This window comes from Bufo bufo, chromosome 2, assembly GCF_905171765.1.
Source record: "Bufo bufo chromosome 2, aBufBuf1.1, whole genome shotgun sequence".
Taxonomy (NCBI): Eukaryota; Metazoa; Chordata; class Amphibia; order Anura; family Bufonidae; genus Bufo; species Bufo bufo.
The window spans coordinates 119,421,018-119,493,106 of record NC_053390.1 but is presented as its reverse complement, the minus strand read 5'-3'; the positions used below and the strand labels follow the sequence as shown (position 1 = coordinate 119,493,106).

The 72,089-nt window shown below is 44.9% G+C and overlaps 1 protein-coding gene across 3 annotated transcripts; it reads left to right on the top strand.

The window, feature by feature from the left end:
* Positions 1–27,839: 27,839 nt before the first annotated feature.
* On the top strand, positions 27,840–64,786 carry GTF2H2C (GTF2H2 family member C). Of its 3 annotated transcripts, XM_040421482.1 has the most exons (16): positions 27,840–27,909; positions 30,063–30,140; positions 30,216–30,293; positions 30,903–30,939; positions 31,035–31,121; positions 34,951–35,001; positions 38,724–38,778; positions 42,376–42,481; positions 43,005–43,095; positions 44,149–44,236; positions 44,848–44,955; positions 46,320–46,383; positions 47,105–47,208; positions 55,060–55,162; positions 55,936–55,975; positions 63,532–64,786. In XM_040421482.1, the coding sequence occupies exons 2-16, from the start codon at positions 30,085–30,087 to the stop codon at positions 63,649–63,651; spliced, it is 1,188 nt and encodes a 395-aa protein (XP_040277416.1). In that variant the 5' UTR covers positions 27,840–27,909; positions 30,063–30,084; the 3' UTR covers positions 63,652–64,786. The 3 variants fall into 3 exon arrangements, 2 of the variants coding, with proteins under 2 accessions (XP_040277416.1, XP_040277415.1); XM_040421481.1 differs by lacking the exon at positions 27,840–27,909 and having other exon boundaries at positions 29,868–30,140; XR_005776982.1 differs by lacking the exons at positions 27,840–27,909; positions 55,936–55,975; positions 63,532–64,786 and adding an exon at positions 45,434–45,476 and having other exon boundaries at positions 29,868–30,140; positions 55,060–55,106.
* The last annotated feature ends 7,303 nt before the right edge of the window (positions 64,787–72,089 follow it).

The following is a 72,089-nucleotide window of genomic DNA, read 5'->3' as shown; positions in this document are numbered from 1 at the left end:
TTTCATGGGTCCAAACATTATAAACTAAGTATCAGCATACGTAGGGCATAGTGCAGGGATCTAACTGCACTTACTATTTTTCCTGGGCGCTACTCCGTTCTCCCGCTGTGGCCCCCGTTGTATTCTCCAGCCTGGTATGCTAATTAATACCATCGGAGCAATGAGGAGGAGACTGAGTCTTTCTCCGTGGGCGTCTCCTTCTCCCCTGGCTGTAGCGCTGTCCAATCGCGGCGGAGAGCGTCACAGCCAGGGAGAAGGTGTTTTTTTTTCCCTCCCTGGCTGTGACGCACTCCGCTGCGAGAAGGAGACACCCACGGAGAAAGACTCAGTCTCCTCCTCATTGCTCCGATGCTAAAATTAGCATACCAGGCGGGAGAATACAACGGGGGCTACAGCGGGTGAATGGAGCCCTTTTTTTCTTGTTTTTATAGCTGTCCCCTAGCTTGTTCCTTTGTGGTTTTGTTTTTATGTATTATTGCAGTACGCCAGTCCTGCAGGGTGAGCGAATGTGAGGTCACGGGGGTCAGTTAACAGACCGAAGGTTGCTCTTTGTACTCACAGTTTGTAGTATACCCTGGGCAGGCGTACAGCAGTGATGGAGAGGCTGGCACTCTCTGGATATAGGGACCAGGGTGTTGAAAGTTTAGCGTGCCGGTGACAAGATTCCTTACAGTTCGTGACGCCAGTGCCGGTAACGGTGGCACACTGATTTGTTAGGAGGAATAATGGAGGTACACAAGATTGTAGTGAACTAGAATTCCTCTTTACTGAACAGTTCAACTATATAAAAGTTTCAGACAGTTCCATATGAAGTAGCTTTGTTAACAGGCAGGCTTTACATAAATGGCAGGTATAATCCTGGCAAGATAACTCAGAGGGAATAAACTCACAGATAAGAATCCTGTCTGACTTTCTCCAAGGCCCGAATGCCTAATAGCGGGCTTTATCCTTGGGTAGGGAAACCTTCCTCTGGTATAAATCCACTTGCTGTACAATAAACTTCTGTCCTTCAGCTTTCTACTTGGCTGGACACAATTAGCACTGCTCTGTACTTTGCTTGATGCAGGATAACTTCAGGAGGAAACTTCTTCTCCTGGACTAACTTCTGAGCTTCACTTGCTCAGGACTACAGGCAGGCTAGACTGAGCTACATAGCCTCCTGGACTGGTCTGAACTATATATACTAGGGGGTTCCCTAGCTCCCTTTACAGCTTGGGAGGAGAAACTACACCCCTAGCAGGCCTGGTACACAGGAATTTAAATGAACATATGCATTACAATGCAATACAAAATACCATGACCATGTTCCACAGGAGGTGGAGAACAACATGACCCAATTGACCCTTGAGTAGTGCCCACCCTTACGTAGTGGGACACTACATTATCACCTTTTAGTGCTGATTCAGAAATGCAAAAGTGGAGCTCACCATGTAAATAATGAAGAGCTGTGGTTTCATCCATGTGTACCTGTCATTTCAGATAACCTTTCTGAATAAGTTGCTGTGTGTGTATACATGAGTTATTGTACAGTGTCTGGTCATTATACGACTTGTATCTGGAATTTATAGCCATTTTCTCTTCGACAGTCTCAATTTATAATTTTTCAGTTGTGCCTGAACTTGTGGCTGGAGACTAGCTGCTCATCATGTCTCTCCATAGAATACACACAGACAGGAGGTGCTGCTCTCTAACTCTCACACAGAAGCATTATAGAAAAGTACTGAGCAGTAGTGGTGTGAATAAAGCACTTGGGATGAGATATAACACTTACTGTTAGCTGCTGAATCATGCATGTGTCTCTCTGTCTCACTCTCCTCCTCCACTCTTCATGGACTCCTATGGCATGATGTCTTCCGATCCTTCAGTGAACAGGCAGCTCATCTTGGTGTAACAAAATTGATTTATCAAAGAATTCAGAGAATGTTAATTTAGGAGAGGGGGGATAGCTGATCACTGGAGAACAAGGGATTTTCCATGATAAGAAATGACAGTTCCCATTTAATAGATATGGCTGTACAACTAAGGCTACTTTCACACTGGCGTTTTGGATTTCCGTTTGTGAGATCCGTTCAGGGCTCTCACAAGCGGTCCAAAACGGATCAGTTTTGCCCTAATACATTCTGAATGGAAAAGGATCCGCTAAGAATGCACCAGTTTGCCTCCGTTCCATCTCCATTCCGCTTTGGAGGCGGACACCAAAACGCTGCGTGTCTGTTTGACGAAACTGAGCCAAACGGATCCGTTCTGACACACATTGTAAGTCAATGGGGACGGATCTGTCTTGGCTATGTTAAAGATAATACAAACGGATCTGTTCTGAATGGATGCAGACGGTTCTATTATCTGAACGGATCCGTCTGTGCAGATCCATGACGAATCCGCACCAAATGCGAGTGTGAAAGTAGCCTTAGGAGTTCCAACACTGGGACCCCATCAGCTGGGAAAACAGGGTTTTGTGTCCTCCATTACTATTCTAAATGGGGGCTCTAAATGCAGAGAGGAAGTAGGTCCTCATCTATGTGGTTATCATACACTACAAGTCTGATACTAGTTCTGCTACAGAATACAATAGATATATTGTCTCAGGGTTCCCAGAGCTGGACACAGTGTGCCTGGCTTTTATATGTGGATAGTTCACATTCCTGGCATACCTTCCTTTCTCTCAAGATTAACTCCCTTTCTACTTTCACATATCAAAAATTACTTTTTCATAACTGTATAAAAAAGAAAGCCTAAAAGAAGATAAAAACGGTGGTGCCGCTGTAATAGGGACCCCAAAATGCGCCCTTGCCTTCACAGTACAGTTGTGAAGACTTTTTCAGTCAAAACTTGGATTGCAACAAGACAATATGTTTTTCCTCAAACATGATAAATAAAAAACCTGAAGTTTTTCTCTTCTGTTGGCTTTAACAAAATAACTGGACTGCATAACATCAATAGGCCACATTTACACAAGTGGGGGGACATTTCATTGACGCTGACATGAGATGTACCACAATTATTAAAAGATACCTCTTCTCCCAGTAGGGTGTCACAAATATTTGTACAAGTGGGGTGTGCACCAGTGTGGCGAAAATAACCTCGCCACTGGGTTTTGGAGGGGCCTGTTTGCCAGCCTCTTGCCTCAGGATTATGGCCCATATACTAACTTTGAAGGAGAAGGTAGACCGGCCGCACAGCCTAAATCTGTGGAACTGTTTTGGGCAGGAAAGCCATGCTTGCGGTCGGCCAAATGTGACTTCCATGGAATTCGGGAACCCCTGCTCGGATCTGGGTGATTTTTGGATATGTTGTTGTCATGCCCTGCTCGGACGGTGTGCGGAGGTCTGTCAGATTGGCAGCCCGTGTCTAACCATTTGTTTTGTTTTGGAATCATGCTGGATCCGCCTTCCTTCAGGTGCTCTGGGTGGGGTCATTGGCTTAAATTGCCTTCACTCCCAGAGGGCCGCGCGGGTTATAGACTTCAGTCTGGCCTTGGAGTCAAGGAAGGAAAGATTGTCTGTTCCAGCTCAGATAAGTTTGGTTTCTGTTTTTGTTATTTGCGGTCTAGGCTGTTTGTGTGTCTTCTGCCCCTTCTCCTCTTTCAACATCTCAGGGATTCTAGGGTGTTTGCAGTCCAGGCACGAGGACACATTATTCCTACCATCAAGGTCTGAATGTGGGCTTAGCAGCGTAGGGACAGAAGTCAGGGATATGCTAGGAGGTGACCATTCCCCAGCATCTCGCCTAGACACTTGTTTATTTGGTTGTCTGTATATCTGAGATACTGTCCGCCGTGACATTATAACCTGCCCTACTGTGAGTGCCATTACTCAGCGGTTTTGTAATGGCGTCAATTGATGCACTGGTTGACCGCATGCAGGGATTATCCCTAGAGGTTGCGGATCTGCGTAGTTCGGTCACACGGTGTCAGAGTGTTCTGGCATCAGGTGCAGGTCAAATTGGTGGGGAGCCTAAAGTCGCTCTTCCCGAGAAATTTACAGGGGGTGCAGATGATTTTTTTCGCTTTAAAAAGTCATGCAAATTGTATTTTCGACTGCGTCCATTTTCGTCAGGTGATGAAAGTCAGAGGGTTGGTATAATAACGTCTCTGCTAAAAGGGGACGCGCAATCCTGGGCTTTTTCTCTGCCGCCCGGTTCTCTGGCCCTCCGGTCGGTGGAGGAATTTTTCAAAGCCCTGGGATTGATTTACGATGACCCAGATCGGGTCTCGATGGCAGAATCTAAATTGCGTAACTTATTACAGGATAAACATACTGCAGATGTTTACTGCATAGAGTTTAGGAGATGGGCTACTGAGTCGGGGTGGAACGACCCCGCGTTACGTAGTCAGTTTTGTCAGGGGTTATCTGAGAAGTTGAAAGATGCCCTGGCTTTTCATGAGTACCCGGATACTCTAGAGCAGGGGTGCACAACCTTTTTTGGTCTGGGGGCCGCATTGTCACATCGCTCTATTTCAAGGGGCCGCAAATAAAAAATGTTGATCGGCGCTCATCTGCCTATTACACAAGCCAGTGCAAAGTGACTGGGGAGGAGTGATCGCTGCCACAGTCATTCCATCTTCATTTAGATTACACAGGGAGATGTGCTGCAGATAATCGGACATCTTTCATCCTGATAAAATATGCAAATCAGCCGACAAATGAGCGATTCCTTGTTTATCGACTGATCAGCTGAACGATTATACTGGCCAGATATAAGCGCTCCTATGAACACTTGTTCCCAGTAATTGTCCTAAAAATTGTGCTGTAGCATAGCCCCTGAAACGGAAGAGTTATAATTACCTGCTCCCCGCCACTCCGGTCCTTCGAACTGCCCCCGCTGTTTACACCTGGCAGTGCATGGACATACTCATACACCACTCCAGCCAATGACTGGCTTATGCGGTGATGTGGCCACAAGCAACGTGTCACTGCTGAAGCCAGTCATTGACTGGAGCCGTGCAAGTGACCATGGCCATGCACTGTCAGGTGTAAACAGAGCAGGAATCAGAAGATGGAGGCAGCGGGGGCAGCGCAGAGGACCAGAGCGGAGTGGAGCAGGTAATTATGAATCTTCTATTTCAGAGGCCATGCTGCAGTTGCTGTTAAAAATCATTTTTATCAGAAAAGTGGCGACATTTCCTTCCATCCTACCTCCTATTTATAAATCATCGTTTTCCTTCACTGCAGAGGACGGAGCTCACTGGTTATTACCATTTCCTGCCAATCCCAAACATTACCTTGCTAGTGGGGAAGGCGCCTATTGGTTAACACTTGAATGACCAGGCCCGAAAAAGGCCTTAATGACCAGACACTTTTTTGTAATTTAGCGCACGTGGTGGTTCAAATGGTTGTAACTAACTTATTTGTTGGACTACCAAAATAATTTTTGCAACAATTTTTATTTGGAGGAAACTGTACAAAATGTTTTTAAAAAGTATATATTTTTTTCAAACTATAGCTCCTTATTCTTTAAATATGCAAACTGACACCAAAATAAATTATTATAATTAGTTCCCTATTTCGTGTAGGCCGTTTTGCTATATAATATGAAAAGTTTCACGTAAATGGGGCGGTAATGGTGACAGTTTTGATTGGTGTAGGTGTATTTTCTTTTATGTATTATATTTTTTTTTTTACTTAATATATTTCTGCTACATAATATGTCCCCCAAGAGGTCATAAAAAGACCTTGGGGGACACTGTCACTTTTTTAAATTTTGCACTTTTTCCTTTTAATTTTTTACTTCTATTTGAAATGTGTTAATATTTTATTGTAATATTTTTTATTTTTTTATTTTCTATAATTTTTTTTAAAATATATTTTTGCCACATAATATGTCCTCCAAGGGGTCATAAAAAGACTGTTGTGGGACAGTAAACACTCTTTTATTAAGCACTTTTTCCTTTCTATTGTATTTTATTTATTTATTTTTTAAATAATTTTCTATTTTTTTGTGCCACATATTTTATTTCTCTTTTCTTTTATTTATATTTTATTATATTTTTTATTTAGTTTTAATTTTTTTTTAAAATCATTGTAGCTGTTTTTAAATATATTTTTACCACAATTTGTCCCCAAGAGGTCACTGAAAGACCTTTGGGAGACAATAAGTGACTTTTTTTTGTACTATTTCGCTGTAACTGGAGCATCCAAAGGAGCCCCAGTTACAGGGAAACCAGCCTGCTGCGGAGGCTTTGTACCAGGGCAGCGCTCCTCTGTTCCCGAGACACCCAGCGATCACGTGATCGCCGGGTCCACACTGAGAGCGCTCATAGAGGAGAAGGCAGAAGCGCTAATAAAGCGCTTCTGTCTTCTCCTCGGCTTCCCGCTCTCACTAATAGCCGGGGACCCTTTTCGCTCCTGCTACAGTGCAAAAACTGTGATCCATCTGCTGTGCGGCGCTCTGTGCAGAAACACAGCTGATTGCAGGATCAGCTGTGTTTCTGCCCTGCAGGGCGGGGGCCGCAAACCATGGCTCTGGGGGCCGCATGCGGCCCGCGGGCCGCAGGTTGTGCACCCCTGCTCTAGAGAATGCTATGTCTTTGGCTATACAGTTGGATAGACGTATCAGAGAGAGGTGTAAGGGTCCCTCCGTGCAAGGGATCCCTTCTGCGTGTGGTTTTGTCTCACCTGCTGCCCAGGGTGATATTACTTATAACTCTGGGGTAGGGGAGGAACCCATGCAGTTGGGTTAGATATCTTTTCGTTCTGGTAGGAGAAACTTTAGGAGATTACATAAATTATGTTACTACTGTGGTAAAAGTGACCATTTTGTTTTTGCTTGTCCTTTTGTTAACCACCTCAGCCCCCAGTGCTTAAACACCCTGAAAGACCAGGCCACTTTTTACACTTCTGACCTACACTACTTTCACCATTTATTGCTCGGTCATGCAACTTACCACCCAAATGAATTTTACCTCCTTTTCTTCTCACTAATAGAGCTTTCATTTGGTGGTATTTCATTGCTGCTGACATTTTTACTTTTTTTGTTATTAATCGAAATTTAACGATTTTTTTTGCAAAAAAATGACATTTTTCACTTTCAGTTGTAAAATTTTGCAAAAAAAAACGACATCCATATAGAAATTTTGCTCTAAATTTATAGTTCTACATGTCTTTGATAAAAAAAAAATGTTTGGGTAAAAAAAAAATGGTTTGGGTAAAAGTTATAGCGTTTACAAACTATGGTACAAAAATGTGAATTTCCGCTTTTTGAAGCAGCTCTGACTTTCTGAGCACCTGTCATGTTTCCTGAGGTTCTATAATGCCCAGACAGTACAAACACCCCACAAATGACCCCATTTCTGAAAGTACACACACTAAGGTATTCACTGATGGGCATAGTGAGTTCATAGAACTTTTTATTTTTTGTCACAAGTTAGCGGAAAATTATGATTTTTTTTTTTTTTTTTTTTTTTCTTACAAAGTCTCATATTCCACTAACTTGTGACAAAAAATAAAAAGTTCTATGAACTCACTATGCCCATCAGCGAATACCTTGGGGTCTCTTCTTTCCAAAATGGGGTCACTTGTGGGGAAGTTATACTGCCCTGGCATTCTAGGGGCCCAAATGTGTGGTAAGGAGTTTGAAATCAAATTCTGTAAAAAATGACCAGTGAAATCCGAAAGGTGCTCTTTGGAATATGGGCCCCTTTGCCCACCTAGGCTGCAAAAAAGTGTCACACATCTGGTATCTCCGTACTCAGGAGAAGGTGGGGAATGTGTTTTGGGGTGTCATTTTATATATACCCATGCTGGGTGAGAGAAATATCTTGGCAAAAGACAACTTTTCCCATTTTTTTATACAAAGTTGTCATTTGACCAAGATATTTATCTCACCCAGCATGGGTATATGTAAAAAGACACCCCAAAACACATTCCTCAACTTCTCCTGAGTACGGGGATACCAGATGTGTGACACTTTTTTGCAGCCTAGGTGGGCAAAGGGGCCCATATTCCAAAGAGCACCTTTCGGATTTCACTCCTCATTTTTTCCTGAATTTGATTTCAAACTCCTTACCACACATTTGGGCCCCTAGAATACCAGGGCAGTATAACTACCCCACAAGTGACCCCATTTTGGAAAGAAGACACCCCAAGGTATTCCGTGAGGGGCATGGCGAGTTCCTAGAATTTTTTATTTTTTGTCACAAGTTAGTGGAAAATGATGATTTTTTTTTTTATTTTTTTTTTTCATACAAAGTCTCATATTCCACAAACTTGTGACAAAAAATAAAAACTTCCATGAACTCACTATGCCCATCAGCGAATACCTTGGGGTCTCTTCTTTCCAAAATGGGGTCACTTGTGGGGTAGTTATACTGCCCTGGCATTCTAGGGGCCCAAATGTGTGGTAAGTAGGTAAATGACCTGTGAAATCCGAAAGGTGCTCTTTGGAATGTGGGCCCCTTTGCCCACCTAGGCTGCAAAAAAGTGTCACACATCTGGTATCTCTGTATTCAGGAGAAGTTGAGGAATGTGTTTTGGGGTGTCTTTTTACATATACCCATGCTGGGTGAGATAAATATCTTGGTCAAATGCCAACTTTGTATAAAAAAATGGGAAAAGTTGTCTTTTGCCAAGATATTTCTCTCACCCAGCATGGGTATATGTAAAATGACACCCCAAAACACATTCCCCAACTTCTCCCGATTACGGAGATACCAGATGTGTGACACTTTTTTGCAGCCTAGGTGGGCAAAGGGGCCCATATTCAAAAGAGCACCTTTCGGATTTCACAGGTCATTTTTTACAGAATTTGATTTCAAACTCCTTACCACACATTTGGGCCCCTAGAATGCCAGGGCAGTATAACTACCCCACAAGTGACCCCATTTTGGAAAGAAGAGACCCCAAGGTATTCGCTGATGGGCATAGTGAGTTCATGGAACTTTTTATTTTTTGTCACAAGTTAGTGGAATATGAGACTTTGTATGAAAAAAAAAAAAAAAAAAATCATCATTTTCCACTAACTTGTGACAAAAAATAAAAAATTCTAGGAACTCGCCATGCCCCTCACGGAATACCTTGGGGTGTCTTCTTTCCAAAATGGGGTCACTTGTGGGGTAGTTATACTGCCCTGGCATTTTCCAGGGGCCCTAATGTGTGGTAAGTAGGTAAATGACCTGTGAAATCCTAAAGGTGCTCTTTGGAATATGGGCCCCTTTGCCCACCTAGGCTGCAAAAAAGTGTCACACATGTGGTATCGCCGTATTCAGGAGAAGTTGGGGAATGTGTTTTGGGGTGTCATTTTACATATACCCATGCTGGGTGAGAGAAATATCTTGGCAAAAGACAACTTTTCCCATTTTTTTATACAAAGTTGGCATTTGACCAAGATATTTCTCTCACCCAGCATGGGTATATGTAAAATGACACCCCAAAACACATTCCCCAACTTCTCCTGAGTACGGCGATACCAGATGTGTGACACTTTTTTGCAGCCTAGATGCGCAAAGGTGCCCAAATTCCTTTTAGGAGGGCATTTTTAGACATTTGGATACCAGACTTCTTCTCACGCTTTGGGGCCCCTAGAATGCCAGAGCAGTATAAATACCCCACATGTGACCCCATTTTGGAAAGAAGACACCCCAAGGTATTCAATGAGGGGCATGGCGAGTTCATAGAAATTTTTTTTTTTTGGCACAAGTTAGCGGAAATTGATATTTTTAATTTTTTTCTCACAAAGTCTCCCGTTCCGCTAACTTGGGACAAAAATTTCAATCTTTCATGGACTCAATATGCCCCTCACGGAATACCTGGGGGTGTCTTCTTTCCGAAATGGGGTCACATGTGGGGTATTTATACTGCCCTGGCATTCTAGGGGCCCTAAAGCGTGAGAAGAAGTCTGGAATATAAATGTCTAAAAAATTTTACGCATTTGGATTCCGTGAGGGGTATGGTGAGTTCATGTGAGATTTTATTTTTTGACACAAGTTAGTGGAATATGAGACTTTGTAAGAAAAAAAAAATAAATTCTGCTAACTTGGGCCAAAAAAATATCTGAATGGAGCCTTACAGAGGGGTGATCAATGACAGGGGGGTGATCAATGACAGGGGGGTGATCAATGACAGGGGGGGTGATCAATGACAGGGGGGTTGATCAATGACAGGGGGGTGATCAGGGAGTCTATATGGGGTGATCACCACAGTCATTGATCACGCCCCTGTAAGGCTTCATTCAGACGTCCGGATGCGTTTTGCGGATCCGATCCATCTATCAGTGCATCCGTAAAAATCATGCGGACATCTGAATGGAGCTTTACAGGGGGGTAATCAATGACAGGGGGGTGATCAGGGAGTCTATATGGGGTGATCACCACAGTCATTGATCACTCCCCTGTAAGGCTTCATTCAGACGTCCGGATGCGTTTTGCGGATCGGATCCATCTATCAGTGCATCCGTAAAAATCATGCGGACATCTGAATGGAGCTTTACAGGGGGGTGATCAGGGAGTCTATATGGGGTGATCACCACAGTCATTGATCACGCCCCTGTAAGGCTTCATTCAGACGTCCGGATGCGTTTTGCGGATCGGATCCATCTATCAGTGCATCCGTAAAAATCATGCGGACATCTGAATGGAGCTTTACAGGGGGTTGATCAATGACAGGGGTGTAATCAATGACAGGGGGGGTGATCAGGGAGTCTATATGGGGTGATAACCACAGTCATTGATCACGCCCCTGTAAGGCTTCATTCAGACGTCCGGATGCGTTTTGCGGATCCGATCCATCTATCAGTGGATCCGTAAAAATCATGCGGACATCTGAATGGAGCTTTACAGGGGGGTAATCAATGACAGGGGGGTGATCAATGACAGGGGGGTGATCAGGGAGTCTATATGGGGTGATCAGGGGTGATCAGGGGCTAATAAGGGGTTAATAAGTGACGGGGGGGGGGTGTAGTGTAGTGTAGTGGTGCTTGGTGGGACTTTACTGAGCTACCTGTGTCCTCTGGTGGTCGATCCAAACAAAGGGGACCACCAGAGGACCAGGTAGCAGGTATATTAGACGCTGTTATCAAAACAGCGTCTAATATACCTGTTAGGGGTTAAAAAAAACACATCTCCAGCCTGCCAGCGAACGATCGCCGCTGGCAGGCTGGAGATCAACTCTCTTACCTTCCGTTCCTGTGAGCGCGCGCGCCTGTGTGCGCGCGTTCACAGGAAATCTCGCCCATCGCGAGATGACGCATATATGCGTGACTCTGCGCAGGGCTGCCACCTCCGGAACGCGATCCTGCGTTAGGCGGTCCGGAGGTGGTTAAACCGCGTGATGATATGAAAGAAAAAAAAAAGTCCTGACTCTTGGTAGCGTGAATGGAGTAGTGGAACAAGCAAATATGCAAGCTCCCTGTAATTCTTGTTTTCTCCTTCCAGCTATGGTGGCGCTAGACTCAAGAAATTTTTTTGTTGAGGTATTCATTGACTGTGGTGCTGGGCTAAACCTTATTGACTTTCTTTTCCTTCAAAATCTGGGTCTAAGTACGTGCACTTTAGAAAGGGAGATTCCGGTGTTTGCAATAGATTCTTCGCCTCTTTCCCAAAGGAGTCTCACTCATATTGCACATGGTATTCAGTTGAGGTTGGGTGATTCACATGTAGAGCTTATTTCTTGTTTTGTCATGAGGAATTTGCCTGCTCCTATAGTCCTAGGTTTACCGTGGTTGACAAAACATAATCCAATTATTGATTGGCAGGCAAGACAAATTATTGGTTGGGGAGAGTTTTGTTCGGAGAATTGTCTTGGCACATCTATCTCTGGGGTGTCCACTGCGGTTCTACCTCAATATCTCTCAGACTTTGCGGATGTCTTTTCGGAGGGTGGGACTCAGGAATTGCCCCCTCATCGTGACTATGATTGTCCTGTTAATCTCATCCCAGGAGCTAAGTTGCCAAAGTCTCGCCTTTACAATCTTTCCCAACCTGAAAGAGAGGTCATGCGAAAGTATATCGCCGAGAGTTTGGCAAAAGGTCATATTAGGCCATCGAAGTCTCCGGTGGCAGTAGGTTATTTCTTTGTTAAGAAAAAGGATGGATCACTGAGACCGTGTTTGGATTTTCGGGAATTGAACCGTATTACGGTCCGGGATCTGTATCCCCTTCCTTTGATCTCCGACCTTTTTGTTCAGATTGTTGGTGCCAGGGTGTTCTCCAAGTTGGATTTGAGAGGGGCCTACAATCTGATCAGAATCAAGGAAGGGGATGAGTGGAAGACAGCCTTCAATACGCACGAGGGTCATTTTGAGAATCTGGTTATGCCTTTTGGGTTGACGAACACGCCAGCGGTATTTCAGAGATTCGTCAATGACATTTTTCATCACTTGGTGGGGAGGTTTGTGGTAGTTTACTTAGATGACATTTTAATTTACTCTCCTGATCTGAAGACCCATCAGGATCATGTGAGACAGGTTTTGCCGATCCTTCAGGAGAATAAATTATATGCCAAATTGGAAAAATGTGTGTTTTTGGTGCAGGAGCTTCCGTTTTTGGGATATCTGCTTTCCGACTCTGGTTTCCGTATGGAATGGGACCGACCAGAAAATCAGAAAGCTTTGATGCGGTTTTTGGGGTTTACTAACTATTATAGAAAATTTATTCTGAACTATTCCACCATTGTTAAACCTCTGACTGATATGACAAAGAAGGCCACTGACGTCTCTGTTTGGTCGGAGGAGGCATTACAGGCCTTTTCGACTATTAAGGAGTGTTTTGCGTCTGCTCCCATTCTGGTGCAGCCCGATGTGTCTCAGCCATTCGTGGTGGAGGTGGATGCATCAGAGGTGGGGGTGGGAGCGGTGCTGTCGCAGGGTTCTTCTCCTGGCAAGTGGGTCCTGTGTGCTTTTTTTTCTAAGAAGCTCTCGGTCGCCGAGAGGAACTATGATGTGGGAGATAGAGAGTTGCTGGCTATAAAGTTGGCCTTTGAGGAATGGCGTCACTGGTTGGAGGGGGCTTCTCACCCTGTTACTGTTTATACGGATCATAAGAATTTGGCTTACCTGCAATCTGCCAAGCGTCTGAATCCTAGGCAGGCCAGATGGTCACTGTTTTTTACCAGGTTCAATTTTGTTGTTACTTTTCGTCCGGGGGTCAAAAACATCAAGGCAGATGCATTGTCTCGCAGTTTTCCTGGGGGAGGTGATTCAGAGGATCCTGCTCCGATTTTGGCTGACGGGGTTGTGGTTTCAGCTCTGTATCCCGAATTGGAGATGGAGGTGTTGGGAGCTCAGGAGGGGGCTCCTGGTCCTTGTCCCCCAGGGAGGTTGTTTGTTCCCGAAGAACTGCGATACAAGGTTTTCAAGGAACATCACGATACTGTCCTTGCCGGACATCCTGGTGGTAAGTCCACCTGTGACCTTGTGTCCCGGAGGTTCTGGTGGCCCGGGTTACGTAGGAGCATTGAGGATTACGTGGCAGCTTGTGAGACCTGTGCACGATCTAAGGTTGCTCATACTCAACCGGCTGGTTCACTCCTTCCTTTATCTATTCCGTCTCGTCCTTGGACGCACTTGTCCATGGACTTTATTACGGATCTATCGAGTTCCTCGGGGAAAACAGTAATTTTGGTGGTAGTTGACTGTTTTAGCAAGATGACTCATTTTATATCGTTAACTAGTCTGCCTAATGCCAAGACTCTTGCGCAATTTTTTGTTGATAATATCGTGAAATTGCTTGGTATTCCTTCGGATGTGGTTTCTAATAGGGGCACGCAGTTTGTCTCCAGGTTCTGGAGGGCGTTCTGCTCTCGGCTTGGCATTTAACTTTCATTCTCTTCGGCTTTCCATCCGCAGTCAAACTACTAATCAGAACCTGGAGACCTACTTGAGGTGCTTTGTGGCTGTCATGGTCTTACCTTCCTGCTGTTCTCCTTCGTTTGACATGTGCTGGCGGCCATCTTGGTTTCTGGGTTTCTTGTAGCCTTCCACCCTGCGGCTCCTCCTTCCCACTGGGAGGAGCTGGATGCCTAGCTCATATATATAGGAGGTCTGTGGCTTCAGTTCCTTGCTTGGTCCCCTTGTGTTCACATGCTTCTAAGACTGCTGCTGCTTCTGGTTCCTGATCCTGGCTTCGTCTGACTACCCTGCTGGTTCCTGATCCTGGCTTCGTCTGACTACCCTGCTGGTTCCTGATCCTGGCTTCGTCTGACTACCCTTCTGGTTCCTGACCTCTGGCTTCGCAAAGACTCTGCTCGGTTTCACCATCCGTTTGGACTTTTGCTTTACAGCTTTATTTTCAATAAAGCCTTCTTATTTTCACTTATCTCTTGTTGTACGTCTGGTTCATGGTTCCGTGACATTAGGACCAAGCCATGAATTCTGACGGTACAGGGCCATCCTCGCTACCCACGCTGGTTGCCAGACTTGATCAGCAGGATCACCTGTTGGGTCGGTTCGCTGTGGCGTTGCAAACCCTGCTTGAACGCACGGCTCATTTCGCTCCCGTTGCCGATGGGTCGGTTGTCGCTCCTGGGCTCGCTCCTACTGCCGCTCCGGTTGTTGCGCCAGAGTCTACCCCGACACCTGTTGTTGCGCCTGCGGTGTTTCGGGGTATGACCGGTTCTGCCCCTCTTCCACAGCGCTTTGGGGGAGAGCCAACTCAGTGCCGAGGTTTCCTTAACCAGGTGGGCATTTATTTCGAGTTGCTGCCACATGCCTTTCCTACTGAGAGATCAAAGGTGGGCTTCTTGATCTCGCTGCTCTCGGACAAGGCCTTGGCCTGGGCCAGCCCTTTATGGGAGAACAACAATCCGGTGGTTGCCGAGTTTTCCGGTTTTGTTGCTTCTCTTCGGAAGGTATTCGATGTGCCGGCTCGTGCTGCCTCTGCTGCGAAGCTCCTTATGTCCATCAGACAGGGTTCACGATCCGTAGCTGAATACGCCATTGAGTTTCGTACCCTGGCAGCAGAGGTGGGCTGGAATAATGAGGCTCTGGTCGCTGCTTTCTCTCATGGTCTCTCGGATGCCTTGAAGGATGAGGTTGCAGCTAAGGACCTACCAGTTGAGCTCGAGTCTCTTATTTCTTTCCTGATTTTGATTGACACCAGACTCAGGGAGAGACCTTCCTTTAAGGAGAACCTGCGGAGGTCTTCTAACAGATTGGTGCCTACGTTTGCTGTCCCACCCGTGCCTCCCTCTCCTCCCACGCCTCCTGGGGATGACTTGTCTGGGGGTGAACCCATGCAGCTGGGGTTTGCTCGCCTGTCCGAGGGGGAGAGGGCACTCCGGAGACGCGAGGGCCGATGCATGTACTGTGGTCTCGGTGGGCATTTTCGGTTGGCATGTCCGAACCGTCCGGGAAAACGCTCGTACCTGAGATCCTGTCGGGGGCAGATCTTGGGTGGAGTCTCCTCGTCCCCGGTTTCCCGTGTTGACAAACCACTGATCACTGTTGTCCTCTCCTGGGTCGGGGGCTCGGTGACGACCCAGGCGTTGGTGGACTCTGGTGCTGGTGGTTTGTTCATTGATAGTGTGTTCGCTGCCGCCAATTCCATTCCTCTGCAGGCTCGAGGTTCCCCACTGGCTCTTGAGGCGATAGACGGCAGACCCCTTCTGCCGCCACACGTGACTCATGAGACCCTTCCAGTGGGGATAGCCATTGGTGCCGTTCACAGAGAGTCGGTCTGCCTCCAGGTTATTTCGTCTCCACACTACTCGGTGGTCTTGGGGTACCCCTGGCTCCAGAAGCATAATCCGACTTTCGATTGGAGATCGGTCGAGATCCTCTCGTGGTCACCGCAGTGTGGGGCTAGTTGCATCCATGGGTCTGTCAAGTTGCTGTGTACTTCCTCGGACTCTCTGTTGCCTCCTGAATACGAGGAGTACCGGGATGTATTCGATAAGGTGCGCGCGGTTGCCCTACCTCCGCACCGCCCATACGATTGTGCCATAGAGTTACAATCTGGTGCCGTTCCTCCTCGTGGCAAAGTCTATCCACTGTCGGTAGCGGAGAATGAGGCCATGGAGGAGTACGTGAGGGAGGCGCTTTCACGCGGACACATTCGCAAATCTTCGTCCCCGGCAGGGGCTGGATTTTTCTTTGTGAAAAAGAAGGGCGGTGAGTTGAGGCCTTGCATCGATTACAGGGGTCTCAATCGCATCACGATCAAGAACGCTTACCCGATACCCTTGATTTCCGAGCTGTTCGATCGCCTTAAAGGGGCCACGGTCTTTACCAAACTCGACCTGAGGGCGGCATATAACCTGGTAAGGATCAAGGCGGGCGATGAGTGGAAGACTGCGTTTAACACCAGGACCGGTCATTATGAATCCTTGGTTATGCCCTTTGGGTTGTGCAATGCGCCCGCAGTCTTTCAGGAATTCATAAACGATGTTTTCCGTGACCTGTTGCAGCAGTGTGTGGTGGTCTATTTGGATGACATCTTGGTATATTCTGAATCCATGGAGGCCCACATTCTGGATGTCAGACGAGTGTTGCAACGGTTACGAGAGAACAAGCTGTTCGGTAAGCTTGAGAAATGCGAATTTCACCGATCCCAGGTAACCTTCTTAGGTTACATCATTTCCGCTGAGGGGTTCTCCATGGATCCTGAGAAGGTTTCGGCTGTCTTACAGTGGCCCCAGCCCAGTGGTCTTCGTTCCCTGCAGCGCTTTTTGGGCTTCGCCAATTATAATCGGAAGTTCATCAGGGACTTTTCCATGCTGGCCAAGCCTCTCACGGATCTGACCAGGAGGGGCAGTAATTCCCAGGTCTGGCCGCTCGAGGCCATCCGAGCTTTTGAGGCCCTAAAGTCCGCCTTTGTGTCGGCTCTGATTCTGTCGCATCCCAACCCTGGGTTGCCCTTTGTCCTCGAGGTGGACGCGTCTGAGACGGGAGTAGGCGCCCTTCTGTCTCAGCGTAGAACACCAGAGGGTCCTCTGCTTCCCTGTGGGTTTTACTCCCGGAAACTGTCTTCCGCGGAGTGCAACTATCAGATTGGTGACAGGGAGTTATTGGCCATCGTTCAGGCCCTTAAAGAATGGAGGCACTTGCTCGAGGGTTCGGTGGTTCCGGTTCTCATCCTGACGGACCACAAGAATCTGACCTACCTTTCTGAGGCCAAGAGATTGACACCACGTCAGGCCAGATGGGCTCTGTTCTTGTCACGTTTTAATTACATGGTCTCCTACCTACCCGGTTCCAAGAACATCAGGGCGGATGCCTTATCACGGCAGTACTCCGAGCTGTCCAGGGAGGAGTCGATTCCGACTTCGGTCATACCTCCGAATCAGATCCTGGCCGCCATTCGCACCAGCCTGACCTCTCCCCTGGGTGAGCAGATTTTGGCGGCTCAATCTGGTGCTCCCTCTGGGAGACCCAACGGCAGATGTTTTGTGCCTGAGGAGTTGCGCACTCGGTTGTTGCGAACCTACCATAACTCCAAGACCGCGGGGCATCCTGGAAAGAATCAGCTGTCCTGGGCTGTTTCACGTCTGTTCTGGTGGCCTTCCCTACGTTCCGACATCGCCGCATATGTAGCGGCATGCTCCGTTTGTGCCCAGAGTAAGTCCCCTCGGCACCTTCCGTTGGGCCTTCTGCAACCCATAGCCACCGGGGAGCGCCCATGGTCACACCTGGGGATGGATTTCATTGTGGACCTCCCTGCATCCCGAGGCCATACGGTCATTCTCATGATTGTGGATCGGTTTTCCAAAATGTGCCACTGTGTTCCTCTCAAGAAGTTACCCTCTGCACAAGAGTTGGCCACGATTTTTGCCAGGGAGGTCTTCCGGTTGCACGGTTTGCCCAAGGAGATTGTGTCGGATCGGGGGAGTCAGTTTGTGTCCAGGTTCTGGCGCGCCTTTTGCTCCCAGTTGGGGATTCATCTCTCCTTCTCCTCGGCCTACCACCCTCAGTCCAATGGGGCCGCAGAACGATCCAATCAGGCCTTGGAGCAATTCCTTCGTTGCTATGTCTCCGATCACCAAGACAATTGGGTTGACCTCCTGCCTTGGGCTGAGTTTGCCAGGAACACGGCGGTGAACTCTTCCTCTGGGACGTCTCCCTTCATGGCCAATTATGGGTTCCAACCTGCCGTGTTACCGGAGGTATTCTCTCCCCAGGATATTCCGGCTGTGGAGGATCACCTTTCCGTCCTACGTGCTTCTTGGGTACAGATCCAGAAGTCCCTTGAGGTCTCTGCGCAGCGCCAGAGACTCCAGGCTGATCGCAGACGAGCGCCTGCTCCTTCCTACCAGGTCGGAGACCGTGTATGGTTGTCCACCCGCAACCTCAACCTTCGAGTGCCCACTCCCAAGCTGGCGCCTCGCTTTGTTGGTCCCTTCCGAGTGCTTCGCAGGGTAAACCCGTTAGCCTATGCCCTTGCGCTTCCTCCTGGCATGCGGATCTCCAACATGTTTCATGTCTCCCTGTTGAAGCCACTGGTGTGTAATCGTTTCACTTCCTCGGTTCCTCGGCCTCGTCCGGTCCAAGTGGGCAATCGTGAGGAATATGAGGTGAGCAATATCCTGGACTCACGCCTGGTCCGCGGTCGGTTGCAGTTTTTGGTCCATTGGCGTGGTTATGGTCCAGAGGAGCGTTCCTGGGTTCCCTCCGCAGATGTCCATGCTCCTGCCTTGCTCCGAGTCTTCCACGCACGCTTCCCTCAGAAACCGTTTTGTGCTCCGCGGAGGAGGGGCCCTTGAGGGGGAGGTACTGTCATGGTCTTACCTTCCTGCTGTTCTCCTTCGTTTGACATGTGCTGGCGGCCATCTTGGTTTCTGGGTTTCTTGTAGCCTTCCACCCTGCGGCTCCTCCTTCCCACTGGGAGGAGCTGGATGCCTAGCTCATATATATAGGAGGTCTGTGGCTTCAGTTCCTTGCTTGGTCCCCTTGTGTTCACATGCTTCTAAGACTGCTGCTGCTTCTGGTTCCTGATCCTGGCTTCGTCTGACTACCCTGCTGGTTCCTGATCCTGGTTTCGTCTGACTACCCTGCTGGTTCCTGATCCTGGCTTCGTCTGACTACCCTTCTGGTTCCTGACCTCTGGCTTCGCAAAGACTCTGCTCGGTTTCACCATCCGTTTGGACTTTTGCTTTACAGCTTTATTTTCAATAAAGCCTTCTTATTTTCACTTATCTCTTGTTGTACGTCTGGTTCATGGTTCCGTGACAGTGGCGGAGAATCAGGAGGACTGGTCCTCATTCCTGCCCCTAGCGGAGTTTGCTTTGAATAACCGTAGGCAGGAATCCACAGGTAAGTCGCCATTTTTTGGCGCATATGGTTTTCATCCTCAGTTTGGTACCTTTTCGGGGACTAGTTCCTCTGTGATGCCGGAGGAGGAAAGGTTTTCTTCTACCTTATCTTCTATCTGGCGGAGGATACAAGTGAATTTGGAGACGATGGGTGAGAGATATAAGCGAATGGCTGACAGGAGACGTGTGACTGGTCCGGACCTGTGTGTGGGTGATCTGGTGTGGTTGTCCACTAAAAATATTAAATTGAGAGTGCCATCTTGGAAACTGGGCCCAAGATTTATCGGCCCATACAAAATATCTGCGGTGATCAATCCAGTAGCGTTTCGGCTGGATCTTCCGCAGACTTGGAGGATCCATGATGTGTTCCATAGATCTTTATTGAAAAAATATGTGAGACCGGTGGAACCATCGCCATTGCCTCCTCCTCCTGTTCTGGTCGATGGGAATTTAGAGTTTGAGATCTCCAGGATTCTTGACTCTAGAGTTCTTCAGGGTTCCCTTCAGTACCTGGTACACTGGAGGGGATACGGCCCTGAGGAGAGGATGTGGGTTCCGGCGCTGGAGGTCAGCGCCAGCCGACTGGTTAGGTCTTTTCACAGAGCCCACCCGGATAAGGTTGGTTCGGGGTGCCCGGAGGTCACACGTAGAAGGGGGGATATTGTCATGCACTGCTCAGACGGTGTGTGGAGGTCTGTCAGATTGGCAGCACGTGTCTAACCATTTGTTTTGTTTTGGAATCATGCTGGATCCGCCTTCCTTCAGGTGCTCTGGGTGGGGTCATTGGCTTAAATTGCCTTCACTCCCAGAGGGCCGCGCGGGTTATAGAATTCAGTCTGGCCTTGGATTCAAGGAAGGAAGGATTGTCTGTTCCAGCTCAGATAAGTTTGGTTTCTGTTTTTGTTATTTGCGGTCTAGGCTGTTTGTGTGTCTTCTGCCCCTTCTCCCACACATTATTCCTACCATCAAGATCTGAATGTGGACTTAGCAGCGTAGGGACAGAAGTCAGGGATATGCTAGGAGGTGACCATTCCCCAGCATCTCGCCTAGACACTTGTTTATTTGGTTGTCTGTATATCTGAGATACTGTCCGCAGTGACAGTTGTTCACCCAGATCAGAGCTATCAATGGATGTATAAATTATGGGGATATGTGGGGTTTTGAGGTGTTTTCTGTGTTTTGGGGAAAAATGTGTGTTTTCTGCCTGTGAGTGATTAAGTTAGCCCATTATATTTGGTAATTGTATCACAGGCAGAGCCCATTGTGTTTTGGTAATTGTATTTTGTTGATTGCGTCAAAGACAATGCCTATTCTATTATTGAGTGCGTCACAGGCAATGCCATTGTGTTTGTTAATTGCGTCACAGACAATGCCATTGTGTTTGTTGAATGCATAGTTTTTGTATTTAAACTGTAAAACTGTAAAGGATTGGCTGCTATGTTATGTCCTCAGTTCCCAACCAGGTCCACGGGGGTAGTACCCTTGTTGGAAAATGTGTATATAAGTCAATGCTTGTGTGTTCAATAAAGAGACCTGCTTTACCCCTTCATGAAGTTTTGGCTCATGTTTGGGGGATGGGATAACTACACTCACGGGGATTGCTATATCACAACACTCCCCTGAGTATAAGCTCTTGTAAGAGCTTGTTCATGGTTCCTGATCTCTGGATTTAGGAGAGGTTCACCCACTGGAAGCTGAAACCCGGTCTTGGGTCCAGCGTGGGTGGAGGACGGTGAGACCCCAACCAAGCTGCGGCGGTTCGTGGGGTCTGTGGTGGATATGGTGTCAAGTTGAGTGGTTGGAGCCCTCGGGAAGCACTAGGAGCAGCCGTCAACGGAGGTAACCAGTCCGTTACAGTGGTGGCAGCAGTGGGATGGCGTCCTAGTGTGAGGAGAAGCAGCTCGGAGACACCGTTCGTGGAGTATATTGAGGTACAGCTCCCCTGGCTACAGCAGGATGGAATCGGCTAGTCTTCGGACAGCGTTACACTATGAGGAGGAGGATGACCCGGACTGGAGGGATGCAGTCCGGAAAGGCGTCTGGCACGAGGCCCTGTAAGATGTACAGCGTCGGCGGGGCGAGAGTCTCCCCAGTGAGGAGCAGTAGTTGCGGATGCGAGTGGCCCTGCGAATGCCCCTTCTGGGAAAGCAGCCCCTTGATGAGTGGGTGACAGAACTCGAGAGCCTGGTATGGAAGGAGCTTTGGCTAGACAACGCCTACCAGGCACTCTGGTGGTATGTGATACGGCACTCCCCCTGGATGGCTGAGCACGACAGACCTGAGGGTGAGGATTATGATGGCCCTGGCCTGTTGTTTGAGTCCTTCGCAGAACCGGAGTTCGGAGATGCTGGAGAGTCCCGGTTCTGGGATATCTATGACTAAAGGGAGGCTATGCATGATTGGGCTACAGCGAGAGAGGTGAGACAAGACCTGGCATCTCTAGTAACAATGTAGTAGGAGCTGGAGCAGGATTACCAATACTTCTTCAGCTCAATTCGGCCCCAATATACACTGCAAAAGAGCTGGGTGGCAGTCCCAGACCTACAACCCTACAGCTGGGAAGACCCGACTGAAGTATCCCCTGCTTCAGTACCAGCTACAGAGGTAGGGGACCTCATAGACTGGTCCTGGGGGGTAACCCATATGGCAAGTGGAGATGGGACCGAGATCTCTCCACGGGCCCTACAGGGATGCTGGGCGGTCGGCCCAGATCCCCAACGGCAGCCGGAGTTTCAGGAAGTAGGGACAGTCGTTCCTGCTCCCCAACAGCAGTGTACCTTGAAGGGAGAGGAGACAACCGGTCTCTCTCCCAACCACAGGGGGACAGCACCCCTAACTCCGATGGTGCAGATGGGACCGAAGTCTCTGCAACAGACCTACAGGGATGCTGGACAGCCGGTACAGATCCCCCACCAACCCTGCAGGAATGCCAGGAGGGGGATTTAAGCAATCCCTCCTCTCCACAGCCGATCCGCAACAAGGTCCTAGGGGTCGGATTGCCTGACCCCATCCCAGGGGAAGAGCTGGCATCTGGGCAGAGCGCAGTCGACCTCTGCCCTCCCCTATCCTCTTGTCCAGAGGCTGACTCCCCACAGGCTACCCCAGCGGAAGAGCTGTCATCTGGTCTGGTCAGAGCGCAGTTGGCCTCTGCCCTCCCCTATCCTCTTGTCCAGAGGCTGACTCCCCACAGGCTACCCCAGCAGAAGAGCTGGCATCTGGACAGAGCACAGTTGGCCTCTGCCCTCCCCTCTTGTCCAGAGGCTGACTCCCCACAGACTAGCTTCGCTGATGCGCTGGCACCAGGGCAGAGTACCGCTGATCCCTGCCCACAAAGCAACCTCCTCTCCAAGACAGGGAGCAACACAGAGAGCGGGAGTACCAGTTACCAACACAACCTTGGTGGACTCACTGGACAGAGACAGGCTACCAAATTCAACAGGTCCAGTATTTGGTTGTGGGTGGGCTGCCAGACTAACTCAGGTACCGTTCGGCGTGAGGTCAGGTATCTGATTAGTCTTCCCTGGGAGGGGGAGATGTGTGGCGAAAATAACCTCACCACTGGGTTTTGGAGGGGCCTGTTTGCCAGCCTCTTGCCTCAAGATTATGGCCCATATACTAACTTTGAAGAAGAAGGTAGACCTAAATCTGTGGAACTGTTTTGAGCAGGAAAGCCATGCTTGCGGTCGGCCAAATGGGACTTCCAAATTCGGGAACCCCTGCTCGGATCTGGGTGATTTTTGGATATGTTGCTCACCCAGATCAGAGCTATCCATGGATGTATAAATTATGAGTATATGTGGGGTTTTGAGGTGTTTTGGGGAAAAATGTGTGTTTTCTGCCTGTGAGTGATTAAGTTAGCCCATTATGTTTGGTAATTGTATCACAGGCATCCTGTAAAACTGTAAGGATTGGCTGCTAAGTTATGTCCTCAGTTCCCAACCAGGTCCACGGGGTGGTACCCTTGTTGGAAAATGTGTATATAAGTGAATGCTTGTGTGGTCAATAAAGAGACCTGCTTTACCCCTTCATGAAGTTTTGGCTCATGTTTGGGGGATGGGATAACTACACTCTTGGGGATTGCTATATCACAATACTCTTTTGAGTATAAGCTCTTGTAAGAGCTTGTTCATGGTTCCTGCTCTCTGGATTTAGGAGAGGTTCACCCACTGGAAGCTGAAGCCCGGTCTTGGGTCCAGCGTGGGTGGAGGACGGTGAGACCCCAACCAAGCTGCGGCAGTTTGTGGGGTCTGTGGTGGTTATGGTGTCAAGTTGAGTGCTTGGAGTTCTCGGGAAGCACTAGGAGCATCCATCAAGGGAGGTACCCAGTCGGGTGCCAGGAGATCCGTTACAGCCAGTTTTCTGGAGTACAGGATTGATAAATGCGGACCATAGATTTTGATGCAGTTTTTAAAGCGAAATCCAGGAATGAATCCTAAATTAAGGTAATAATTAAAAGAAGGTGGCACAAAAAAAAACTAAAAAAAAAACTTTTGGTATGGACAAAAATGTGTCACACAATAATTTTTTTTTACATTTCTGAGTTTTTTTTTGAGGGATTATGCCCTTTTTTTTAGACAAAAAAAACCCAGTTCCAGATGTTATATGGAAGTCTATGGAAAATATTAAGCACAGAATACACAATATTTTTTTTTGGTAGAGGTTTTTTTTTTTCACTCTTGTGGTGAATTTTTTGGGGTCAATTGCGTTTTTTTTTAATACCACAGCATCCTCTGGGTCTGGCATTTCCCCCCCTCATTGTCTGGCGTTTTTGTCCCATTAATCATCAATTTTTTTGCTTTTCTGTCCTGCCTCAAAAAGCAAAAGTACCAGTGTCTTGCTTTTTTGAATGTTTTTTTTTGCAAGCCTTTTCTTTTTTTTTCCCCCCCAATGGTTTTTTCCCCCAAACTGCTCTGCAAAAAGGCATACAAAAAAATAACATTTAAAAATCCCAGGTGCTAAATATGGACAAAAACACCTAAAAACAGTTACAAAAAACAGTGCACAAGTTTTGAGGCCTAAAAACATTTCGTTTTTTAAGTGCAGGTTTTTATTGAGCCTGTGAGACAAGGTCAGAAGTGAATGCAGCAAGAAGTATCGGCATATTGTAAAAAGTCTGTCTTTATACTTCCATTTCTTTTGAATCCTTGGCTCGAAAAATTGGCACAAACACTATGGCATTTAATAAAAAATGCTGTATGTACGAAACCACCCAACATGAAAACATGCTGTAGAATTAGCTTGAAAATCTGCATGTGTTATAAGTGTGTATTGCTTGGGATTCTATGGCAGTTTTGGATGCAGATTTCATCTATTGTATGGGAATAAGTGAAATCTACAAAAGAAAATGGGCTTAGTCACCCATAGCAACCAATCAGATTGATCCTTTTATTTTCTACAGGAACTCTGAAAAATGAAAGGTCGCTATAGGCGACTAAGCCAGTTTTCCTTTACACCAGCTTTGATAAATCTGCTCCAATCAGTGGATCTGTGTGTTGTCCATGGTTCACTGAGGTGTGAATAAGCCCTTAGACTGCTTCCACATTGCATTTTAGCCCTCCACGGGGGCTTTCTCTCATGGGCATACAATTTAGGACATATCCTATCTTTTGCTGTGTCTTGCAGATCGCAGACCCATTCAAGTCAATGGGTCTGCACCACAGCACAGAGCCCACGCGGCTAGTGCCCATGTATTGCAGTTCGCAGCACAGGCACGGCGACCATACGGTCGTATGAGTGAGCCCTTAAGGCCGCCTTCACACAGTCAGTGGGGCACATTTACTAAGACCGGCTTTTTAAGTCGGTCTTCGTTTTCCCTTCTGTGCTGCGCGCCTGGAGTAAAAACCGCTCCAGCACCTGGCTGGTGTAGTTTTTAGCCAACCTTTGCACCTGTTTCCAGGCGCAAATGTAAGTAAATTTGCTGGGGCTAGAGTTTCAGCCTCCACCTTGCCTCTGTCACGCTCAACTGGCTACAAAGGGCAAAACCTTCCATGCGCCAAAATGGTGTCGCACAAAAGTAAAAGTGTCCCAGTGTTTTGGTCAGTGATTTCCATCAGCGATTGTGAGCCAAAACCGGGAGTGAAGCCTCCATAGAGATCAGGTATAAGGGCGCATTCACACAAACGTGGTTTGGTTCCACATCTGAGCCGCAAAAAATGCAGACAGCACTCCGTGTGCAGTCCACATCCGTTGCCCTGCAAAAATTATAGATCATGTCCTACTCTTGTCTGTTTTGCGGACAATAATAGGCATTTCTATAATGGGCCGTCCGTTCCGTTCTGCAATTTGTGGAACGCACTCGGGTGGCATCCATGCTTTGCAGATCCGCAATTTGCATGGCATGTTTGTGTGCATGAGCGCTAAGGGAAACGTGCACCTGTTCTGTGTTTTAGACCCGCTCTTGGTTCTGGCTCACAATCACTGATGGAAATCACTGATCAAACACTGACTGGGGGTCATTTATTAAGCGACTTGTGACTATTTTAGTCAATAAAAAGCAGCACGTCCCTTTATTGACCGGGCAGTCTTACCCTGTTCTCGACAGTTGGACAACAAAAAATGGAACAAACATGGAAAAAAAATACAGTCGTGTGCATGAGCCCTAATTCAGAAGTTTTTTTACTTTTATGCCTATTTTCCGATCTATTTATGTAAGTGCGTCTTTTTTTGTGTCTACTTTAGTTGTAAAAACAGTCTCATTTCTACTCCACCCCAAGTATGGAGTACTTTTTTGTCTCTTCTTTGAGTGGTGAGTTGTGCCACAATTTGACTACTTTCATGGAGATGTGTGCCATAATTCAGCTCACTTGCGCCATAATTTAAAGGGGTTGTCCGGGTTCAGAGCTGAACCCGGACATCCCTTCATTTTCACCCAGGCAGCCCTCCTGACAGGAGCATCGGAGCAGTTCATGCTCCGACGCCCTCTTTTGCCCTGCGCTAAATCGCGCAGGGCAAAGGCATTTTTTGGAGGTCCAGTGACATACCGGGGATCTCCATGGGGCTGCCAGGAACCCCGGTGATGTCACCGGCACTAATGGGCGGGATTTAGCACTGCCCTAGCCAGTAAAACGGCTAGGGCAGAGCTAAAGCCCGCTCATCAGAGTCGGTGACGTCACCGAACACACTGCCGGGCGGAAGTTACCGCCCGGCAGTGTGTTATTGAAAATAAAAGAGCTCGTGCCCTGCGCGATCCAGCGCAGGGCAAGGGAGCGCATCGGAGCATGAGATGCCCCGATGCTAGCCTCAGGGGGGCTGCCTGGGTGAAAATAAGGGTATGTCCGGGTTCAGCTCTGAACCCGGACAACCACTTTAATGCCTAACTAATTAGACCAGTCTTAGTGAATATGAACCTGTTTTACAAGAAACCACTAGGTGTCAGACTTAAACCAAAAATGAAAAAACAGATTTATGAAAGGATAATAAATGAGACGCAAATTAAAGAAAAATGTTGCCATTACGCCTTTTTTTTTTACTCCAAAAAAAAAAGGGGGAAGCTTAGGCTACTTTCACACTTGCGGCAGAGTGATCCGGCAAGGAGTTCCGTCGCTGAAACTGTCTGCCGGCAAAACGTATGCCAACTGATGGCATTAGTAAGACTGATCAGGATCCTGATCAGTCTTAAAAATGCATTGAAATGCTGGATCCGTCTTTCCGGTGTCATCTGGAAAAACGGATCCGGCATTTATTTTTTTTCAACTTTTTTTCGGAAGGACGGATCCGGCATTCCGAATAATACACTAATACATTCCTATAGAAAAAAAATGCCGGCATTCAGGCAAGTCTTCAGATTTTTGGCCGGAGATAAAACCGTAGCATGCTGCGGTTTTATCTTTGTCCTGATCAGTCAAAAAGACTGAACTGAAGACATCCTGAACTGATTGCTCTCCATTCTGAATGCATGGGGATAAAACTGATCAGTTCTATTACGGTATAGAGCCCCTAGGACAGGACTCTATGGCGGAAAAGGAAAAGTATGAAAGTACTCTGAATGTGCCTCAAAGAGTGCGCTTCTCCTGCTTTAGGTGTAAAGGAAAAAAAAGTGGCAAACCCCCTTTTTCCGACTTTGTTTTACACCTGTGTGACAAGATTGTTTTTTTGTGGCGTTCCACTTTTAGGTGAGGCGAAGGAGTGACGGGGACGTGCCAAAGGATGGAAAATCGGCCCAGCAAATTTACTAACATTTTCGCCTTTAAACAGGTGTGGATTTTTGGTGTAAAACTACTAGTAGCGCGATGACAGAGGATGCGCCTATGATGAGACGCACGTCTTGTCATAAATAAGGTGCACGCTATGACAGCGCAAGGGGAAAGACTGTGGAAAGAAAGCTGGACTTTGTAAATGAGCCCCAATGTACTTGTTGCACTATATCTCTGACCAGCATTTCCCAGTATTCAGACTGTATACCCTGACAAAAAGCACTGTGTGCGGCTAAAATGCAATGTGATCGCTGCCTTAGTCATAATCCATTTTCAAGAAAGCTGAGGTGCAATATCCTCCTGATACAAGTGAGACTGGGCGGCGCCATTTGTCCTCTCCAGTCTTCCTACGAAATGACGCTTTAGTTCATGGCTTTGTCCTATTCTTTTAGATAGACTGCCGTTGATGACAGTAGAAAACCAGGGAGGACCGCGCCGTGCAGCCGGAACTCCTGTTCGGCCGAGTCGTTTCCGGGGGAGGTTTGTTTGGTTGCACTCACGTGGAAGAGACAGGAGCGCTGCGGTACCGCCGGGTGTGTAAGGTAGGTGTGTGGTCTGTAGTAGATGCCAGGCACATGGGTGACGGGAGTGGGTACAGGAAGAGGTTTTACACCATGACCACCATTACTGTATGTGAGCTCAGCGACCAGATGTCACATTGCAGGGATGCTGCACTTCTTAAAGGGGTTATCCAGCCCTTTAAAATGAAGGGCCCATCCTTAGGACAGACCGTCAGTATTAGGGCTTATGCACAGGAACATATTTTGTGTCTGTTTTTTGTAGCCCGTATGCTAAAGCGTATTTTTCAATGGGTCCACCAAAAAAATGGAAATGAGTCGGTGTGCATTCCGTATGTCCGTATGTCCGTATGGCCGTTCCGCCAAAAAAATAGAACATGTCCTATTCTTGTCCGTTTTGCGGATAAGGACAGGCATTGTTACAAAAAAAACCAACGGATGCAATACGGATGTCAGACGGACGTCATCAGTATTTTTTGTGGATCCGTGTTTTGCAGACCGCAAAATACCTACGGTCATGTGCATGAGCCCTTAGGCTACTTTCACACTGGTGTTTTGAATTCCGCCTGGCGATGCGGAGCCAAACGGATCCGTCCTGACACACAATGTAAGTCAATGGGAGCTGATCCGTTTTCACTGACACAATATGGTGCACTTGAAAACGGATCCGTCCCCCATTGACTTTCAATGTAAGTCAGGACGGACCCGTTTTGACTTTGTTCTTCATAATGCAAACAGATCCGCACCTAACGCAGGTGTGAAAGTAGCCTTAGATTGGTCTGACCCTTGGCTCCCGGGCTGAGAGTCACTGGACGCCCCTTTAATGGCTGAGTGCTCTTTTCCAGCTACTCGCACTTAAAGGGAACCTGTCACCAGGATTTTGTGTATAGAGCTGGGGACATGGGCTGCTAGATGGCCGCTAGCACATCTGCAATACCCAGTCCCCATAGCTCTTTGTGCTTTTATTGTATAAAAATTTTTTTTTGATCCATATGCAAATGACCTGATATGAGTCCTGTGTCCGGAGATGAGTCAAGCGGAAAGGAACCCAGCACCGCCCCGCGTCCTCCGAATCTCCTCCTTGCTGGCTGACGTCACAGAGCTGGAGCGCCGAAATCTCGCGATGCGCAGTGTCGGCATCATGTTCATTCCCTGTGCTGGCATCAGCACAGGGAACGAACTACGCATGTGCTAGCTCGCGCATCGCGAGATTTCGGCGCTCCAGCTCTGTGACGTCAGCCGGCAAGGAGGAGATTCGGAGGACGCGGGGCGGTGCTGGGCTCCTTTCCGCTGGACTCATCTCCGGACACAGGACACATATCAGGTTAATTTGCATATTGATCAAAACGTTTTTTTAACACAATAAAAGCGCAGAGAGCTTTGGGACCTGGGTATTGCAGATGTGCATCTAAAATAAAAATAATCATTCTAACTGTCTTAATGACACTTCTGCCGTTTTATGTCTACAGCTCCTATGCAGAACTATGTCTTACAGTGTTCCTTATGTGTTCCTGCAGTCACCTGCTCCTTGATAGCCCTCCATGTGTATGCCAGAACTATGTATGGGATGTGTGTTAAAGGGGTCGTCCAGTCAGATCAGCCCCGTTTGCTCTTTTTGGGCATTTAGATGTCACAGAGGCGAGTCCTCCACCCCTGGTTTTCCCTCTGAGAACCAGAAGCGCTCTTGACTCCAGCTGTCATCTGAATGACCCCCATAGTGGCCTGGTATATGCTAAAAGGACACATATTTGGCATACATGTAAAGGGAGGCCCATTGTAAAGTATAATCCCTGTATCACGTTCTGGGAAGACCTCATTTTAACGGGGGTTACACTAAAATAATACAGCAAGTATTGTACTGCATGGAGTACTTCTCCCATTGTTTTCAATGGGCGGCAGCGCTGCCATTCGCACATCCGGTGGCCGCAACATGCCCCTGCTTGGCGCGGTGTTGAGAGATGCCGCTGGTAGCCATTGTGGCGGCTTCTGCTGCGGACCACGCGGTGGATTCCTGCAGAGGAGCACCCACTGAAGTGAATGGAGCCATGGACGGAGCTCTGTAGTTTTGGAGCTGCCACAGAACAGCTGATTGGCTGTCACTCGCAGCTGGACATCCCCTTTAAGAATGAGGTTGTACTAAAATATAAGAAAATACTAAAGTTCGACTCTTATTCTAGTGAAGTCGATTTAAAAAAAAAAATGGATGAAGAACCAGAAAGAACCAAGCGGTGGGAAGGCGGCTACGAGAGAACATGGTAAGACATTTCCATACTTATGGTTTATTATGTTCTTCATCGGTTTGGTGATAATCCGTTAATTGTCCACTTCAGGGAGGTTCTCAAAGAGGATGAGTCGGGATCGCTGAAGTCTACCATCGATGAGATTCTGTTCAAGGATAAAAGGAAGAGGTGATGGCCGCTTTCATAGACCAGATGCTCGTGTTGTTGTCTTTTGTCCGATCCATATGGGGGGGGGGGGGGGGGGGGTGGTCTACACTACAAATATAGTAAGGCCCAACTTATAAACCATTAATGACTCTTGACGAACAATGGGGGACATTTATCAAACTTGCCCATACCAATCGGATTCCTCCTTTCATTTTCCAAAGGAGCTGTCCAAAATGAACAGAGCAATCCGATTGGTTGCTATGGGCAACTAAGCCAGTTCTACTTTACACCAGTTTGATAAATGACCCCCAATGTCTGTATAGCCTGACATAACTGCGGTTATACCGCTGCTCGGAAGGCAGTGATTCTGTTTGCAGAGTTCCAGCTATTACAGGTCTGACACAAGTGCCGACAGCAGATGGCGCCACATTACACATTTTGTAACTTACTGATTGGATGCAAGGAAAGTAGTAACGCTCCATTGTCTGTGAAAATGACACAAGGCAGTGTTTTCCCTTTGCTTCAGATTATAGGATGCTTTTATAATGTATGACCCAGTGCAATCTTACTTTTTTTTTTTTTTTAAATAGTTTAAATATAGAATATATTAAATTTGTGTCTCACTTTCAGAGTTTTTGAACATCATGGACAAGTTCGTTTGGGAATGGTAAGAACAGTTTCCAGACTTCTGCACTGTAAACCTTGTATTATGGGCTGTATATACAGTGTGTGTGTATATATAATAGCTACATTTCTTACCAGATGCGTCACATGTTTGTGATAATTGATGGATCCAGAACAATGGAGGATCAAGACCTGAAACCCAACAGACTTACGTGCACCTTGAAAGTAAGCAGTTACTTCTCTTCTGTTATTCATAGATTTTTATTTTATTTTTTTGCATAAAATCTTTATTTTTTACAGGCAGTCTATTAGTTGTCATATTTTTTTTTTAAATAAATTTGTAGGCAAAAAGTTAACTTTTTTTCTTTCTATTAGTCATCCATAGAGATATGCATTGTGATTTTGATGAGGGGAGGTCACGCTACCTGTCTTGTCTTTGCAGGAAGGGTTCATCACATTGTCAGTAGAAGGTGGGGTGTAATGATTGGTTGAGTCGTCCTTTGTACTGCTGGAGATTAGATAGGCTGGGTTACATCATTGACAGTAGAAGCACACATTATACACTGCTCAAAAAAATAAAGGGAACACAAAAATAACACATCCTAGATCTGAATTAATTAAATATTCTTCTGAAATACTTTGTTCTTTACATAGTTGAATGTGCTGACAACAAAATTGCACAAAAATAAAAAAATGGAAATCAAATTTTTTAACCCATAGAGGTCTGGATTTGGAGTCACATTCAAAATTAAAGTGGAAAAACACACTACAGGCTGATCCAACTTTGATGTAATGTCCTTTAAAACAAGTCAAAATGAGGCTCAGTAGTGTGTGTGGCCTCCACGTGCCTGTATGACCTCCCTACAACGCCTGTGCATGCTCCTGATGAGGTGGCGGACGGTCTCCTGTGGGATCTCCTCACAGACCTGGACTAAAGCATCTGCCAACTCCTGGACAGTCTGTGGTGCAACGTGACGTTGGTGGATAGAGAGAGACATGATGTCCCAGATGTGCTCAATTGGATTCAGGTCTGGGGAACGGGCGGGCCAGTCCATAGCATCAATGCCTTCGTCTTGCAGGAACTGCTGACACACTCCAACCACATGAGGTCTAGCATTGTCTTGCATTAGGAGGAACCCAGGGCCAACCGCACCAGCATATGGTCTCACAAGGGGTCTGAGGATCTCATCTCGGTACCGAATGGCAGTCAGGCTACCTCTGGCGAGCACATGGAGGGCTATGCGGCCCTCCAAAGAAATGCCACCCCACACCATTACTGACCCAATGCCAAACCGGTCATGCTGGAGGATGTTGCAGGCAGCAGAACGTTCTCCACGGCGTCTCCAGACTCTGTCACGTCTGTCACATGTGCTCAGTGTGAACCTGCTTTCATCTGTGAAGAGCTGCACAGGGCGCCAGTGGCGAATTTGCCAATCTTGGTGTTCTCTGGCAAATGCCAAACGTCCTGCACGGTGTTGGGCTGTAAGCACAACCCCCACCTGTGGACGTCGGGCCCTCATATCACCCTCATGGAGTCTGTTTCTGACCATTTGAGCAGACACATGCACATTTGTGGCCTGCTGGAGGTCATTTTGCAGGGCTCTGGCAGTGCTCCTCCCGTTCCTCCTTGCACAAAGGCGGAGGTAGCGGTCCTGCTGCTGGGTTGTTGCCCTCCTACGGCCTCCTCCACGTCTCCTGATGTACTGGCCTGTCTCCTGGTAGCGCCTCCATGCTCTGGAAACTACGCTGACAGACACAGCAAACCTTCTTGCCACAGCTCGCATTGATGTGCCATCCTGGATAAGCTGCACTACCTGAGCCACTTGTGTGGGTTGTAGACTCCGTCTCATGCTACCACTAGAGTGAAAGCACCGCCAGCATTCTAAAGTGACCAAAACATCAGCCAGGAAGCATAGGAACTGAGAAGTGGTCTGTGATCACCACCTGCAGAACCACTCCTTTATTGGGGGTGTCTTGCTAATTGCCTATAATTTCCACCTGTTGTCTATCCCATTTGCACAACAGCATGTGAAATTGATTGTCACTCAGTGTTGCTTCCTAAGTGGACAGTTTGATTTCACAGAAGTGTGATTGACTTGGAGTTACATTGTGTTGTTTAAGTGTTCCCTTTATTTTTTTGAGCAGTGTATATATAGCTCCATTTCTCATGAAGGGCAGGGGGGTACTGCCTGCAGACAATATAAGTTTTTCTCTCCCTTTCTGTCCCATTTTCTCTTATTAATTACAGCTGTCTTTAAAGCAGCCTTAGGCCTCATTCACACATACGTGGATTTTCACAGACCACTGTCCATGAAAACCCATCCTGCTGAGTGCATGAGCACACGGCGTCATTGGTTGCTTTGACACCATGCGCTTCATGCCGCCGCACAGTAATACACTCATATGATCTATATAAGTGTATTACTGTACAGCGGCGGCGGTATTGGTTGCTATGACGCCATGCACTTGTGCACTCAGCAGGAAGGCACGGTCTGTGAAAATCCACGTATGTGTGAATGAGGCCTTAGTAAGCCTCTGCCTCTGATGCTGCCAGCTGTGACTGAGCCAGTACTCTCTGCTCTGATGAGGGGCAATCACCGTGAAATGGCTGTCTGCAGATGAGATGCTGGCTTAATTAGTATCCATGTTATGTCTCAAGACCTGTTTAAAAGGTCGATCATTGACTGCCTTAGGCTGGTTTCACACGGGCGTTGCGGGAAAAGATGCAGGTGCGTTGTGGGAACATGCACAAATTTTTCTGCGCGAGTGCAAAACATTGTAATGCGTTTTGCACGTGCGTGAGAAAAATCGGCATGTTTTGGTACCCAAACATGAACTTCTTCACAGATGTTCGGGTTTGGGTTAGGTGTTGTGTAGATTGCTATTATTTTCCCTTATAAGCATGTTATAAGGGGAAATATTACATTCTAAACACAGAATGCTTAGTACAATAGGGCGGGAGGGGTTAAAAAAAACCAAAAAACCTTAATCCACTTGTTCGCGCAGCCCGGCTTCTCTTCTTTCTTCAGGACCTTTGATGACATCACTGCGCTCGTCACATGGTCCATCACATGATCCATCACCATGGTGATGGATCATGTGATGAGCGCAGTGACGTCATTACAGGTCCTTTTCTTACTGCACAGCAAAGATGAAGACCGAAAAGAAGCTGCGCGAACAAGTGGATTAAGGTGAGTTAAATTATTTATATATATAATATATATATATTTTTTTTTTACCCCTCCAGCGCTGTTTTACTATGCATTCTGTATTCAGAATGCTATTATTTTCCCTTTATACCATGTTATAAGGGAAAATACTAAAGATCGGGTCCCCATCCCGATCGTCTCTTAGGCAACCGTGTGTGAAAATCGCACCGCATCCGCACTTGCTTGCGATTTTCACTCAGCCCCATTAACTTCTATGGGGCCTGCGTTGCGTGAAAAACGTACAATATAGAGATTGCTGCGATTTTTCACGCAACGCACAAGTGATGCGTGAAAATCACCACTCATAGAAATGAATGGGTCTGGATTCAGTGCGGGTGCAATGCGTTCACCTCACGCATTGCACCAGCGCGGAAATCTCGCCCGTGTGAAAGAGGCCTTACATCTGGTGGTATCAGAGGCAGCGCTTGTTGAGACCATTTGCATACCTTCTCTCCTATTCAATAGAAAGAGGATAACATGTTATAACTGGAAGTATGAGCATCATACGTTAATTTGTTTGATCCACTTGGTCACATCTAGACCCTGATGTGGTGCCTTTGAGCCAACTCATTTACGGTACTCCTGCTGATGTATTTCCTATATATGCTCATGTGGTGTGATGACAAATTACATTTATGTTGTGTTAATAGAGCGACTATTAGACTATCGGGTTTGAAAATAAAATGTATTTTTCTAGTTTATATTCATACCGGGAGTTCATTCAGCATTCACCAATTACAAGCAACACTGGAGCTGATTGTTTCTATTATTATTATTAATTAATATTATTATTCAATGCATCACACCAACCTAATTGACTTTTCTGTGTTTTTTTTTATTTTTAGTTGCTGGAGTATTTTGTGGATGAATACTTTGATCAAAACCCTATAAGTCAGGTACAGTTATGTGTACTGATGTTATCCAAATGTTGGCTGCACATTTTCTGGAAGGCTTGGTCATTAAATAAAGTGGAGCCATCACCTCTACACTTTATATATGACTTACTTTACCGCTGTTGTGTTTTTTTGTTTTTTTTTCCTCTGTGGTGCAGATTCCCATATTATGTGTGGTGATAAATATCCTGTATTAGCTTTTTCATTCAGTGTCTTGTCACAGGTCAGAACTTAAAGGGGTTGTCTCATCTCAGACAATGGGGGCATATTGTTAAGATATGCCCCCATTGTCTTATAGGTGCGGTTCCCACCAGTCCAGTGGTGGCTGGAGGACTCGGGGCCGGCCACCACCAAGCGCTCTCCCCATAGAAGTGAATGGGAGCCCATCGCACATGACCGGCCACCGCTCCCATTCACTTCTATGGAATTAGCCGAGAGCGGGCCCCATAGAAAATGAATGGAAGGCGGTTGCGCATGCGCAGTGCGCCCTCCACCACTTTCGGGGCTCCATTCTTGATATAGATGCGGGACCCGCACCTATAAGACAATGGTGTCATATCGTAGCGATATGCCCCCATTGTCTGAGATGAGACAACCCCTTTAAATGGTCTAGAGTTGCACCAGGTATCCAAGTTTCGATACCCGATCGATATGATACCGAGCCTAGTATCTGTAAGAGAACATGGCACGCGCTGCTCTCAGCGCGTTCCATGTTCTCCTCAGCAGCACAGTGGTGAAGGATGAAGTGCCTCCCTCCCCCCTGTGCTGCTGCCACCAATGGGAGTTTAGTACTGTGGAGGAGGGCAGGGGCTGTGGCCACTGCGCCACCAATGAATATAATTAACACATAAATTTAAGTGTAGGCAGGGGTTAATTGCCAGGGATCGCAGCGCCATGTCATAGAGGGTGGGTACCGGGTATGTGATAACGCCGCCGGCACCCGCTGCCTACACTTTAATTATTGTGTTAATTATATTCATTAGTGGCGCAGTGTGCCCCCCCCCAGTATTATAAAGTATAATCATTGTCCACCAAATTTTAACACCGGATTATTAGAGACACATTATGCTGAGGTCAGCCTATACAAATCAAAAACATGAACACTCCACAAAAAAATTGGACAACGGCTCCTCCATATAGAAACATATAAAATTCTTTATTGAATATACATTAGACATTAATTGTAACATATAAAATCAGCAGTAAGAAGGGATGGGGGGGGAGGGTGAACTTCAGCGAGGAACAGAACCCTAGAGGGGGCTGAGGGGTCGGCACACAGGGGTACCCAGGTTACCAGGAAAAAGACACACAAAGGGCTAACATAGAACATGTAAACCCCCAATATAAAGGTCCAATATAAAAGATAAGATGGTAGGCTATGTGTGGGAATCAAAATATAATACCCCAAAAGTGCGTGTCTATCCCTCAGCCGCCTCCTCCCGGGAGCCGTAGTCCAATTTTTTTGTGGAGTATTATAATCATTGGTGGCGCAGTGGCCACAGGCGCCCCCCCCCCCCCTCATTGTTATATTCATTGGTGGCAGTGGCCACCGGGTCCCCTACTCCTCATTAGTGGTGCAGTGGCAGCTTCTAATTGGAGCCCCAGCAGTGTAATCGTGGTGGCTCCGATTGGTTACCATGGCAGCCAGGACGCTACTGAAGCTCTGGCTGCCATGGTAATCTCCCTGCTGCTGTGTTTACTATGCACAGGGCAGCAGGGAGAGTGTGAAGTCCTATTCACCCTAATACAGCTCTATCAGGGTGAATAGGACAAGGGATTAAAAGATCCCAGGTTCTAGCCCCTAAGGGGGCTAATAGTTAGTAAGTAAAAAGTAAAAAAAAAAAAAAAAAAAAAAAATACTAAAGGTTTAAATTGCCCCCTTTACCAATTTTACATATGAAATATATAAATAATAATAAAAAAATATATATATTACATATCGCCACACCCGAAAAAGTGCGAACTATTAAAATATTTAACAATATCTCCTACGTAGTGTCGAGTATCGCCATACTTTTTTATGGTATTGAAATCTAATCAAAATTTTGGTATCATGACAACCCTAAAATGGTCACTAACTTTTCACATAATATTGCACAAGTAAATATGAGAAGCTTTGCATTATATCTTACTACAGAAAAATGTCTCTTTCCTCTTTTAGCTCTTTTTTACTAGTCCCTCCTAAACTAAGGAGGCCATTTATGTGGGAAGAATGATTAGGAACCTCTACCTGGGGATGAACAATTGCTACTGTGATCATTCGTCCTCATACAGATTCACTGTTTGTCAGCAGCAGTGCAATGCTGGTGAGAAACAATGATTTTAGGCTCTGCATGAAATGTGATCATTCGGTGAGGTTATTAGTCACTCTTTTTTAAAATACGTTTATTACTTGGGAACTCGCTACTTAAAATTCCTCAGGGAGATCGGGGTTCGGGATCTGTCTCATGTTTATTATATAGTGTATGTCCACATTGGACTTCACAGGGCGGGATATACACCACTTGGAGAATTGAGGGGTGTGTATATCCCGCCCTGTGAAGTCCAATGTGGACATACACTATATAATAAACATGAGACAGATGCCGAACCCCGATCTCCCTGAGGAATTTTAAGTAGCGAGTTCCCAAGTAATAAACGTATTTTAAAAGAGTGACTAATGAAGATAAAAATTTTATGATTACTAGTCAGAGAGGTTGCAAAAGTTACGCCAAGGTTCGAGTGACCATCTAATCCTTCAGTATAATAAATACCTCCTGAGGGATCCTTTGTTTGTTGTTTAAATACATTCGGTGAGGTTTGCTCATTTATTGGGTGATCTACGGCACCTTTAGGGTCCATTAACACGTCTGCATCCGTTCCGCAATTTTGCAGAACGGGTGCGGACCCATTCATTTTCAATGGGGCCGGAACGGATGTGGACAGCACACTATGTGCTGTCCGGATCTGCACTTTCGGATACGCAAGTCCATTCCTGAAAAAATAGAACATGTCCTATTCTTGTCCGCAACTGCGGACAAGAAAAGGCATCTTCTATTATAGTGCCAGTGATGTGCAGTCCACATTGCCGGTGTCCGTGTTTTGTGGATCCGCAAAACACTTACGGACGTGTGACTGGAGCCTTACATGACGCAATTATCAGGAATAAGCGTTTGTGTAGGAACGTTCTTCCTTATTAATTGTCTCAATCTTTGGTCCATGTAAAAGGGGTCTACCATTCTCTGAGACCGAGACAGACTGCCAGCTCAGTCCTCCTCACCCCTCTTATCACTGTAGACATCTGGGCAGGACGTAGTCTGATCCTTTAGTGAGCTGAGAAAGACTCTTCATCTTGGAGAATGGTAGTTTAGGAGGGAGGTAAAAGAGCTGATACTTATCTAATAAGATATGTGATAAAGTTTTGTATTCATCTGTACTATTGATTTATGCAAAGCGGTGTGAAATGTTTTTGACCATTTAAATCTATCCTATCTATCTATCTATCTATCTATCTATCTATCTATCTATCTATCCATGAATATTAATAATGGAAATGGTTCTGTGACAACCGGTTTGATCCACAATGAAAATGTGTTACCTACTGTATTATAAGCTTTGTGTTAAAGTACCTGTTCAGGAATAAAAAGGATACCACAGAATAATTACAGCTTATGTGTTTATATTGATTCCAACCAGGTTTATATAAAGATTAAATTTATGTTTTTATGTTTTTTTATTTTATTTAGGTTGGGCTTCTCGTCACGAGAAATAAAAGGGCTGAAAAGCTGACAGAGCTTGCTGGTAAGGTCAGCATGTATTTGTTTTCTTTTGAATGATCAGGGTTGGCGGATACTTTTTAGCTGCAATTGACTCTTTTAGATTAAAGGGGTTTTCCAGGATTTATATATTGATAGCCTATCCTCAGGATAGGTCATCAGCATCTGATTAGTGGTGGTCCGACTCCCTGGACTCCCGCTGAGCGCTTGGGCCTTTTCCTAGGCCATGGGAAATTACGTTCATTGGTCAGAGGCTAGACGCAGCTCAACCCAATTCACGTGAATGGGGCTGAGCTGCGATACCAAGCACAACCGCTACCAAATGGATGGCACTGTGCTCGGTCAGCTGCAAGGAGGATGCAGGGCTCAAGTGAGCACCTCGACTTCCTCTAACAGTTGATTAACAAGGGTGCTGGTGGTCAGACCCCCACCGATCGGAAATCCCAGAAAACCCCATTAAGAGTGATCAGTGTGGTTGTCTGATGTTGAAACTAGTGTTGAGCGAACTTGTGCTTTAAGTTCTGCGTCCAGGGTTCGGGTTATCGAAGAATCCCGTGATGGATTTCACTACCACGGACCATAACGGAATTTGGACTCCATAACAGGATTCTTCGATAACCCGAACTTTGGACACAGAACTTAAAACACAAGTTCGCTTAACACTATTGAAAACCCATTGTCAGATACCTTTTAGAGCAGGGATCAGCACCCTTTAGAGCAGGGATCAGCACCCTTTAGAGCAGGGATCAGCACCCTTTAGAGCAGGGATCAGCACCCTTTAGAGCAGGGATCAGCACCCTTTAGAGCAGGGATCAGCACCCTTTAGAGCAGGGATCAGCACCCTTTAGAGCAGGGATCAGCACCCTTTAGAGCAGGGATCAGCACCCTTTAGAGCAGGGATCAGCACCCTTTAGAGCAGGGATCAGCACCCTTTAGAGCAGGGATCAGCACCCTTTAGAGCAGGGATCAGCACCCTTTAGAGCAGGGATCAGCACCCTTTAGAGCAGGGATCAGCACCCTTTAGAGCAGGGATCAGCACCCTTTAGAGCAGGGATCAGCACCCTTTAGAGCAGGGATCAGCACCCTTTAGAGCAGGGATCAGCACCCTTTAGAGCAGGGATCAGCACCCTTTAGAGCAGGGATCAGCACCCTTTAGAGCAGGGATCAGCACCCTTTGGCACTCCAGCTATTGTGAAACTACAACTCCCAGCATGCACACTTACTCAACTGTTCTTGTAACTCCCACAGAAGCGAAAGGAGGATTCTGGGAGTTGTAGTTTCAGAACACTTGAAGCAAAGTTTCCCCACAGATTTTCTTGAATTGCTGCGAGTCTCCGCAGCAGGGCAACCTGTCAACTGCTAATTCTTGGGGGACACTTCCAACAGAATGGTTGTGTAGAAAATGGATAACCTCTTTAACATATAGTGGCATTTGGCGCAGTATTACCACTGCCCTTCAGAACAGCATCTATCTATATAGATCTCCTTTAAAACTGCACATAATTTATAAATGGATGAAAGTTACATTAGGAGTGACAGTGATCATGTGAATGGTAACCATTAGTTTGATGTTTTTTAACCCCTTGACATCACTTTAAAGATGGCGCCCACTCACAAGCATAGGCCCATCGGCGATCGGCTATAATCCCCCAGATGCCATGTTCCTATGTGACCACAGCATCTGAGCAGTGAAAATGCGGGAGCCACATGCTCCCATGATCATGACAGCCTCCCCCGGCCTGCATTGGGGAAGCTGTTTGAGGCTCCATTGCCTGTCAGGGGTATATTCCAACACAGACCTAAGGTGGCCACACTATATTGGAATATAGTGAATGCTGCGATCTGTGACGGATAAATATCCATCACAGAATACAATTGGCAATCTAATGATTGCTTGTTATATTCACCTAGGGTGACTTTTAAAAAAAAAAAAAAAAAATCTAAGACTACTTTCACACTAGCGGCAGGACGGATCCGACGGGGGACGGGGCCGCCGGACTAAAAGTACTGCATGTCTGACCTTTTTAGTCTGGCGGCCTCTCACCGCGAACTGCCGTGCTGTGCTGGAGCTCCTCCCCCGTCCCAATTATAGTGTGAAAGTACCCGTAAAAAGAAAAAAAAAATTTAAATCAAGCCTCTTTGATCCATCACATGGGTTAAAGGATCATGTGAGGACCGGAGTGACGTCACCACAGGTCCTGTTCAGCAAAGGAGACAGAATGAGATGCCGGGCTGCGCGAGCAAGTGGACTAAGGCGAGTTAAATTATTTTTTAACCCCTCCAGCGCTATTTTACTATTCATTCTGTATTCAGAATGCTATTATTTTCCCTTATAACCATGTTATAAGGGAAAACAATAATGATCGGGTCCCCATCCCGATCGTCTCCTAGCAACCGTGCGTGAAAATCGGACCGCATCCGCACTTTCTTGCGGATGCTTGCGATTTTCACACAACCCTATTCACTTCTATGGGGCCTGCATTGCGTGAAAAAACGCAGAATATAGAGCATTCTGCGATTTTTCACGCAACGCACAAGTGATGTGTGAAAATCACCGCTCATGTGAACAGCCCCATAGAAATGAATGGGTCGGTATTCAGTGCGGGTGCATTGCGTTCAACTCGCGCATCGCATCCGCGTGGAATACTCGCCCGTGTGAAAGGGGCCTTAGGGCTGTTTCACACGAGTGAGTCCATTGTGGGAATCGCGCTCCGTGTGTGAGTGTGATCCTCCGCTCTGGACTTGCAGGAGCGCACGCCATTATCATGATTTATAATGCTATGTGTCTCTGCATGGCCTTTTTTCCACAGAATTATAGTGACATAAAGCTGTCAGTATGATTTTGTAGAAGTAAGGTCAAGCAGAGACACACAGCATTATAAATCATGATAATGCCGTGCGCTCCTGCAAGTCCAGAGCGGAGGATCACACTCTAACACGGAGCGCGATTCCCGCAATGGACTCGTGTGAAACAGCCCTTACGCCCTACATTGTATCAATGAAAAGCTCTTCAGACACAAATATAAAAATGTTATAGGATAGAATATGGCAATAAGAAAAAAGTTTTAATTTTTTTTCAGTATCGAAACTTGAGAAAAACTATACAAATGTTGTATCGTTGTAATAGTACTGACCCCGAGAATGAAGGTACCAGGTCACTTTTATCACATAGGGAATGCCGTAAAAACAAACTCCATAAAACAATGACGGAATTGCTTTTATTTATTTTCCAATTTGACCCCATTTGGAATTGTTATTCAGCTCCCTGCTACATCATATGCAATGGTGCTATTAGAATAAGCCCTTATATGGCTATGTGAACGAAAAATAAAAAAGTCATGGCTCTGGGAAGGCAGAGAGTGAAAAACTAAACCGGAAAATCGACGGGTCCTTTAAGGGTTAATTGTTTTCTTCCATGTAAGCTTCTCATAAGTGGTGCAAGGGAACAATGGAGCAGTTGCCTATAGCCATGCTGCTGCTTGCGTTATCCGGTCTTTCTCTCCTTCTGTAAAATGAGAAGTGAAATCAGCAAATGCTTGTGACACTTTAGTTGTATTATGACATTTGACTTATTCATCGCACTTGTCAAAACGTGCTATAGTTTGTCTTTTAATTCCCCTAGGGAACCCTAAGCAACACATCACTGCATTGAAGAAAGCCGTAGACATGACCTGCAGCGGCGAGCCTTCTCTCTTCAATTCTCTCAACCTTGCATTGCAGACACTGAAGTCAGTACCTGTTCATTTCAATACTAAAATCAGTATACCGTAGCAGAAGTGTGGTGACCGAAAAAGAGGAAAGCACTGTTTGGGGGTCTTTATCACATTAGAACTCTGTACTAGACATTTAAGAAACGTGATAAGAACCCAAAAACACTGCAGCAGCTAGAGTTGTCCGTTTTACAGTCAGGATAGTACAAGGATTTCAGTCTGCTCAGATACTTATAGTGGGGTCAGACAGAGCATTTGAACAACCAAGGTATAGCACCAACCAAGAATTATAAACTACTTTGAGGTAAGAGGAGAGCTTCCCCTCAAGTTAAAAAGTTGGGGTAGTTTCAAGTTTACAAGTTGGGGGGGATTGAACGAAGATTGTTTCCTTATGGCTCCTGTTATTTAGTCATATAGGCCACTTCTGATTTGGTAGGATTTGTGTTGCTTACTCTGGATGCTATTTTTTTCATAATATTATTATATATATTTTTTTATATTTGACAATTAATTGAATATTTTTAAATATATCGTTATGCAGACACATGCCAGGACACACAAGTCGTGAAGTCTTGGTGATTTTTAGCAGCCTGACAACATGTGATCCATCCAATATATATGATATTATAAAGGTATGTGTGTGATGTGAGTCCTGCTATAATAATAGATGTACACAATATGGGCTGGATAGTCATTGCACCCACTCTAGTTCAGGGAATGCTGGAAATTTACAGTAAAAAAAAAATATACATACAAAATTGTGTCCAAATTCATATTGTGTGTTACTTTATAGAGAGACTAAAGGGAATCTGTCACCAGCGACTTCCCTATCCAACTTTCTGCATAGACACATAGCCGTAGTTCATCTGATTAAAACCCTATGGGGGACATTTACTAGGACCGGCGATTAAGATGGCGATCTTAGCCCATGTCCGCTCCCACTTGATGCGCCTAAGTGTAGAGCAGCCAGCCTCTACATAACTTAGGCGCTTTACCTGCAGCTATGCGACTTGCTCAAATCTAAGCCAGTTCCATTGCTGGCGTAGATTTAGGTCATTTTCTACACCAAAAACAGGCGTAGAAAGTGATGCATCAGACGGGCCTGCCACCACGCCCCCTTTTTCCACCACTTCGGAAAAGTGTCGTGAGCGGGGAAAAGTCACAGATTTGGCCGCTAATGCCCATTGCGACCAAATCTTGCGACAAGGGTACGTCAAAAAGTGGCGTACTTCCCATTACGAATCACTCCCTATTTTTCTTTTGTTGAGCTGACGCTCTGTTCCTGAGTTATGAACTGTTTTCTTAATATGCAAATTAGGCCTTTGGTGCAATGAGGTCTTCACCATTGCTCTTGTTGCACCCAAGCTCCACCCATTTCTCTGGCCAGCCCGTGATTTACACGGCCAAAGCAGCGAGGGAGGGGTTGGCCACAGAAAGGAGTGGAGCTTGGGTGCAACAAGAGCAATGGTGAAGACCTCATTGCACCACAGGCCTAACTTGCATATTAAGAAAACGTTTCCTAACTCAAGAACAGAGCGTCGGATCAACAAAAGAAAAACAGTGTTTTAATCAGGTGAACCACAGCTATGTGTCCTAGGTCGCTGGAGACAGTCCTTTTAACAATTTGTTATTTTTTTTGTATAATATGTTGAGTTTTACATTTGTTTCAATTCTTTCACTGGCAGTCCCTGAAAGCCAGCAAAATCAGGGTGTCTGTCATAGGGCTTTCCGCAGAGGTGCGTGTCTGTACTGTGCTCACTCGGGAGACCGGAGGTGAGAGACAATTCATGTTATGTTGTTATTGATCCTTTTGTAGGATAGTATTTCTGTACAACGTTATGGTGCCTGTGTGCTTGATATGTGATAAAAGGCTCCCTGGAAACTCCACTACTACTTCCCTTGCAGAACTAATCACCTGATCACCTTGCATCTTCTAGACCAGTGGATGATATGTTTGACATGTGAATCCTACATGACATATTAAAGGGAACCTGCTTTTGTACAATGACCAACTGCCATGTTATGTTGCTGAGATTTAGCATTTGAAACATTCCTGCCGGAGGAAGGGCAATCGGCATCGCATGCACAGCGGCGTCAAATTCGTTTGTGCATTTGCCATATGCGGCTCTTCCCCGTTAATTTACCTGCAGCGTGTGCCGTGTTGTGCCTTTTTTACACTATAGACAGTACTACTTCAGAGACTTTTTGAACATGCTGGTGGGTTTGGGTTGCAAAAAGCTAGTAATAGGTGTGAAATATAGATATTACATTACTGTTAATATTTTGTTAATATGATTTGTAGACGTATGCTAAATGTTTTGTGCTGTGGAAAATTTTGAGATGGAACTACTGTTATACAAGGACCTCTATGGTTTATTTAACAGGAGATTATCATGTTATTCTGGATGAGAGTCACTATAAGGAACTTCTGATGCGCCATGTCAGTCCTCCTCCTGCCAGTAACAGCTCTGAGTGCTCTCTTATACGCATGGGTATGTGTCCAATAATACATCTTCATGCCAATCACTATAATACATCCGTTGAGTGTAAGCATTTTATGAAAACGTATTGACCTTTTACATTTCTTTTTTAACATGCATTCCGTTATGCATTCTATCACAATAGAAGTCTATGGCCAGCATAACGGATCCGTTATGCCAGCCAGAGACTTCTATTATGACGACATTCCGTCCTTGAATTGCGTTATGGTCCGTGGTAACAGAATCTATAATGCAATTCACCATATACCCAAACTTCAAAACTTGAAGTTCGCTCATCCCTATTCATTACAGTTCTAAGGCTCTGTTCACATCATGTTAGAGTCCTATAGTTGGCAGATACACTCGGAAAGGTTCCTGGCATACACACAAAACACTAGGGCACCATTTATCTGATGGAGGTCAAAAGAACGTCCTTATAATATCGTTATGTTAGGTATATGTTGATATACCTTTTTATTTTGCTGTAAAGAATCGATTACTCTATTACATACAGAAGCATACTGGAATAAAAGGTATACTTTTTCTTTTCCTTTTTCTTTCTTTTATGAAACTCAGTGAACGACATGCTACTGTAGCATATGATGGAGCCTTTGTTCGGAGATAGTATTGGGCGAACTTGTGGTTTCAAGTTTGGCTTACAAAGTTCAGGTTATCTAAGAATTACTTTATGGATTCCGCTACCAATAGTGGAATTCTTAGATAACCTGAACCTTGAACGCCGAAAAAACACAAGTTCGCTCAACACTATTCAGAGATAAGGGTGGGGCAGTTCTGCCGATGTGTACATCTGATCAAAGGCTCTTTTGTGAAGTGAGCAGGGCCTACACTCGGTATATTGTTCCCACTCACATCTGGAATGCCTTTTATTACTATTACAATGAAGTCATACACAGCTACCTGCTGACTCGCCCCCTAGTGGTAGCCACTCTGGAATTTATTCTACTGGTTTATTATAACAAAAAATAAATGGTAATGGTAGATATATACGGTATACTTTGTGTAGTTTGTCTCTGGACAGTTATCAATGGCATTATGCCGTGATATGCAATCAATGTGTGATGAACCAGGTTTGCTGTGCCAGGTTGTCTTCTGTTGGCCGTCTTAGGCTTACTCTGAAGGCCACGTGGCTGCCCCTTTTGCAGTCTGCAGACAACCATGCAGTATCTAGAAAAGTCAAAGCAGGCCCATTATAATCAATGGTGCTTTCCTAGTGCCATTTCATTCTAGCCATCTACAGAGGTCTAAGTGGTCAGTCCTGGTAATATGTCTTCAGTGTCTCTCTTTATGTAACCTCTGTGCTGAATATTTAATTGTGGTAAGTCATCCTAATTGATATCTTTTTTCCCTTATACTAGGCTTCCCTCAGCATACAATGGGTACTCTGTCTGATCAAGATGCAAAGCCATCATTTAGCATGGCGTAAGTATATATCCTCACCCTACTTAAAGGGATTGTCTCATCTGAGGCATTGGTGGCATATCGCTAGGCTATGCCACCAATGTCAGATAGGTGTCAGGTGCATTTTTCAGAAGTGGGACTATCTCCAGAACATGACCCCTCAAGTGAGTGGAGAGCAGCCGCCTTTCATTAACTTATATAGGCGTTCCGATAATAACAGAGCTCTGGCTTGGCTATTTCTGGCAATCCCATGGAAGTGACTGGAAAGGTGGCCACTCTTGCGTGGTACACTCTCCATTAATTTCTGTGGAACTTGCAAAATAGCCAAGCTGGCTCATTCGCCTTTTTTTGGAACTCCCATAGAAATGAATAGAGAGCATGCTGCTCTCTCCACTTTCGGGGCCCGTTTTAGGGATAACTGCGGGTCTCAGACGTGGAACCTGCACCTATCTGACTTTGATTGCATATTCTAGCGATATGCCATCAAAGTCCCAGATGACACAACCCCTTTAATGAAACAAAGAGGAATTTCATCAACTCAGTTTTCCTCTGTGGTTTATGCATCTGCAGGTAGTGAAAGCAATTTTTACAAATCGCTGTAACAATATTGTAATATTCATCACAGCGACCAGAAAATGACACTGAGCCAAATCTTCACCATCGTTCTGGAGCTTGCTAGGCTCTGAATCTTCTCTGTATATTACACTTTTTTGTAATGATGGCGCATATCTTTTTCTTTTAGGCATCTGGATAGTAACAGTGAACCAGGCCTCACTCTTGGTGGCTACTTTTGTCCACAATGCAAAGCAAAATACTCTGAATTACCGGTGGAATGCAAGGTTTGCCGTAAGTATATATTCATAATTCACAGAACTCGAGCAGAACCATTTCTTTATTCTACATATTTGATTTCACTTTCTTGGAGCATGAAGGAAAAATGCAGCAGGAATCTTGTAGGGTGGAGCATTTCCTCCCTTTATTTCATTTTAATAGACTTAAGACTTTGGTGCTACCATTTCAGACCAAATGGCCACGGTGATCAGCCATTCTAATTTTCTAAGCATTTATTGGCCACTTATTGCACATTTTTTTAAACCATAATATGCATTTATATATTCTGGTTTAGGAAATTATTTGTCGTGTAATAAAATATTTAAATGTTTTTCCAATATACTTTCTGAATGTAATTCTCTTGGTTTTCATAATTTCTGCTTTCAGTCAGTTGGGGACCTTTACAGTTTTTTTTAAAGTTTTTTTTTATATATACATAATCTCGTTATTTGATAAATATCATCAAAGCAGTATCACACATTATGTATATTATCCAGCCACTGTGCAATATATTAATAGGATTTTTTTATCAATGAAGAATGGTAACCCATCCACGCTTAAACCCTCAAAACCCCTCCCCCCCTCAGGCAATGAAGCGGGCGTGACATCAGTTGTACAGTTGAAATCCATACGATAACCATCATTCCTTTGAGTACCATAGCATATCAACCCATCCATGTATGGCTTACATTTACAGGCATGAGTACATGTACACAGAACACTATACTGCCTTATTATAGAAGCAGCTCCACAGTGAGAGGCCTAAATACATTGTACCAGTCCTATAATCCACACATTTGTCCCAAATTTTGTTAAACTTTTCCAAGCACTGTCTCTTGAGATACACTCCCGTTTCTAGGCGAAGGATATCAGTTATTCTGTTCAGGAATTCTGGCCTCGATGGGGCCTGGGGTCTAAGCCAGTATTTAGCAATCAATTTTCTAGCCAGGAAAAGCGGAACCTTTTAGGCCCCTTTCACACGGGCGAGTATTCCGCGCGGATGCGATGCGTGAGGTGAACGTATTGCACCCGCACTGAATACGACCCATTCATTTCTATGGGGCTGTTCACATGAGCGGTGATTTTCACGCATCACTTGTGCGTTGCGTGAAAATCGCAGCATGCTCTATATTCTGCGTTTTTCACGCAACGCAGGCCCCATAGAAGTTAATAGGGTTGCGTGAAAATCGCAAGCATCCGCAAGCAAGTGCGGATGCGGTGCGATTTTCACGCACGGTTGCTAGGAGACGATCGGAATGGGGACCCGATCATTATTATTTTCCCTTATAACATGGTTATAAAGGAAAATAATAGCATTCTGAATACAGAATGCATAGTAAAACAGCGCTGGAGGGGTTACATTTTTTTTTTTTCAAATTTAACTCCCCTTAGTCCACTTGATCGCGTAGCCTGGCATCTCCTTCTGTCTCCTTTGTTGAATAGGACCTGTGGTGAGCATTAATTACAGGTACAGGACCTTTGATGACGTCACTCCGGTCATCACATGGTACGTCACATGATCTTTTACCATGGTGATGGATCATGTGATGACCGGAGTGACGTCATCAAAGGTCCTGTTCCTGTAAGTAATGCTCACCACAGGTCCTGTTCAACAAAGGAGACAGAAGGAGATGCCGGGCTACGCGATCAAGTGGACTAAGGTGATTTAAATTATTATTAATTTTTTTTTAACCCCTCCAGCGCTAGTTTACTATGCATTCTGTATTCAGAATGCTATTATTTTCCCTTTATAACCATGTTATAAGGGAAAATAATACAATCTACACAACACCGATTCCCAAGCCCGAACTTCTGTGAAGAAGTTCGGGTTTGGGTACCAAACATGCGTGATTTTTCTCACACGAGTGCAAAACGCATTACAATGTTTTGCACTTGCGCGGAAAAATCACGGGTGTTCCCGCAACGCACCCGCACATTTTCCCGCAACGCCCGTGTGAAAGAGGCCTTACTGTTTACTTCCAAAAAGTCTGTCCTGGTCATGTCATGGACACACCGGTCAGGGCGTGTTAACAGCTCTGATATCTATACTTGAACCTTGGCCGTACACACTAAATAGAAGTTGATGATTGAAGATCAGTTGAGCAAATAACCATCTGGTGAACGTTTCACAGGCACAGCCATACAAGTTTTAGTCCATATTAGCCCTTACAGTTGATTAAACTACCCATACATGTTCAGTGGAACCAGGTGACGATGGATAAAAGATCTTTCTGGGAATGTTTCTTTTGTCCATGAACGATCTTTCTTTAAACTGAAGAACTTTCTTCTGAATATCAAGCATTATTACCAAAAGAAAAAGAAGCACAGGGATTCAAAGTAAAAAAGTTACTTTTAGTATCTGTGTTCAATATCTGTGAAGTGTATATAAAATTATTTCCAACCAGGGGTACTTTTAATCTTTCTTTGAAATATGCCTGACACTGCTGCAATGAATTTGAGATATTATGTAGTTTTTAATTGAGTATAATAAATGCTCTTTTACTTTGATTCCCTGTGCTTTTTTTCTTTTGGTGATTTTGATGAGGCTGGGTGGCACAAGTAGATTTTGATTGATATGTATATTGTTGCCCATTTTGAATTCTACTGTAGGTGATTGATACCGGAGGGTAATTTTAAACACGGCGGAATTCTTTTCAGATGATGATGGTCTGTCAGTGGTCAGCTAAAATGATCATTCGTTGTTACGTTTCACCTGATGAACAATGGTTTTGGTTGAAATGTCAGTTTTGGTCAACTTTGGATTAGTGTCTTTGGCCACCTTAAGGTTAAGTCCAACAGTGGTGGAAAACATTCTGCAACTGATCTTACTGCAAATCCACAAGGAAAAAGCTTCTACATGTGAATGTGGTTTTGGGAAAACCCTCTTTACATGTAGTGTATTTTTTTTACTTTGCTGTAGATTTTGTGCCATGGAATCCACACCGAAAATCCGAAACAAATCGTCCACATCCAAACATTGCTTATTGAGTTAGGGCTCATTCACACGAACGTGTGCTGCATGTTGCCGTATTGCGGACCGCATTTGCGGATCCGCAATACACGGGCACTGTTCCATGTGCATCCTGCTTCACGGATGTTGACCCATTCACTTCAATGGGTCCGCAAATTCCAGGGATGCTGAACGGAAGCACGGAACACTACGGAGTGCTTTCTGGGATTCCGTTCCGTGCCTCTGCACCGCAAAAAGATAGAGCAAGTTCTATCTTTTTGCGGAACGGATGGATTGCTGACCCATTCAAGTGAATCAGTCTGCAATCCCCATGCGGCTGCCCCACGGACGGTGCCTGTGCATAGCGGACCGCAATTTGTGATCCACAGCACGGGCACAGGCTTCACACGGTCGTGTGAACAAGCCCTTACACTTTGTGTGACTACCCATAGCATATGGCAGACAAACCCTTGTAATGTCATCCTATCATGGGTTTCCAGGGCAGCAATCTTAACCCTTTGGCTACCAGAGGTTTTTTCATTTTTGCGTTTTCATTTTTCTTCCCTATTTTCCGTGAGCCATAACTTTTTTTTTTTTTCCGGTCACTAAGCTGTTTTTGCGGGACAAGTTGTACTTTCTAATGCCACCATTAATTATGGAATAAAATGTTGTGGGAAGCGGTAAAAAAATTTCCAAATGGGGTGGAATTGGAAAAAAAAAAACACCATCCCTCCACCGTTTTACGGGTTTTGTTCCCACTATGTTTTGTTTACTGCAAAACTGACCCATGCCCTTTATTCTCTGGGTCAGTACAATTACGATACCCCATATGTATAGGTTCTTTATGTCTAAATAGTGTAAAAATAAATGTAAACATTGAGAAAAGGGTTTAGGGGCTCATTTTTTGGCGGAACAATCTGTGTACATCTAATTGATACCATTTTGGAGTATGGGTGACTTTTTGATCACATTTAATAAATTTTTTTGGGGTAAGAAAAGCAATGAAAAAATGACAAATCGGCCATTTTGACCCTTTTTTCCGTTACGCCATATTGGATTTTTTTTTTCTATTTTAATAGTATGGGCATTTTTGGTTGCGGTGATACTCATGATGTTTATATTGTTATTTAGGTATTTATTTTTTAATTATACGGAAAGGGGGGTGATTTAAACTTTTTATTTTTTTTGTGATCATTATGTGCCTCGTATATGAGCTTATTACATTATTATTATTTTTTTGGGCTTATCAGGAATTTATTATTAGCTTATTTTGCTCACTTTTGCTTATTTCTTATCCTGGCCTGCCATCTGGTGGCCAAAATAAGAATTGCGTTTGAATACTGTTAGCCTACTCAGTAAGGCCTCTTTCACACTTGCGTTGTTGGGATCCGGCATGCACTTCCGTTGCCGGAGGTGCCTGCCGGATCCGTAACAACGCAAGTGTACTGAAAGCATTTGAAGACGGAACCGTCTTCCAAATGCTTTCAGTGTTACTATGGCACCCAGGACGCTATTAAAGTCCTGGTTGCCATAGTAGGAGCGGGGAGCGGGGGAGCGGTATACTTACAGTCCGTGCGGCTCCCCGGGCGCTCCAGAATGACGTCAGAGCGCCCCATGCGCATGGATGACGTGATCCATGTGATCACATGATCCATGCGCTTGGGGCGCCCTGACGTCACTCTGGAGCGCCCGGGGAGCCGCACGGACGGTAAGTATGCTGCTCCCCTGCTCCCCGCTACACTTACCATGGCTGTCAGGACTTTAGCGTCCCGGCAGCCATGGTAACTATTCAGAAAAAGCTAAACGTCGGCTCCGGCAATGCGCCGAAACGACGTTTAGCTTAAGGCCGGATCCGGATCAATGCCTTTCAATGGGCATTGATCCCGGATCCGGCCTTGCGGCAAGTCTTCAGGATTTTTGGCCGGAGCAAAAAGCGCAGCATGCTGCGGTATTTTCTCCGGCCAAAAAACGTTCCGTACCGGAACTGAAGACATCCTGATGCATCCTGAACGGATTACTCTCCATTCAGAATGCATTAGGATAATCCTGATCAGTATTCTTCCGGCATAGAGTCCCGACGACGGAACTCTATGCCGGAAGACAATAACGCAAGTGTGAAAGAGCCCTAAGGCTCACAGTATTCAGCGCAACTACCTATACCCGGATTGGACACACGGGGAATAGGTAGGTCTTTGCGTATTTAGGTGCCGTGATCTCACTTGATCGCGGCATCAAAAGCATTTAATTACCGCGATCGGCATTATTGCCGGTAACCGTAATTAGCCTCAGGTCTCTACTGTATGAAACAGCAGAGATCTGCCGGCCATGACGCCCACTGCACGTGCCGAGCGGGCGTCATGTACGGTGCTGGTAGCCTAAGGGTTAAAAGGGTTTTCTGAGATTTAAATTTTTTTTTTTTTTACTGATGACCTGTCCTCTGGATAGGTCATCAGTATCTGACCATGGGGGTCTGACACCTGGGACCCCCGATGATCAGCTGTTTTGGGAAGGCAGTGGCACTCCTGTGAGCGCCTCTGCCTTCTCACTAGAGTTGTTGCGATACCAAATTTTTGATTCGGTTTCGATACCATGAAAAAGTATTGCGATACTCGATACCATTCGATACCACGCGAAAAAAATAAACAAAAAAAGCCACGTGCATTCCTCATTTTTAAAAATGGCGAATCGCGCAGTTTTTATTTTATTTTTTCTGTTCCGGCATTCACCACCTAGATTTTTTTTTTATATTTTAATAGTTTGGACTTTTCTGACGTGGCGATGTAATATGTTTATTTATATATTTTATATGTGAAATTGGGAAAAGGGGGGTGATTTATACTTCATATTTTAGTGTTTTTTTTTTTTTCACTTTTTATTTAATAACTATTTCCCCCCTTAGGGGCTAGAACCTGGGATCTTTCATCCCTTTTCCTATTCACCCTGATAGATCTCTATCAGGGTGAATAGGACTCCACACTGTCCCTGCTGCTCTGTGCTTTGTGCACACAGCATCAGGGATGTTACCATGGCAACCAGGGCTTCTGTAGCGTCCTGGCTGCCATGGTAACCGATCGGAGCCCCAGGCTTACACAGCTGGGGCTCCGATCAGAAGCTGCCACTGCACCACCAATGAGGGGGAGTGGAGAGGTCCCTGTGGCCACTGCCACCAATGATTTTAATACTGGAGGGTTGAGAGGGGCCGGCGCACTGTGCCACCAATGATTTTAATGGGATGGGGGGATTGAGGGGGGGGGCACACTGCACCACCAATGATTTTACCCCTTTATACAGGAGGCGGGTACTAGCAGATCAGCGGCAGTTAACTGCCGCTGATCGCAGCTCCCTGTCAGGGGCAGGGTGCCGGCAATGCGATTCTGCTGCCGGCACCCGCCTCCTGTATGTGTTAAAGACTGACTACTGTATATGAGTCCAGACTTTCACTATTAGGCCACACAGAGCGGCGCCCAGCGATGTCTCAGCACTCACCATTTAGTCCTGGGCGCCGCTCCGTTCGCCCGCAGTGCCCCATTACTGTCTCCTCTCCTGCTCCACATGCTGCTGATTACTATCGGAGCGATGGGAGGAGACATCAGCTTCACTAGTGGGCGTTCCTTCTCCCTGGCTGTAGCGCTGTCCAATCGCAGCGCAGGGAAAAGGAACGCCCACTAGTGAAGCTGATGTCTCCTCCCATCGCTCCGATAGTAATCCTATCATTGGGGGCGCAGTGCGCCCGCCCCTCCTCCGCCCCTCTCTTCTCATTGCCGCCCCTCCTCCGCCCCTCTCTTCTCATTGCCGCCCCTCCTCCACCCCCTCTCTTCTCATTGCCGCCCCTCCTCCGCCCCTCTCTTCTCATTGGTGGCAGCGGCAGCAGCACAGGGGGAGGGAGGACTGCTTCCTTCTCCCCGTGCTGCTGAGAGAGAACATGAGCGCGCCGATAGCAGCGCGCTCATGTTCAGAGATACTAGACTGCGCAGAAGCGCAGCCCAGTATCGAAAAAACGGAAATCCCGGTATCGTATCGATACCGGGACAAAAGTATCGATTGGGTATCGAAATTTCGATACCCGCAACAACCCTACTTCTCACAGATCACCAAGCAGAGCGCTGTACATTGTATAGCAGATGTGCTTGGTATCGCATGCAGCCCCGTTCACTTGAATGGGGTTGAGCTGTTCCTAGACCACGCAAACGATGAATGTGTTGTCTCTGGCCTAGGAAAAGCAGGGAGAATGCTGCGGCCCTCACAGGAGCGCTAGTGTCTTTCCGAACAGCTGATCGGTGAAGGTCCTGGGTGTCCGACCCCACCAATAATAAATAAAAAAATCTCAGAAAACCTCTTTAATGCTGAAGTTTTCTTCCAGCATTTGGCCCTAATGATGAAATGATCAGCCCTCTTTCACAAGTATATTAAATAAAGCGCTTCAGTAGGTCAGACCATGAACAATATTTAGGACTCAATCAATCAAGGGAATGGAGTTCCCAGAGTTGCCTGTATGAATGGAGTGATGGTCCTCATGTGTGACCACCCACCCATTCACTTCTATGGGACTGCCAAGTACAGCACCTTGGCTATCTCCGCCTGTTCCATAAAATGGATGGAGAGTGGTGGTCACCAATACCACTCTATTCACACAGGGGAATGCTCTCTTTACTGAGCTTGTGCTGTGCCCTGCAACTTACTGCACATATTCAAGTCATTAGTGCCTAACATTAAGTGGAGCTCACAGGGAATAAGGAGGCAAAGAAAGAGGTAGGTAGTGTTTGAAACAATAGCATTTCAAAATCAAATAATGTCAGATTTCGGCAAGTTATAGCTTTCTTGACTTTGGTGTCTCTTGATGATTTTCTGCTTGGCAACTTAATTTCTAGAGAACAGAACTGTAAAATTGTATTCATTTATTGCTTTGTGCTTTGCAGGTCTTACATTAGTGTCTGCTCCTCACTTGGCTCGGTCATACCATCACTTATTTCCTCTGGATGCTTTTAAAGAAGTTGCTCTTGCAGAATATAAAGGGGAGAGGTATTTTTTACTTAATCAGTAAGATTATCTGCTCTGCAGTAAAGGGGTTGCCTGGTGTACAGATATTGATGACCTATTCTCTGGACAGGTTATCAATATCAGATTGACAGGGGTCTGACTCGCCGCACCCCGGCCGATCAGCCCCGAGTGCAGTGGCCTTTTCAGGATTTACTAGCACAACGTCTACTTTATCGTGGCAATGCAGTGTAATTGCAACTTCCTCTCCCAGTCCTTGTAATTACACTGCACCACCACTACAATGTAGACGACATGCAGGTCAACATTGAAGAGGACACAACACCCTTCAAACAGCTGAGCCGCGGGGATGCCAAGAGTTGTACCCCACCAATCTGATATTGATGACCCATCTGTTAGATGTATTTGATTAACCAATAGATATGCCAAATAATCATAATGTGCTTGTTTGTCAGAACAGACTTTTTCCAAAATGTAGGATAATGCTGTGCTGGACATATCCCAAGGGCCAGATATCTAGTGTATGTTACTGTGCTGTATATGTTGCTAGAGATGACGTGTCATTGCTGCACATAGCAGCGGGGCTCCCTGTTGACTAGTGGCTCAGAAATGGCATTTGCCACAATACAGTTAAACTGAAACTGCATAACACCACCCACCTCTGGCCGCTGCATACACAGGTATTCCTATCTAAGTCATGAATAACTCATAGGAATACCCCTTTTTTATTACGTTCAGTAATATACATTTATTTTCATGCTTTATACAAGTACTTATTCTATTTCGCTTTTATTAAGGTATTGTCGTGGCTGTGATGGAGAGCTGAAGGATCAACAAGTAAGTATTTGAAGCACACAGTACAATATAAATATGAGAAGTGGTATGTAAGAGTCCATTTAGCGTGCATGAAAAAATTATACCATGCACATAAATGTCCAAATTCTAATTGGCTGGAAAAGTGGCACTTTGATGTGATTTGGCGCCGTATGTGCCCTGTTGACAAGGCTGATGCACCAGAGCACAGAATATGAAGATTCACCATAGCTGCCCACCTTCAAACATTGTCCAGTTGCCTGAAAAGAGAAGCTTATATTTTCAAATCCTGCCTTGAAAATAATAAAAGCTGAAATTGGATTGATTACTATGAGCAAGACCTCTGGTTCTTGTGTGTGATTAGTTTTCATAACTGTGTGGTCTCCATCCACTTGTGTTTGAGTTTGTAGAAAAACATAAAGGCTTTTATTTAAAGGAACACTAACCACAGAAAATGCACAAAAGTGACAAAAAATATCCCAGCAATCCGTTAATCTTGTCATCTTGTTGATCAAATTTTGTCTCCTGTTGCAATTAAAAGGGGTTTTCTGGGAGTTAAAGACGCCTTTGGGCGAATTCTTCATGATTGCATTGTACCCATTTTGGGCTAAATGTAATTTTTTTTTCAATTGGTCTTTATTAAAGAATGTTACCAGTTTTTGTGATACTTGCAGTTAAGAATCAGTCTATATGCAGGCTCTCCCTCTTGAGTTCCATCAGTTGACAGCTCTTGTGAACCTTATCTCTCTTTTCCAGACAGCTCATAAACACCAATTTAAAGGGATTCTGTCATCACATTTTACCCCCTACAGTAAAACATAGCTACTTGTAGGTCTCCCTGCGCTGTATTAAATGATGCCCTTATTAACTAATAGTCTTGATTTATTTCTTTATAAAAATCGATTTTAGTGATATGCTAATGACTTACATAAGGTGCCCAAGGGGATGTCCTTTCCTAACTTGTTGCCCAGCCGCACCCCTCGGTCCGGTGCCCAGCGCTGCCTTCCTGAGTCCAGCGCCGCCTCTAATATATATTCAAAAGCCGGTGTGCTGATGTAATCCCCGAGCCTGGCATGCAGCGCACTTCGCTCGACGATGCCATTACCTGTAGTCCGCACAGGCGCAGACTACAGTGTGTTGTGCGCACGCGTGGGATTTCAAACCGGCTCAGGGGTTACGTCAGCACGCGGGTGTTCTGCAAGATTCCTGTACCTTGCCAGAACGCTATACCTGCCGCACAGGAATCAGCTGGAGGAGGGTGTGTGCAGCACAAGCGCACATCCACTGGATTAACAAAAAATCATTGCAGCGCCGCAGGAGAAGGACTTCATGCGTGAAACCAGACACCACGCGAGCGTACTTAGGGGTAGGTAGATTTTCCAGGGCAAAATGTTCAATCAGATCTCCCTACCCCTGAGTGCGCACGCGCGCACAAATCATCAGGAGCAGTTCATCCTTACCGCAGAGCTGAGTGCAGAATATCGAGGTCACCACATAGCAGAGCTGAGTGCGGGATATTGGGGGACACAGCAGAGCTGAGTGCTGGATATTGGGGTAATATCCCGCACTCATCTCTGCTATGTGGTGACATCGATATTCTGCACTCAGCTCTGCGGTAAGGATGAACTGCTCCTGATGATTTGTGCGCACGTGCGCGCCCACTCAGGGGTAGGTAGATCTGATGGAACATTTTGCGCTGGAAAATTTACCTACCCCTAAGTGCGCACACGCGGTGTATGGTTTTGCGCATGAAGTCCTTCTCCCGCGGCACTGCAATGATTTTTTGCTAATCCAGTGGATGTGTGCTTGCGCAGCGCCGCACACACCCTCCGCCAGCTGATTCCTGTGCGGCTGCGTCACTTCCGGTATAGCGTTCTGGCAAGGTATAGGAATCTGGCAGAATACCAGCTCTTGAATATATTCTATTAGAGGCGGCGCTGGACTCAGGAAGGCGGTGCTGGGCACCGGACCGAGGGGTGCGGCTGGGCACCAAGTTAGGAAAGGACATCCCCTTGGGCACCTTATGTAAGTCATTAGCATATCACTAAAATCGATTTTTATAAAGAAATAAATCAAGACTATTAGTTAATAAGGGCATCATTTAATACAGCGCAGGGAGACCTACAAGTAGCTATGTTTTACTGTAGGGGGTAAAATGTGGTGACAGAATCCCTTTAAGCCGCATTCTTATCAGCTGTGAGTTTTTTTTAGATCCGAGATAAGGCTTCACTTGAGCCTTCAGGACAAGTCTTCAGTATCATATTGGTGGGGGTCTGGCTAATGGCACCACTACCTATCAGCTCTTTGAAGAGGATGTGGAGTTTGGATGAGCAGTACAGCCTCTTCATAGAATTTCATGCACAGTGATATACATTGTATAGCGGCTGTGCATGGTGTTGCAGCTCAGTGCCACGTAGTTGAATGAGGCTGAGCTGCAGGTAGGCCATGTGGCCAATGGATGTGATGTCCCATGCTGAGGAAGAGCCTGCAGTGCTGGCATGATCATTTCCCCTTTCCCACAGCTAATCAATAGGGATACCAGAAGTCAGACCCCCACTGATCTGATATGGATAGCCTATCCTAGTGGTAGGACATCAGTATTTAGCTCCCAAAAGAAAGAAAAAACCTTAGAAATATATGATGCAATGTTCTCCATGTGTCCCATGGGATCAGTGATGTCCCTCCTACTTCTCACTGTCCCGTGTCTGGCTGTAAGACAAGTGGTTGGAGCAGGAGCCTCGGTGTTGTGTTCTGGCTGCAGTAGAACACAAATATTGTTAAGCCCTACCCCATTGGCAAGTCATGCCCTCTCAGCCAATTGCTTGCTGGAAAATAAACAGCTCAGCAGGAAATTAACCCCTTGTGTTAACCTACATGATTTGTACAAAACCGTCCAAACAGTGCAGAGGAATATTTCTCCTGTTTTCTACTATCATTGTCAGTGTTCCTTTTAAAGAGGTTATCTAAACCCTATAATGCCCGAGCCCCTCACACAGGTTGTACTTACCTTTCTCCCCGGCACCTGTGTCGCTTTTGATGCACGGCCGCCACTGCATCTCCCCGTCACAGAGACGTGCCTCCCTAGCATCACCCGCGATGGATAACCCCTTTAAGATTGGTTAGGGGTTTGCCAGTACACATTTCTAAAACATGTATTTTCCCTGGCGCCTCCACAATGGCACTTACAGTATGGTGTCCCCGCCCCCAGGACAGTAAACGACGCAGAAGCACATGATTTAAAGTTAAAGGGCTTCCTCCCCTTACCTATTCAGTCGTTGTTTCCTGTCCTCTGGATGCGTGAAAGCTCTCCTGGAGTGCCAGGAATGATACTTTCTCGCCCAGCCTTCTTTCTTTCCCCCCACATCGTGGGAGGGCTGGAGCAGGGAGCGGGAACCCCTGGGACGCGCTGCCTCCCTTTCTCGTTCCTGGGCACAAGTCCTGCGTGTGGGCAGCCCCGGGCTCGCGATTCTCCCAGATAAGGGGGGATCGCGCGGGATCTTCGCGTGCTGATGTCACCAGGTAAGATTCTCCTTGGGCAAGAGAATCTTGCGCTCATGCGCTTCCAGTGGCGCGGCTTTCAGGAAGATTTAAACAGGGTAAGAATCACCAGACAAAACCTTTCCTACATCACCTGCAGTCATGCTTGCCCAGGTGGACGCGGACGCATCTAGGAAAGCTGGAGATCCGGCTGCCTCTGCCCTCAGCCTGGTAAGCCTCCTCCCCAGTGGGGATATAATGTGTATCCTAGTTTCATCCTAGGTACCTTTTATGCACAGTGTTGGTTCTTTCCTGGCCCTACAATCCTATTTTTTTTATTACCGTATTTAATTCTATAGAGCCCAGAGACCATGACACCTAGGCTGGCTGGTGGAGATACAGGACGCAAAAAGTGCGCCATCTGTAGGAAGTCTTTTTCCTCTTCAACAATGAAATCCTTATGTCCTAAATGCACCGAAAAGGTGGTCGCCGAAGAGTCGCCGTCCTTCCTTGATTCTCTAAGAGGTATAATAAAGGAAGAAGTTAATACGGCTGTGGACTTAAAAATAGCATCACAATCCCCATGCCCATCTACATCTCACAGATCTTTTGCTTCTGACATGGCGTTTGATTTGGATAAAGGAGAACTAATATCTGGTCTGGACTCTGACTCTTCAGATGACTGCTCAGGATAACTTTTGTTTCTTCCTGAAGAAACTGATGGTCTTCTAAAGACCATAAGGGCTACCATGAACATTCAGGAGGAGAAAGAAATTCACTCAGTTCAAGATCGAATGTTCCAAGGTTTGGGGAATAGAAAGTCTTTCCCATTCATAACAACATAAAATCCCTGATATCTAAAGAATGGAGGGATCCTGAAAAAATATCAGCCGTGACAAACTCCTTTAAAAGGAAGTATCCATTTGCTGAGACTTAGTCAGATCTCTGGGAGAAACGCCGAAAATCGATGCCCCAGTTGCTTGCATTTCAAAAAAGACCTCTTCAAGGACGTGGGTCTCTTTCGAGATCCCATGGACAAGAAATCGGAAAACTTTCTAAAAAAAGGCCTGGGAGACAAATACGGCTATGCTACGTCCAAGCATTGCCTCTACTTGCACAGCTAGAACTCTGTCCGTCTGGTTGAATCAATTAGAACAGCACTTAGCAGCTGGTACCCCAAGGGAGGAAATCCTTGCCTCCCTACCTATTTAAAAAAAGGCATCCAATTTTTTGGCAGATGCCTCTGCTGACTTAGTAAAATTCTCCGCTAGATTAGCTGCCCTGTCTAATGCGGCTCATAGAGCAACCTGGCTGCGTTCATGGTCAGGTGATGCTGGATCAAAGAACTGCCTTTGCTCGATCCCCTGTGAAGGAAATAGATTATTTGGCTCAGGACTAGATGATATCCTTGAGAAGACCTTGGATAACAAAAAAGGGTTTCCCCTTGAAAATCGCTATTTTCACCAAAGCCGGTCCTTACAAAATAAAAAAAAATCTAGGTCGGATCAGAAGAAAAAAGAAGGTTCTAGGAAGTGGCAACCTTCTAAAGGTCGAGTAAAGGGATTCCTGTTCAATCCTGAGAACTCCTCCCGTCCCAATAAATGAAGCCATAAGCTATGTCGGGGGCAGGCTAACTTTTTTCACCTCAGCCTGGGAAGAAACAGGGGCTTTCCCTTGGGTGATATCTACTCTAAGAGAAGGTCTAAAAATAGAGTTTTTATCCCCACCCCCGGATAGTTTTATTATAAACCGAAAGCTGATTCAAAAAGAGAAACAATCTTGTCTAGAAACAGAGATCTCTTCTTATAAACAAAAAAGTGCTCCATCCAGTCCCAGTAGATCAATACGGAAAAGGTTTCTATTCTCCGGTGTTTCTGGTACAAAAACCAAGCGGAGCCTTCCGTTTGATAATAAATTTAAAATCACTGAACCGATTCATCGTTTACAAAAAATTCAAAATGGAAATTTTCAAATCGACCATAAACTTACTCCCCTCAGGACTGTTTTATGGTGACCTTGGACCTCCAGGACCTACCATGTTCCGATATGCCAGAGTCACCAGAAATATTTAAGAATCGGAGCCCTCCCATTCAGACTTTCTTCGGCTCCAAGAATATTTTCAAAAGTCATGTCAGAGGTCACGAAATGCAATAAAAGTAGACCACAGCACTCGTGTTTGTGATTTAGAATGTTATATTTTCATTTTTTTGTTATCAACATCCAGGAATAGATAAATGCAAACTGGCCAACGTTTCGGTCCTAACATTGGACCTTGTTCACGGCCTTAGTTACTTTGCAGCATATTGCCCATTGGATGCGGTGTAATATGCTGAAAAGTAACTAAGGGCGTGAACAAGGTCCCGTGTTAGGACCGAAACGTTGGCCAGTTTGCATTTATCTATTCCTGGATGTTGATAACGAAAAAATGAAAATATAATATTCTAAATCACAAACACTAGTGCCGTGGTCTACTTTTATTGCATTATCTTCATTACCACTGAGCACCGTACCCAATGATAAAGAGGAGTGCCGTCCAACACAAGTGTTAACCAAGAGGTCACGAAATAACTTCACCTAAAGTGGATTCTGATTATACCATATTTAGAAGATTTTCAGATCGCTTCGCCTTCGGAGGAAAATCTGCAATCCCACCTCTCTCAGGTGCAAACATGCCTTCCCACCCTAGAGTCGATTATAAACTTCAAGAAATCAGACCTGTCACCAGACCGAAGAAAACTCTTCTTGGGAGTGCTCCTAGATTCTCATCTTTTTAATGTCCTTTCTACTCCTAGAAAAACCTAACAATCTACTTTAAAAAAGTAACTCTGTTCTGCAGCCAAAGGATTTCCTCCATCAGGAACATTATGACCATCCTAGGTCTTCTGACAGCTACAATCCCCTCGGTCAGATGGGCTCAGAGTCACACGGTCCTTCAGGCCTTCCTCTTATCTTCTTGGGATGGAACAAATTCCGCCCTAGAGAAGCATGTGGCCATTCCAAATTTCGTAACGAGGTCCTTAATGTGGTGGAGAATAGACAAAAACTTACGGAAAGGAGTCTATTGGCGTCAAGAAAAGCAAATGATCGTGACAACGGACGTCAGCAGTTCAGAGGAGGTCATTCAGAGGGAAGAGTAGTTCTGGGCAGATGGGGAGAAGATATGTTGCATGCTTCTTCCAATCTGAAAGAACTCTGTCATCCACAGAGTCTTTGTCTCCCTTCACACTCCTTCATCTCCGAAACACATAAGTGTTATCGGACAACACCACGGCCGTCGCCTACCTGAACAAGCAGGGAGGGACCAGGAGCTGTTCTCTACAGGCAGTGTCTCGAGACATCTTTCAATGGGCAGAAAGGAATCTCTTTTCTTTAACAGCAGTCGATGTGAAAGGAGAGAACAATGTAATAGCGGATTTCCTCAGCCGTTGGACTCTGAAGGAGAATGGTCCCTAAATCCTAAAATTTTTCAGATCTGCAAAAAATGTGGAATCCCAGATCTAGATTTATTTGCCACAAGGGACAACAGGCAGACCGAAAAATGTTGCTCCTTTTCCCTCCTGACTGGACCAGCCATTATGGGTAGATGCACTATCCCATCCATGGCGCGAAAGCACTTCTTTATGCCTTTCCTCACTTCAATTTGATTCCAAGAACTCTTATGAAGTTGCAGGAGGAAGCAGCTCAAGTGATTCTCATCGCCCCTTTCTGGCCAAGGAGGTCTTGGTTCCCCCTGTTACTCAGGTTGTCTGCAGGACACAGCATGCATGTGGATCCAACACTTCCTGAACTTTATGGCGGCCATTATGGCGCATAATAGGTAATAATTAGTGTTAGGACCCGTCTAACAGAGATCGCCTTGACGTTCGGCAGACGGGCTCAGATGGTTTTGTACAAAATGCATTTGCCAAGCATCTCACTTTATAAATAAGCGTAGCATTAGCACTATAATATTTTTTGTGACTATGGCATTATTGTACTTTATCTCGTTAGCAGGGTGCTGTTGCATTGTCCTTTTTTCCTCCTGTAAGTGCCGTTGTGGAGGCTATTGGCAAAACCAATTACCGCTAAGAGTAATTATCTCTTTCTGTTTTTCTCCTTTGCAGGTTTACATTTGCACAATATGTGACTGCGTCTTCTGTGTGGATTGCGACTTGTTCATTCATGATTCTTTACATTGTTGTCCTGGTTGTATTCACTCTCAGCCAAACTCATTGATATCATGATGATATCTCTGGTGAATAGATCTGTCCTCAATGGAAAGCCAACACATTTGCATTCTGTGAAAGCAGCAACAAATATAGATGCATATAGACTGACAGTGGTGCCTGGCAAAGAGCAGTCTCATGCATGGAGTGGTGAAGGCAGAAAAAGAAATGGAGAGAGACATCCATCACATAACCTGCTGAAATGTTTCATTATCTGTCACCTGTTTAATACCATTGGTTCTGTATTAAATACATTACATTCTACCACATTACCTTAAAGGGACACTTCCACCAGAAAGGGGTATTTATTTTATACACTGCAGTCATAGAAAACTATTTTGGGCAGTACTGTGCTATTGAAATTGAAATGCAAAGTATTGTCTTTCTCTAGCAGTTAGCACAAATGATTAAACCTCCTAAACAGAGAATCCATTGTCAGATGTTATAGGAAGGGTAATGCTCATTATAATAGTAGGTGTAGAATCAGGATGACAATATTAGAGCTCTCTTGTTGCCCACAGAATAACATTGCATCGATGAGTGTAATATGTGATGCTCTAATTCAGTCGCACCCCCCCCCCCCCCCCAGCCAGAGTGATGAACTGACTGAGAGAGGCGAGATGGCCTGCTGTGCTAAAAGTCCAAGCCAAGAGGAAAGAAGTCATGACGGGAAGTAGAATACATTGAGTCATTTAAAAAATGTTATCCAGAAAACCATCTACACTAGAACCTGACCTGGACCTAGAACCTAGAATATCCACATATAATGAGATACCATTTTAATGGAAGTGTCCCTTTAAAGGAGTTGTTCCAAAGAAGTCATATGTCTGATTATTGGTAGTCCAGAGGTTGGGTCCTCCATTGATCTTAAAGTGCATCCTAATCTTTTGCTGATCGCCAGTGGACAAATGGCTGTTCTTGCTTTCGCACAGTACTTTGTTTGACAAGATTATTGTGAGCGCATTTGGGGTTTCTTGAAATTGATGTTGTCCCCACTGATCATACTTTTACCAAATGTCTGACCATATCATAAGCCAGGGCCACATCCTGTGAAGGTTAACTACTGTTTAACATATTTGAAAATAATTTTGAAATATTTGAATTTTTCACAATTTCCTTTTTGTATTCTGATTTTTCTATTAAACAATCTATCTTGACATTTTACATGTCTTACTGTTGCAAAGATTTTTCTACTTAAAGCTAAAGCTATAGCTGTTGGCTCCAGAAACTAAACGGTGGCGGAGCCAGAAGCAGAATTGCAGGTGAGCTGCAGTACGCTAGCACGGCTCCTGCCTAGTAAACATACCTACTACTTCCCGCTCTTTCCACTGTTTTTAGTTTCCAGAGAAACACCTAAACAATGGGGTTATCAGACACACCAATCTGATAATGATGACCTGTCTGGAGGAAAGGCCATCAATATCAAACAGCTGGATAACCCCATTAAGGTAGGATATATGGATTAGACAATGACCTACAGTGTAAGGCTGAGTTCACACGGGCGAGATTTCCGCACGGGTGCAATGCGGGAGGTGAACGCATTTCACCCGCACTGAATCTGGACCCATTCATTTCTATGGGGCTGTGCACATGAGCTGTGATTTTCACGCATCACTTATGCGTTGCGTTAAATTCGCAGCATGCTCCTATATTGTGCGTTTATCACGCAACGCAAACCCCATAGAAGTGAATGAGGCTGAGTGAAAATCGCAAGCATCCGCAATCAAGTGCGGATGCGGTGCGATTTTCACGCATGGTTGCTAAGATGACAGTCTATTCACTCTATTATTTTCCCTTATAACATGGTTATAAGGTAAAATAATAGCATTCTTTAATACAGAATGCTTAGTAGGTGGTCAATTGAGGGTTAAAAAATAAAAAATAATTAACTCACCTTCTCCTCTTGATCGCGTAGCTGCCGATCTCTTCTTACTACTTTAATCATGAGCTGCCGGCTAAAGGACCTGTGGTGATGTCAGATCACATGGTCCATCACCGTGAAAGGTGATGGACCATGAAAGGATCCAGCTACACACAGGATCACTAGACAGATTGTAGCTTTAATCCATGAAGACATATACGGTAGGTCTGTGTAACACCTAAGAAATTGTTGCATAGTGCACTTTTTTTTTTTTATTTTTTTTTTTTTATATAAAGTAAAAGGGGTACATTTCCAATGAAAAATATTGAGTGCCTTTGAGTCTAAAATAAATGTACTACATTGGTTAAAAAAAAGTCGTCTTTATTTTAAGTTGTGAATGCACTAGACTGTATATAGGCTAAACATTTTATTGTATTCTGTGAAACATTTCTCAACCAAAAGTCTGCAAAAATGCTTGTACATGCCCTCATCTTCTCCTGTCTGGACTACTGTTACATCCTTCTCTGTGGCCTCTCATCTAGCAGTCTGGCACAGAGAATATGACAAAGGCTTACCTATGTGCTGGCTAGAAGGAGCAATATACCCTGTAAGAATCTGCAGCTACAGACATGGATTCAGTAAGGACACAGTGCGAGGGATGATGACAGGATGAGGTCTTGCAGTACTGGTTGCAGGAGGTAGGTTTTACATGGCTTTGTAGGCTCTGAGCTATTCTGGAAGAGACCCCAAACACTTTATGTAGCACTCTTCTGCTATGCCAGCATCCTTTTTACATGTCACATGAGCAGTTCATATAGGTTCTATATTCTGCCTCTCCTAGATTAGTTAGAAAAACAAATATTCAAGAACTATGATAAAAAGTTTGCACAGATTTGAAAAATACACATCTTACTAGAATGGCTAAAAACAAGAACAGGCATATAACAGGATGTATAAATATATATGATTAGTTGCGCAGTGATCTGCTATGGAAGAAATGGAGCACTAAGAGATTAGGAGCAGGTCCAATGCTCCTGTTCACACTGTCAAAAATAGCAAACGTATCTCCGGCTCTAAATGTCTCTTCCAATAGTAAGCGCTCATGCACACCAGGCCCGTATTGCGGTGCGAACGGATCACAGACTCATTTTAGTTGAATGGGTCTGGATCAGTCTGCGGCAGGCGCATGGATGTTGCCTGTGCATTGGGGACTGCAAATTGCTGTCCCCAATGCACAGAACGGCCGGGCAACGGCTGTGTGCGTGAGGTCTTGGGGACTCGCCACCACCACCACTGAACAGATTGAGGGTAAGAAGGTCTCCTATTCAGTCCTGTATCTCCTTCCACCTATGTCTTGCAATCACTGCTTGCCGCTCCAGCAGTAGGAAATTACTCCCAGCTGAGTTCAGAATAGATGTTCACTTGTTCATAGGTATTCACACCATGCAGTGATAGATTTTATCTAGGGGCGTAGCTAAAGGCTCATGGGCCCCGGGGCAAGAGGTCAGCTTGGGCCCCCCTTCCCTGAGTGCTTTGTGGCAAGGGGCAGGGCTGCACCCCCAGATATGCCAAATTCTCAACCTAAACTCTGCAGAGTTTGACAGACCTCTTAGTGTCTTACTTTTCCACCATCCTCCCACCTCCTGAACACTACAACCTGCCACCCCAATACTGTGCTCCCCAATACTATACTGCAGAAACAGTCCCCCTGAAAATACTACTGTAGTACTACGCAGATAGTGCCCCTTAAATAAATATTGGCACACAATGCCCTAAAAAATAACAGCCCAGCAAATAGAGTCCGTGACACTAATGGTACCATAAACATAATGTTCCCCAAAAATAATTGTGCTAAGCTGATACTGTGCCAGGGTGCTTCCCACAGTAATAGTGCTCCCCAAAGTTCAACCAATAGAAATAATTATCTGCCAGAGTGCATAGTGTTAACAGTGCTCCCAATAGTGATAATTCCCCCATTGTAAAAAACTTGGATAGGGGGTCACTCAAAATATCAGGCAAACACTTGGGGATATGTATCCACACTCACTTTATAATACATACATTACACGATAATAAATGCTACATAAAACATGTCATAAAATACAATAAGAAACGATAAAAATAAACCGCTATGTCCCAATGTCTGTTGGGGTAATGACCGCAAGTCCCAAGTGTCTATTAATGGCCGCAATAGGGCTAAAAATTCCTCAAGTTGCCGTTTGAAATAGAGAGTCACTCTTCCATTAATAGATCTAGGTAATACAATATTGTCGATCGGTTGTACATTACCATACCGGACCTTCGGTGAAGTCTCCCGCTTCCAAATGTGGCGTTGTATAAAATTCAGCAGACTGATGCAGCACTATGGTAGACGCTTCCTGCTGTGACCTTCCAGGACCTTACGTGGCGTCCCACGTGGTTCACTGTTTGGTCGTGCGCTGATGACGTCTTCTGCTTCTGCGCGGAGATTTCAAATCAACTGTGTCCGATTTGTTGGTATTTTCATATATGAAATACAACTGCTGCTTGGATAATCCCTCACTGTTTCCCAAACGCGTTTCGGGGATGAGCCCCTTCTTCAGTGGTTGAACAGTGGGGATGAAATGTCCTCTTTATATAGTGTCCGTGTCAGAGACATGTGGGTTGGGACATTAGATTAACCAGGTGAGGGATATATCAAAAAGCAGGAAAAACCTAGTGTTGAGGAATCTGAACTTATCTTGGTATTATATACCTTCATATCAAAAAAACACTTCATATTTCATAGCGGACTGATGAAATCAGACATAAATAATATGCAGGCTCTAAAATGATAAAATCGTAAAAAACGCACATGCGGTTTTGGTGCGTTATCGGTGCGTTTTTGCGAATAATGTTAAAAATGGATCAATTAGATAAAACAGGATACATATATAAGTTCTAAAACCTTACACACATGAAATAAAAACAATATATATATATATATATATATAATTTACTTGCATCTTCAAAAGCTTGTACATTGATAGGAATAGAGATGTAATGGGGACACTGAGCTGGCGGGAGAGAGAGATCTGGGTGCTGAAAAAACAGCCTGACACAGATGTCCCTGTCCCACCAGGCCAACGCCCCAATTTATAAGAAGCCAAATAATTCCAAGTCGGCATTTAGGCCTCTTGGTACAAGTGTGTCAAATTCAAAAATTCTTTTAGATTCCAATCTGGACATCTGTAGGATGTGATTACCTCCTCTCCATACATATCTCACTTTTTCTAATGCCATATATTTAAGGCTTGATGGATCACTATCATGATGGTCTTTATAGTGTTTGGATAGTGTGTGTAAATCATATCCTTTTTTAATGTTTGAAATATGTTCCGACACTCTTTTCCTTAAGGTTCGCTTTGTTCTGCCAATATATTGTTTATGACATGGGCATTCAATTAAGTATATAACATTAGCAGAATCACATGTCATACCCTCCCTTATATCCATCGAAAAGGAGTTTTGAGTTTATTGTGCCTTTAAAGTTTTTTGGGGAAATTTAGTAATTTTACAATTAGAGCAGCGTTCGCATCTGTGAAAGCCGCTGAAGGATAGCCAATTTTGTTTTCCCTGTGTGGTATGTTCCTTCTTTTTCACTGAGGGGGCAACTTTAAGACCCAAATTGGGGACCCTAGTGTATGTAATTTGAGGTATGACGGTTAGTAATGGTCCCACTATTTTGTCACCAAGCAGATGATGCCAATACTTTTTGATTATTCTTTCCATGCCTCTGTATTGGGCATGAAATGGTAGGATCATCCTCAAGTTGTCCTCCATTGTCTCTCTCTGTTTGGGGACAAAAAAGTCTTCTCTTCTCATCATTCTGACTTCCTCTAGTGAACCCTCCAAAAGATGGATAGGGTATTCTTTCTCCAAAAATTGCTGTTTTAATGTTTCTGCCTCCGTCTCAAATTGTAATTCCTGAGTACAGTTACGTTTTAATCTCCTAAATTGGCTTTTTGGCACATTGGTCAGCCATCTAGGTAGATGGCAACTCGTGTATAGTATATAACTATTTTTGCTTACGGGCTTCTGATATGTACTACACATAAGTTTGTTGTCTTCCGCTACGATGTTCAGATCTAGAAACTGTATATTCGTGTCACTAATGGTGGAGGTGAATCTAAGATTCCAGTAATTTCTATTTATTTCTTCCAAAAACAATGAGAGTGCTGGCATTGTATCCTGCCATATAAATATCACGTCGTCTATATACCTTCTCCATAGTACCAGACCCGCCCCCAGTATTGGTTCAATGGTAATAGATTCCCACTGGGCCATAAATAAATTAGCATAACTGGGGGCGAATCTGGTACCCATGGCGGTTCCTTTACATTGTACGTAAAACTCATCATTGAATAAGAAATAATTTATGTTTCAATATATAATCAACCCCCTCCATTATATACAGGATCTGTTCTTCTTTCATAGTACCGTGTGTAGTAAGTTGCTGACGCAAAGATTTCAAACCCAACGTATGATCAATTATGGTGTAGAGGGAATTCACATCTAAGGTGCCCAAGATCCACCCCTTCTTAAACTCCATCTCCTCCAATACCTTGATGATATCTGTCGTATCCTTTATATACGAAGGTATAGTCTTTACCACAGGCTGCAATAGTTTATCTATATACCCTGATAGATTGGAGGAGATGGAGTTTATCCCTGATATTATGGGTCTCCCCGGGGGTTTCTGTGGATTTTTGTGGATCTTGGGAATACAATATAGCACAGGTAACCTTTTTTCTGTGTTTGTAATGTATTTACCCTCTTGTTCTAGCAAAACACCAGAATCAGTGCCTTTTTTGCAATATTGCACCAACAATCTAAAGTATTCCTCCGTGGGGTCCTTTTTAAGCTTCTTATATGTGGTTTCATCATGCAATTGTCTAAGGCATTCTTGATTATAATCTGTCGTATTTAAAACCACTATTGCACCCCCTTTGTCCGCTGGCCTAATAGTTATATCATTGATGGATTGTAACTGTTTGATTGCCTCAATCTCCTTTTTGTGAGGTTATTCTTTATATTGTAACCCTTCAATTTTCTTAGGTCGTTCTCAACACATTTTTTAAAAGTTGCCATTTGGTGACTAATCTCCTGTTTAGGGTAATGTTTTGAACTTATTTTTAGCCCTGTGTGTATATAATTGGTATTATTAAAATCCGCATTTGTTTGTTTTATCACCGGATTTTTGATGAAGTATTTTTTCAAGCAGAGTTTCCTAATAAATTTCTCCACCCCTATATAGGTGGAGAACTTATCTACCTTGGTGGTAGGGGCATATTTTAAACCTTTGTTCAACAGATTTATCTGAATATCCGTAAGTTCGGTATTGCTCAGATTTACTATGCTCGATACGGCTTCTGTTTTTCGTATCTGTTTCGTCTTTGTGTATCTCCCTCTTCTAATCTTCCTTCTCCCCTGTATGGTTGTGTCTTTCTGTATGTCCTCGGTTCGTAGTCCTGTGTTGGGTAGTGCGTCTGTGATGAGTATTGATAATTGTGATTCCGTCTCTGTGATGTGTCTTTCACTGGTGTCTGTCGGTGTCTTAAGTTGTACTGGTGTGTTTGCCTGTGTTCCCTCCCTGTTTTCCTTGTTGGTGATGGTGTTCGGACTTTTTTCATTTTTGTTTTGTGATGTGGGGGTGTATAATCTAAAAAAAGGGGTGATGAAAGTGATTCGTATCTGTTAGTGATGGGGACATTATACTGATTAGTATGTTCCCTATCTAGATGTGTTTGTGATTGTGTGCCTAGATTGTGATAGTCATTACTAGTGCCTTCTTCTGTGCTGATATTGTGGACATCATTAAGATTAAGATTTTTTGAATTTTTCAGCTTCCTAGATTTTTTGTATATAATATCTTTCTCTAAAGTGTCTAGATTTCTACAGATTCTCTGTTGCCATCTATTCACTTGTTCACTATTAGAGAGTTGGTCTACTATTTTCTTTAGATCACTCACCTGTTCTGAAATATCTTCTAATATTTGTGTGCGTCTGCTAATAATCATGTGTATTAGACTGGTTGACTGTGTCTTTAGAAATGTATCCCATTCTTTTTTGAAACGATCGTTCATTAAATCCGAAGCTGGGGTCTTGATTAATGTTAACCCTTTGGGGATGAGGCCACTCTGTATATATTGGTTAAGTGCCCTTATTTCCCACTTGTTCCGTAATTGTTTCTGTAACAGTTTTTCTAAATTACCAAATACCTCATCAATATTCTTTCCAGATTCATCATAATTCTCTATAGATGAATCAAAATTGTATGTATCAATCACTTTATACTTTGTATCCATGTGTTGCCAGATATCCATAGTGGGTCAGTGTCCCCATTACATCTCTATTCCTATCAATGTACAAGCTTTTGAAGATGCAAGTAAATTATATATATATATATATATATATATATATATATATATATATATATATATATATATATATATATATATATATATTGTTTTTATTTCATGTGTGTAAGGTTTTAGAACTTATATATGTATCCTGTTTTATCTAATTGATCCATTTTTAACATTATTCGCAAAAACGCACCGATAACGCACCAAAA

Bases quoted from the DNA above. Each gene is read 5' to 3' on its own strand.
- GTF2H2C (XM_040421481.1), top strand. From the start codon at position 29,923: ATGGAGCCATGGACGGAGCTCTGTAGTTTTGGAGCTGCCACAGAACAG. The intron at 30,141-30,215 runs GTAAGACATTTC...TGTCCACTTCAG, and splicing joins GGCGGCTACGAGAGAACATG to GGAGGTTCTCAAAGAGGATG. The intron at 44,237-44,847 runs GTGAGAGACAAT...TTTATTTAACAG, and splicing joins GCTCACTCGGGAGACCGGAG to GAGATTATCATGTTATTCTG.